Here is a 72,089-nt window from a genome sequence, read left to right on the forward strand (position 1 = left end):
CAAACTGGGTTGAAGGTTCCCCTTCCAACAAGACAATGACCCCACACACAGCTAAACTATCAAAGCAGTGGCTTCTCCACAACCATGTGACCATTCCTGACTGTCCCAGCCAGAGCCCTGACCCAGACCCAATTGAGGATCTCTGAGCTTCCACCAATGTTTATCATCCAACCTGAGGGAAGTGGAGAGAATCTGCGAGGGAAAATGTCAGAGGATCCCCAAATCCAGGTGTGAAAAACTTGCATCATTCCCAAGAAGCCTCATGTCTGTACTAGCTCAAAAGCTGCTTCTACTTAATACTGGAGCAAAGGGTCTGAATACTTATGACCATGTGATATTTGAAAAATCTGTTTTTTTTCATCAAGATCAGGTGCAGTGTGTACATTAATGAGCAAAAAAACTTGGTTGCCAGGAAACAAAAGGGAACATGTATTTCTGCGATTTCTGTTTTTCCTTTTAATATTTGTGACTTTTGTCATTTACTCTTGCTGTGGTTTTTCAAGTACACCTTGGTCTGCGCTTTGTGCAGTGTGCCTTTATCGTATGTATCTTTATTTTGCGTGAGACTTTTCACTTATGTGTCACTTTTTTTGCTTATTTTTGCTACTTTTTAGGCGAAAATGTGCACCTGGTTCAGGGCAGGTGCAGAGGAAGGTATTTTATTTTTCATGAACCCTGCTTTAACATGTAAATTGGAATTATTTCACATGCTTTAAATGTTTAAAATTTAGCACATAAACCTGTTGGGCATTGAAAGTTTTTTTTTAATTGATAAATTTTTTAATTCACATTTTATTGAAATTCATTGGTTGCTTCTAAGGGTTCGGTCACACATGGCGTTACCACATGTATTATCAAATGCATCAAACTAGTTGAGAAGAGCAGATTTGCCTAATTTCATTGCTGTCAACATGACATTTACAAAACACATGCGTTACCGCAGTATTTACACATGTGTTAACACGGGTAATAAGTATTGTTAACACATGCGTTTTGTAAATGCAATGTTGACAGCAATGTAATTAGGCAAATCTACTCATTTTAGTTGTTGTGATGCTTTGGAAATCGCATGTGTTAACACCACATGTGAGCGCAGCCTCATATGTCGTCATCTCCCTGCCGTGTGTCTAGAGTGCTTAAAAATGCAGGCCACGTCCTCAAATCCAAAATTTATAGTAGTAACCACTTCTGTATATCACCCCCTAACATGGCTTGTGTCCATGTGGATTTGAGACATTTGCAGCAAAAAGTCTAAAAAAAAGCCAAAAGTTGCCAGGACAGGAGAAACTATACGTGTATCACAAAAAAAAAAAGAAATGATCGTACATAAGGAGCAAAAAACCTTCCAAAAGTCTCAATTATACACATATGTCAATGAGTGAAAAATGTTATGGTCTGAATACATTCCCACTGTAAATAAAGCAAAATGACACAATCAAAAAATTACTCGCCAGTATATGGAGCCTTAACTGAGAGTTTGAAATTTAGGGGGATATTTATCAGGGCCTCTGCCCTGAAATAAACACAAATGATAGCTTATTGCTGACACTTGCAATTATTTACCCCAATCCACCACCTTCATATCAGTGGGGCGTGAGGGGGGAGTGGCTGGCCGAGCGGAGGGCGCGGCTGGTCGAGAGTGGGCCGGCGCGGGACGTTACTGTCCCCACGCCTGCACACTCGCTGTAGTCACATGTGAAAAGTCGACGGCTGCGTTTATTTCTACTGCAGGCACCTTCAGCCTCTTGATGTATCGCTATCGCTGGCTTATGTTCAATATCCCCCTTAGAATGTTTTGGAGCTAACTTGTGTTGAATGATCTTTTGTGATGTCATATCATGTAATGAGTGTTGTGACCGCAAACAACAAAACTGAAGACAATCAAGCCTGTCATTATCATGGCAAACGGGTTCTTATTGTACAACCCTGTACAGTACTTCAGCAATTTTAAAGATTTAAAAAGCAAAGAGTTACAAAACTGTTTGCAATGAACTGGAAATAGAAAAGATAGCACTTTTTGTTTTAAATTCCATTATATAGTACACCGTATAAATTACAGAGAATTCCGATGCACAAACGCATCTCGCTAACATTTATCAAATGTAAATTGGATTTCTGTGTCTGCGTTCCATTTTACGTTGCAAAGTCTATCCATTGAGTCTGTCACTTAGATAGTGCTAGAGTCCCAAGTGTCACGCTATCACGTGTGACAGTGCTCCAGATCTGGAACGCTGCTGTTGTTGCAGTACCTCAGGTTATTAGGGATGTGACAGTCTGTGTAAGTGATGCCCCCATTTGGGGCGTAAATGGGCTGCAGTCTGAAACCTCCTTTAAGGAGCTGGTCATTGTTTAAGGAGACTATTTGGAAGCTGGTTTCCGTCATCTCCAGGATTGAGTTGTCTTTCTTTGTTCCCGCCTCACAATAATCGTCTTTCCGGCGACCACGGTTGTATTTCCATTTCTGAGATGTGTAGCGGCCTTTTTTGTGCATGTGCCAACAGAAGATGCTGAGGAGGACTACAAGTACAATAATTACTGCTCCCCCAATAAGCCCTGCCAGCAGAAATGGGGAGCCCATGCTCTGAGTAGTTGGCTGCTCATGGCTGGAGGGGCTGTTGCTGCCATTGAGCAGGGAAGCTTTGGTGGTGGCCTCAGTACATACAGTCTCTTCACCTGCCCGGTAGTTATTAAATGCGTCCAAGGGAACCAAACAAATCCTGTATGTGGACTTGGGCTCTAGATTTAATAAACTTAAGTGTTGTTTCTCCCCACTCAGTATACGCTCATGCACAATCCCCTCAACCAAACTGTGTCCCATTTTGACCCATGTCAACTTATAGGACACAACAGTAACAAAGGACAACCAGCTGACCTGAACACTTGTGTCATTTATAAATCGAATTGAGAGTTGGAGTCGTTCTCGGATGGGAGGGGTAACTTTCACTAGGACCACTATTTCTGGCTCAGGCACAGTTGTAGGTTCTAGTGGTGGGGTTGGTGTTGGGACTGTAGGTGTTGTAGTAGGAGTAGGGATCATGACAGTTGTGGGAAGTGTGGTCAAAGGTGTCGTTGGAGAAGGTTGGGTAATAGGAAGTAACCCAGGAGTGGTTGTAGGACAAGAGAGTAGATTGACATTAAGCTCCCTTACTGCCATCCCCCGGAAATGCTCTGGTGCCTGGCACATGAAAGCACGGACATTAATAGCAGCTGGAAGAGACTTGAGCCACTCAGTCACCCATCGGATACCGCAGTCACAATACCAGGGATTGTTTCTTGCAGTCAACTGTTTTAGATTTGCTAAGTTATCAAAGACTCCCTTAACCAACAACTGGAGCCGGTTGTTTGAAATATCTAATCTCTCGAGCTTGTGCAGTTTGGCAAATGCTGAAACGGGGATATGGTTGATTTGGTTGTCCTGCAGGTTCAACTTTACCAAGTAGGTGCCCTGGAGATCAGTAGGAGGACTGGTGAGGGAGTTGCGTACCATAGAAAACTCCTTAAGTTTGGGTAAATGACTGAATGTGCCCTCGGCAATACCTTTGTTCGTTAGGAGATTGCCATCTAGGATCAGTCGTTCTAAGCTGGTCAGATTCTGAAAGGCTTGGTCTGAAATTGTAGCAATGCGGTTCTCATCCAACCGTAGCTCTTGCAGACCAAGTGGAAGTCCGACAGGCACACTGCTCAGATGATTCTTGGAGAGGAAGAGGAGTTTTAGGCTTACCGCTTCCCGGAAGGCTCCATCTTCCACACCGACTGTGGAGATGGAGTTATCGTCTAAATGTAACTCTTCCAGTTTTAACAGCTGAGCAAGTGCCACCCTTGAGATGGTCTGGATGTTGTTCTCTTGGAGGTGAAGCACTTTGACATTCTTGGGGAGATTCATGGGGAACTCATCCAGTTGGTTGCCATACAGATAGACTGTGTGCACTGACTGGACATTGTGCAGTTCAGCAGGAAATCCAGCATTGTTAATTTGGTTATTGTGGAGGTAGAGCACTGTTACACCCTCCGGAATCCCAAGAGGCACTGAGGTCAAACTCCGCTCATTACAGTAGACAAAGTTCCGGTCACATCGGCACACGGTGGGGCAGGCCCTAGAGAGACTTATCTGCATGGAAAGCCCAAGTGCAAAAATAATCCACGACTTCAAAAATGGCACCCAGTCCATGGGCCAAAGTACTGTCCGTAGGCCCATTTCTGGTTGAGGGAAAATAAAAGGCCCTTGCTAAAATTAGAGGTGCAAAAGCAAAGATGAAGTGCAAATCTCAGCATTTAATGTGCTTGTGTCCGGCCATCAGGCAAGAAGTGTGCTCCACACAGCTAAAGGTGCAGTAATCTTCCACTCCTGCCAGTGTCTTCCATTGATGGGGATACTGCACGCTGCATTGATCAATGGAGAATAATCTTTTTCTTCCCAGGTATAAAGTTAGTGACACTGAGCAGGATTTTGGCACAGTGCTTCTCCTGAAGGCAATATAGTCAATGTCTTCTTAGTGGAGGGTTCTTTGTCTATGGAAGATCTGCTTCAGTCTCCAACCACTGGACCTGCAAGAAGAAAAAATATGTTATTTTTTAATTGTCACCAAACTCTATATATATGTACATATTTGTCACCATACATAGGAGATGCCCCTTAAAGAGGTACAGTAGTCTGAAGTCAAGAAGTACAAGCCTTGCCACTTGGGAAACAACCATGTTTACATTGGGGACAGGAAAACTTAATAACAGGTAAATGCTAGTTAATGTCGCCTGGTATCAGCAATTTCATACTGGGGAGAGGCTAATGTAATATTAGTGGTGTTAGTGACAGGGTCAGCTCCAGGTTTCAGTGGGCCCTGGGCGACAGAGCCTCAGTGGGCTCGTATGTAGTGAAATCACTTGGCAGCATTAAAAATTCTGAAACTAAAACAGATTCCTGTGCCCTAAAATATTCCCTAGTTTATTATCCCAAACAGCCCCCTCATGAGTATTTTATATAAAGCCCCCCTCAACCCCATAGATTTCTTATGTAGAGACTTATGTGGGCCCCAAGCAGCTCTGGGCTACGGCACTTGCCCAGGCCCTGGCGCCGGCCCTGGTTAGTGATGAGAACTGCACCTTCCTGTTTTCATGATCCATGAACTAGTTAATGCATCTCCAGTGCCAAGAAGCTTTAGAAACATATTCTCATGTGTATGGCTGATATCAGGTGCTCCTCTTATAATGCTTTTCTACTAATACAACCTCCAACTATTTACCTTCATATATGGTTGATATGAGGTCAGCTCATCTTATAATACTGCTGACCTTTTATAATCTTCAGGTTACTGGCTCTTTAAAGGCCAAGATTGGAACAGTTTACAAGCCAATTTGCAAAGATGCTAATGTAGTTAAGCAGGTCAGTAAATCCGCCCGGGCCTGCAGCAGTCTGGAACAATGCCTTCATCCTTCTGAAGGGATTTAGGATTCTGACAGTGGAAATGTTGCGGGTGCTGCAGGTAAAGATAGATCTGCTAATTGTTACAGATAAGAAATGAAGGAGATGAGTCATATCATCCCCATCACTAACCATGGAGTGTCCATCCCGGATGTCAATAGGATAATCCTCAATTTTGGATTTACAAAGGATTTTTCAGCCATTTTAAGATACATCTGAAAATAATGTAAAATGACTGGTCAGGGTAGAAAAACACTGCAGATCCAAATCATCAACTATCTATCTATCTATCTATCTATCTATCTATATATCTATCTATCACAGATCTCTTGTCTAATCTCATATCTATCCATTATCTGACACCTATCTATTATGTGAGGTCTTCTCTTGTCTGATCTACTATGCCTGCAGTCAGCTCCTTAGGGGTCTAGAATAGGCAAAGGTTAGTAGAGGGGATAGCTGGGGTGCACAGGAGATCGGACACCGCACATGCAGGATTGTAGAGGATTTGTTACAGCAATGTGTGACACAACAAATGTTTCCATGTAATTCACATCCTGCAAGTCATGTGGAAGGGATAGTCTGCTGACTGCAGCACCCGGGCGCTCCTGGCATCCAGTCCCTGCTGCTGACAGATAGACACTTGCAGCAAAAACTGCACAAATAAATAATTCACCCGCCTTTCCCGTACAATTCAGAGAATGCCAGCGGGGAACACGAATAACCCATATTTCCAGTGTCACAGAAAATACGCGCTTCTTAAAGCAATCATCTGCAAAGGAAAGCAGAGACTTGCCGCTCACATGAGGCTCTCCACAATTCACAGGAACACAGTTCTCTTTCATTGAAATCTCAGATTTTCAGTCCTGTGAAGATTAAATTGCTGACAACTGACAGCAACAATGGGGGGCGCAGGTGAAATTGCTGCCGGTAACAAAGTCTGCAGTCCCTGGAATAGTAAATACAGGACTATGTCATCTGACACCAAGAGGAGAAGGATGGTGCCCTATCACCATTATATCATCTCACACCAAGAGGAGGATGGTGCCCTATCACCATTATATCATCTCACACCAAGAGGAGGATGGTGCCCTATCACCATTATGTCATCTCACACCAAGAGGAGGATGGTGCCCTATCACCATTATGTCATCTCACACCAAGAGGAGAAGGATGGTGCCCTATCACCATTATGTCATCTCACACCAAGAGGAGAAGGATGGTGCCCTATCACCATTATGTCATTTCACACCAAGAGGAGAAGAATGGTGCCCTATCACCATTATGTCATCTCACACCAAGAGGAGAAGGATGGTGCCCTATCACCATTATGTCATCTCACACCAAGAGGAGGATGGTGCCCTATCACCATTATGTCATCTCACACCAAGAGGAGAAGGATGGTGCCCTATCACCATTATGTCATCTCACACCAAGAGGAGAAGGATGGTGCCCTATCACCATTATGTCATGTCACACCAAGAGGAGAAGGATGGTGCCCTATCACCATTATGTCATCTCACACCAAGAGGAGAAGAATGGTGCCCTATCACCATTATGTCATCTCACACCAAGAGGAGAAGGATGGTGCCCTATCACCATTATGTCATCTCACACCAAGAGGAGAAGGATGGTGCCCTATCACCATTATGTCATCTCACACCAAGAGGAGAAGAATGGTGCCCTATCACCATTATGTCATCTCAGACCAAGAGAATGATGGTGCCCTATCACCATTATGTCATCTCACACCAAGAGGAGAAGGATGGGGCCCAATCACCATTATGTCATCTCACACCAAGAGGAGAAGGATGGTGCCCTATCACCATTATGTCATCTCACACCAAGAGGAGAAGAATGGTGCCTTATCACCATTATGTCATCTCACACCAAGAGGAGAAGGATGGTGCCCTATCACCATTATGTCATCTCAGACCAAGAGAATGATGGTGCCCTATCACCATTATGTCATCTCACACCAAGAGGAGAAGGATGGTGCCCTGTCACCATTATGTCATCTCACACCAAGAGGAGAAGGATGGTGCCCTATCACCATTATGCCATCTCACACCAAGAGGAGAAGGATGGTGCCCTGTCACAATTATGTCATCTCACATCAAGAGAAGAAGGATGGTGCCTGATCACCATTATGTCATCTCACACCAAGAGGAGAAGGATGGTGCCTGATCACCATTATGCCATCTCACACCAAGAGGAGGATGGTGCCCTATCACCATTATATCTTCTGACACCAAGAGGAGGATGGTACCCTATCACCATTATATCTTCTCACACCAAGAGGAGAAGGATGGTAACCTATCATCATACTCTGATACATGTGGAACTTTGCAACTATCTGGCCATGATCCAGGTCATCAGCCATGTTTGTAATTGGGGGAAAGTACAATAAATTATGGCCTACATTACTTTCCTGGACCTGTACTACATACATAGGGGGGTATTCATTATGTTTTACATTATTTTCACTTCTAAATCTTACAAACCTACCATAATGCACCTGTAACTAACTGTTGAATTGTTTCATTTGACAATCCTAACACATTCAGGGGTATATGGTGTGTGGCACCACTCCTCCTGGTGGCATGAGCACATAAGCAGTGTTACATAGGCAGCCATGTGGCAACATTACTTGTGCAGAGTATGATGCCATCCTTTGGAACACCTTCAGAGGAGTATTTATAGAGAATACAGCAGAGAGCACCATCCAAGCAAATGGTACCTACCAAACCACCCACCAATGATGGGGAACTATAGCATATATAACATAGTGACTTTACAGTAGAAGTTATAGTAAATCTTAATCTACTTTGTGTTGTTCCTCACTCCTGTCATAGTGCACGAGAGGTGACAGAGCATCAACTGGAGATACTCAAGCCCCGATGTCCTTCAGAGTTTTTTCTATTTCACGTCTTCCATCTCTAATCTGCAAATTGCTGTCTCTGTAAGAGCTGAATGCATTATACTAGGAGCCCAGATCAATCCAAGAGCCATTAACACGGCCAATTAATATTCGCTGCTATTATCAACCCGATATAAAATGAAGACATCCACCCTATCACAGGGCCAGCATTGTAGATGTAATGATATAAGTGCTCCATCTGTCATCTGGGTCTATGTCAATGCATTTAGGATGATATATCTAGTCCTATGTAAAATCACAAATAGAACATTGTCATATCAGGGTGGGTTATCCAAATGCCAAACACATTCCTGCTTCCCCTAAAAACACACTCACAGTTCTGCTCTGGATGATAAAACACTCCTACTGCACATGACAACGGCAGCCCTGCTACATCTGACATATCTAAGCTGCAGGATATTCAGCCCTGCCATATTTGATGTATTCGGAACAGATACATTTAGTATCTGAAGTACTGCTGCTTCTGACATACCTTAGCCACAGTTACCTGACATGCTACACCGCATATCGTATACTGAGATGTGCAGCATAACCTCAAATCTCTCACATTTCATCTGACAGCCTGAGCTTCGCAGAATTAGCCATTTCTGACATACGCAGCTCCACTGCACCAGACCCTCAGCTCTGCTACATTTGTCACGTGTCATTCGCTGAGAGAGGACAGCTTGGCTCCAATTACTGCGGATGACGTGAGTCTGCATAAAAAGATCCTCTAACTGGATTATGGTCCTAACTCAATTGTGACAGTCACAGTTTATCCCTCTTAACGCTCCGCGCTTCGTGTCTGATCGCGCAGTCTTGTTGCCGAATCTTCTCCTTGTCGTGTGAATTGAATCTCAATGGGGTCTGGGATGTTGTAGAACAGCTGCTCCTGGGGCCTGGCACGTCTGCTTAACCCATTCAGCACTGGGCGGAGGGGCGTACTATGTGGATAGAGAATGGCGCAGCTGTCTCCATTGTCATCTTTTAGTAAAGACAACAAATTGTCTGCAGCACTTGACAAGTTAATAACGATCCCGTTTGTAGCAGCGTGTTATTACATCTCACATTAGCCAATCAGATGCCAGCGCTCGGCGGTGATTACATGGAAATGTCCCTGGTGTAAAACGACTTCGATTTATTTATATACAAAAACACCCCAAATTCCAGAGAAAACCAGATGTGTCAGGATTATCCCATCAGACATAAAAAAAAGCAAAAATATTGTTTTTTTACAGGAACGGAGCCAATATAACACTGTAACCGGAAGAACAATCCAAATTTTGTTGCAGGGTTACATGTAACAACAACTTTTCTACAAGAGCCTGTAATAACTCAGGCAAGGATTACTAAGGAACACTGCCTCTAGTGGCCACACAATGCTACTGCTACACAAAGAATGGTAGGGATGGATAATACAGGGTTAACCCTGAGAAAAACCTTTTTGAGGCCACAATTATCAGACATTTAAATATCCACCTCTAACCCCTGCCACAGAGACGACACTTCCGTCATCCACCTGAAGAACACATAAGCCAGAAGAAGATGAACTATGCAGGGCTGACTACACCCCACTAAAGCCCTTAATAGCAGGGGTGGGGGCAGGGTGCCTAGGCTGCAAATCCAGATTTACCCAACACCCTTGGACCAGCGCAGCAAGATTCACACTGATCTCCAGGCAGCGGACGAGTTCTGTGCAGAGATACAGCAAGTAGATCATCGAGGAGCAAAAATGGTGGTGCCCTGTGCCATCAGAGCCATTTAAATGCCAATGGCAACTTAGCCAGCATTTAATCAGTTAACACCCTCACTTCTGATGAAGTTTGGGGTAGGGTCCAGGGGGCCTAAACAAGCAAAATTCAGTATCAACCTGAACTCTGGTTCTGGTCCGTGCAACACTCCTTAAGAGTACAATCATTTAGGGAAGGTTGTAAACTCTGTGAAATAGGCGTATCTGTGTAAGTGCACACTATGGACTAGTAAGGTCAGTATGAGCAGACACTCAGATCTATACATTACTTATTATACAGGACCATTTTCCTCCCTCCTGTCCTAAACATGGAAGGGGTTGGAGCATGACACAATCATCTTTTCTCTGCTTCAGTGATGTGGCATTTAGGGCTCCAGTCATATCACAGTGTAAATGGATAGATCAAATGTATAATGCAAAGGGCTGTATCGTCATAATAGTGTAAGAAATCTGTGGAAAAAACTTATATCAGAGGTAAAAAAAAAAAAAGAATCATAAATCATAGTCTGCATATCCTCTGCACCGTCCCTTTAAATGAAGCAGTGATTCTGCTGAGGAGGGCACTTCCTACCCGTCGGCAGCAGGAAGCTCTCAGTGCCCGGTGTCAGGTTTGGTGCCCAGACCGCTGGTAACCATAGCACTTCCACCCAGAGAAGGTGAATGTCGGAGGCCTATTAGACGAGCGCTTGTGGTTTTGCTTACACGCTCATAAAGCTCCCCGTTCTCCCTCCCAATCTACATTTGGAAGCAAATTCCATCCCCGCTTAATAAACAGAGGTCATTAAAAGCTCAGCTTAGAAAATCAGAATTGTCTGTAAGCACCGCCGAGCGCTTTAAGCAACTGCACAGACAAATGCAATAAGAATTTTATGGCTCCAGCTCTGAATGCAGAATGACAATTTGGTTATCACAAGGGCTTTCTGACATTGTAGGGGAAACACCGGCACAGAGCGATCCTACTATAAGCTCGGATATTTAACCCCTATATGTATCCTATAGTATTTGTACTCTAATACGTTATCAACTGCTGTATATGTGTACTAAAGTATCTGTACTCTAATATGTGACTTCCTACATGTATCCTATAATATATGTGCTCTAATATGTGATCATCAACTGTATATGTATCCTATAATATCTGTACTCTAATACCTGACCTCATTTATGTATCCTATTATATCTGTACTCTAATACCTGACCTCATATATATGTATCCTATAATATCTGTACTCTAATACCTGACCTCATATGTGTATCCTATAATATCTGTACTCTAATACCTGACCTCATATATGTATCCTATAATATCTGTACTGTAATACCTGACCTCATATGTGTATCCTATAATATCTGTACTCTAATACCTGACCTCATATATATGTATCCTATAATATCTGTACTCTAATACCTGACCTCATATACGTATCCTATAATATCTGTACTCTAATACCTGACCTCATATATATGTAACCTATAATATCTGTACTCTAATACCTGACCTCATATATATGTATCCTATAATATCTGTACTCTAATACCTGACCTTATATATGTATCCTATAATATCTGTACTCTAATACCTGACCTTATATATGTATCCTATAATATCTGTACTCTAATACCTGACCTCATATATATGTATCCTATAATATCTGTACTGTAATACCTGACCTCATATGTGTATCCTATAATATCTGTACTCTAATACCTGACCTCATATGTGTATACTATAATATCTGTACTCTAATACCTGACCTCATATACGTATCCTATAATATCTGCCTGACCTTATATATGTGTATCCTATAATATCTGTACTCTAATACCTGACCTCATATGTGTATCCTATAATATCTGTACTCTAACACCTGACCTCATATGTGTATACTATAATATCTGTACTGTAATACCTGACCTCATATACGTATCCTATAATATCTGTACTCTAATACCTGACCTTATATATGTGTATACTATAATATCTGTACTCTAATACCTGACCTCATATATATGTATCCTATAATATCTGTACTCTAATACCTGACCTCATATACGTATCCTATAATATCGGTACTCTAATACCTGACCTCATATACGTATCCTATAATATCTGTACTCTAATACCTGACCTCATATACGTATCCTATAATATCGGTACTCTAATACCTGACCTCATATATGTGTATCCTATAATATCGGTACTCTAATACCTGACCTCATATATGTGTATCCTATAATATCTGTACTCTAATACCTGACCTCATATATGTGTATCCTATAATATCTGTACTCTAATACCTGACCTCATATACGTATCCTATAATATCTGTACTCTAATACCTGACCTTATATATATGTATCCTATAATATCTGTACTCTAATACCTGACCTCATATATGTGTATCCTATAATATCGGTACTCTAATACCTGACCTCATATACGTATCCTATAATATCTGTACTCTAATACCTGACCTCATATACGTATCCTATAATATCGGTACTCCAATACCTGACCTCATATATATGTATCCTATAATATCGGTACTCTAATACCTGACCTCATATATGTGTATCCTATAATATCTGTACTCTAATACCTGACCTCATATACGTATCCTATAATATCTGTACTCTAATACCTGACCTCATATACGTATCCTATAATATCGGTACTCCAATACCTGACCTCATATATATGTATCCTATAATATCGGTACTCTAATACCTGACCTCATATATGTGTATCCTATAATATCGGTACTCTAATACCTGACCTCAAATATGTGTATCCTATAATATCGGTACTCTAATACCTGACCTCATATATGTGTATCCTATAATATCTGTACTCTAATACCTGACCTCATATACGTATCCTATAATATCTGTACTCTAATACCTGACCTCATATACGTATCCTATAATATCTGTACTCTAATACCTGACCTTATATATGTATCCTATAATATCTGTACTGTAATACCTGACCTCATATATGTGTATCCTATAATATCTGTACTCTAATACCTGACCTCATATACGTATCCTATAATATCGGTACAGGCGGTCCCCTACTTAAGGACACCCGACTTACAGACAACCCATAGTTACAGACAGACCCCTCTGACCTCTGGTGAAGCTTCTGAATGCTTTACTATAGTCCCAGATTGCAATAATCAGCTGTAAAGTGTCTGTAATGAAGCTTTATTGCTAATCCTTGGTCCCATTATAGCAAAAAAGGTTTAAACTCCAATTGTCACTGGGGCCAATTTTTTTTTTTATCTTGATCTACAATTATAAAATATACAGTTTCGACTTACATACAAATTCAACTTAAGAACAAACCTCCAGACCCTATCTTGTACGTAACCCGGGGACTGCCTGTACTCTAATACCTGACCTCATATATGTATCCTATAATATCTGTACTCTAACACCTGACCTCATATGTGTATCCTATAATATCTGTACTCTAATACCTGACCTCATATATGTATCCTATAATATCTGTACTGTAATACCTGACCTCATATGTGTATCCTATAATATCTGTACTGTAATACCTGACCTCATATGTGTATCCTATAATATCGGTACTCTAATACCTGACCTCATATGTGTATCCTATAATATCTGTACTGTAATACCTGACCTCATATGTGTATCCTATAATATCTGTACTCTAATACCTGACCTCATATGTGTATCCTATAATATCTGTACTGTAATACCTGACCTCATATGTGTATCCTATAATATCTGTACTGTAATACCTGACCTCATATGTGTATCCTATAATATCGGTACTCTAATACCTGACCTCATATATGTATCCTATAATATCTGTACTCTAATACCTGACCTTATATATGTATCCTATAATATCTGTACTGTAATACCTGACCTCATATATGTATCCTATAATATCTGTACTCTAATACCTGACCTTATATATGTATCCTATAATATCTGTACTGTAATACCTGACCTCATATATGTGTATCCTATAATATCTGTACTCTAATACCTGACCTCATATATATGTATCCTATAATATCTGTACTCTAATACCTGACCTCATATATATGTATCCTATAATATCTGTACTCTAATACCTGACCTTATATATGTATCCTATAATATCTGTACTCTAATACCTGACCTGATTTATGTATCCTATAATATCTGTACTGTAATACCTGACCTCATATGTGTATCCTATAATATCTGTACTGTAACACCTGACCTCATATGTGTATCCTATAATATCTGTACTGTAATACCTGACCTCATATATGAATCCTATAATATCTGTACTCTAATACCTGACCTCATATGTGTATCCTATAATATCTGTACTCTAATACCTGACCTCATATATGTATCCTATAATATCTGTACTCTAATACCTGACCTCATATATGTATCCTATAATATCTGTACTGTAATACCTGACCTCATATATGTGTATCCTATAATATCTGTACTCTAATACCTGACCTCATATATGTGTATCCTATAATATCTGTACTCTAATATGTGACTTCCTATATCTAATCTACAATCAGGGTTGGCATTTGGGGGGCGGAAAACTGGGCATTTGCCAAGGCCCCCCTGGGGACCCCTGCATGTGGACTTTTGTGGACATATATTACCCCTTGGTTGGATGCCCGGGAGAAGATGCTTATCATCTATCTGTCTAGTTATCAATCCTATAACTTGTCGATTTCAATTGATCTTCTATTGTATCTGCCTCTCTTACCTATCTCCTATCATCTATCTAGCTATCTATATATAATCTACATTATATGTATGCATCTATAAATCTATCATCTATTTATAAATCTATCATCTTTCATATTTATCTTCTATCAACAATCTACCTATCATCTTTCTCTCCTATTAAATTCTCCTACAGTCCCATATTACAGATACAGTACTTACATACTACTGCTTGTAACTACAAAATGTGGCTGAGTGGGTAACACTTCTGCCTTGCAGCGGTGGAGTCCTGGGTTCTAGTCCCACGCAGGTTAACATCTGCAAAAAGTTTGTATGTTCTCTCTGTGTTTCTGATCTCATGTATGTATTCTATGTGCAGATTTCTGACCTCACACTGTATATGTATCATATGTGCAGATAACAGATTTCATATATGTATCATAAGTTCAGATATCTGATCGCATATATATATGTATCCTCTGTGCAGATTTCTGACCTCATATATGCATACTATGTGCAGATTTTTGACCTCTTATATGCATACTACCGTATTTTCCGGACTATAAGGCGCACTTAAAAGCCTTGGAAATCCAAAGTGCGCCTTATAGTCTGGTGCGCCCTATATGAGGGCAGCGGACCCTACTTACATAGGTCCCCGCTACCGGAGACAGCAGATCTCCAGCGGGAACTGCAGACCACGCGGCACGAACAACTTCCATTGTTCCACCTCCCCCTCACCTTCCCCGCTCACCTTCCCCGCGTTCCGCGTCTCTTCTCGGCGTCGCGTCCCGTCGGGTCTCCGCTCCACCCCCGGACCTCCGCCACTCCCCCGACCCTGCGCCTTATAGTCCGATGCGCCTTATATATGGAATTATTACATATATAAGGCGCATCGGACTGTTGCGCCTTAAATTCCGGTGCGCCTAATGGCCCGGAAAATACGGTATGTGCAGATTTTTGACCTCATATATGTATCCTATGTGCAGATTTCTGACCTCGTATATGCATACTATGTGCAGATTTCTGACCTCATATATGTATCCTATGTGCAGATTTCTGACCTCATATATGTATCCTATGTGCAGATTTCTCACCTCGTATATGTATCCTATGTGCAGATTTCTGACCTCATATATGTATCCTATAACATCTGTGCTCTAATAGCTGCAATTCTTTTCTATAATATTTGCCTTGAAGAGACAAGGCATAACCACATTATCTGGGCTCTTGCAGAATCTGCCTTCTTTATGCAAACAGTACAATAGGTAGGGGCCCTTTAAGCAATTTGAGAGCATAGGGTGGGTGGTGCAGGATTATATATAGTATAGTGTGTGCAGTGTGCCCAGAGCTCTATATATACAACACAGATCATATACAAGTTTATGTGGTTCACAGCTCTGCCTTTCCTCAGGGTGATACATAAACTTACACCTGACGTAACTCGGAATATTTGGGAAGAAACTGTATCCGTGTGGAATCTCTTGCTACAGCTCTGATCACTGCATCACATTAACACTCTGAGTTAACTCTTTTCATGCCAGAATGGCACAATGATGACAGTTTCTCTCCATAGAAAATCCCTGCACATGTCGCTGACATATTACCGTCTACTGAGTTCCTGCAATGCCTTGCTCTCAGATATCAGCAAACAGCAGAATTAGGAACGCAGCTCTGGATGTGATTGATGTATATGATATGATTCTATTGTGGATCAGTACGACATAAGTACTTTGAAACACACCTGACCATAAACATGTAGACTGTTGTCTGTTGGAAATGAATGGGACCTAATAAGAAGAAAAATAAATCTGTAGAAATGCAACATTCAAGTCAGGTGAACCAGGATAAGAAAGCCACATCTAAGGCCAAGAAGCATTTCCTATGAAGCTCCGCCGGTGTCTAGACATATCTGGCTGCCAACAGCACATCAACAATGTGTTTCAGATTTTTAATTCATTATAAATAATTTATTCCACTGCTTGACAGATTTATTTTCCCCGGCTGCAGTGATTACTATTTTGGCCAGCAGGTGTCACTAGAGCTCCCAGACTCTGGACAGTCATTAGTAATGAGGCCTGGCCCTGGGATAGAAAACCTGTTCTCAAACCAGTTCTACAGTTATGTCACCTCCAATATTTTGTTACTGGAAGAATTTTTATGCATTCTTAGGCCCCTTGTACACTTGCGTTTTTCACAAGCGTATTCTGCGTGTGCTTTTGACGCACAGAACTTGCATTGCATTTTTTTTCACGCACACCCACACGGTTTTTTATCGCATGTTTAAATATCAACATGCTCTACTATCTGAGCCACATGCAAGTGCAAAGCGTTTTTCACGCATCAATTGCCATAGAAAAAATAGATCTCAGTCCTGAGTAATTTTCACGCACGTTATCTGCATGTGAAAATCGCATTGAAATTGCATTGAAAACGCGCGTGAAAAACTGAGACACTGAACAAACTCTGACTGAAAACTGATTGAACTCTGATGCAAAATGGCAGTTTTTCGCTGACCAAACCCCGATCGCACCCTGATCAAACTCTGACGTGATCTGCAACACAAGTGTGGAAGGGGCCTTACAGAGCGCGGTCAGATATGCGGTCAGGTAAAGCTGACTATGGTCCCCTGTGCACTGGTCATTATAGTGGTTCTTACTAAAACATGTATGAATAAATCTGAAGAGTAAATATGGAAATTAAAAAGAGATTATAAATATATTTAACACAATCATGAAAACCTACTATCAAAATCAAGCATGATAAACCAGGGGCACTTACTCATAGACATAGACATGATTGCTGTGTTAATCTTCTTATATTTGTTACCCATTGCCTCCTTCTTCCTAAAATTAACTTTTATGATTATGCTAATGATCCATAAGGGTTATGGGGGGTGTTACCAGAGCCTATCCGTAGTGCAGCTTCACAGGCTGTTACACTGTTTCCCCCTATGCTTCATCAGCACTTCCCCCTCCCTTTGCCTGATGTAATCGAACTGCAGAAGATGACGTTTAAGCACATAGTGCAAAGGAGAAGTGCCCCACACTGTAACAGCCTGTGAAGCTACAGCACAGTGGGGCTCTGGTAACACTCTCCAGGGCCCTTTTGTCTCATTAGCGTATTTTTATTTTATAAGTCTATTTACGAATGAAGGGATAACCACAATCACGTTGCCTGGACTTATGAGTAAGTGTCCTGGTTTATCATGCTTGATTTTACTTGTACATTTCTTTCCAGTATTTTGCCACCTATCATTTTGTTGAGAAGCCGATAAGTTTACAGGGCAGATGGTCAACAAGTGATAAGCGATTGAAAAAATTGAAATAGACAGTTTTGTGGCACCTATATAGGGAGCCCAGGTATTTAAGGCGACAGAATGCTAAAAATGAATGATGTCTATGTACAGATTTACAGAGGCTCCTGCGGCGGCCATTGTTTTCTGAGCCTTCGTCTGGAAAGTGCTTCCTGGTGGAATGTGAGTCCACACCTTGATTAATTAGCAGATATGGCCGATGGCTATGACCCGCAGCAGAGCATTTGACAATGGAACTTGACAGGCGTTTGTCTGATGAAGATTTAGCAGGATTACAGGGACAATTGGAAGTGGAGTTTCTCAGTATTCACAGAGCTGTCACTGTCAGTATCAGCAGATCAGATATTAATGTGATAGGCTCCAGCACGTAATTACATCAGGCTGCGCGCTCTGCTATCCTCTATGGATTTTAAGCATTCATAGATCTGACATTCTGTAGTATCGCTGGAGAGACGTGCGCCCCAGCTATTTATAACCTCTGTCTCACAATAAGATGAGCACAGGAGAGGTATTTACTTTTTATAGAACTTTGAGGAATGAGAAGAGATTGGAAAAAGCACAACTCAACAGCAGCACAATGCATGCTAAGGCTAGTTGCCCACAAACCTCAAAAGTGTTTAGACAAGTGGGTGTGGTCAAATTTTAAAATTATTCGTAACAACTTAACATTCTGTCCACATTCAGCCCATGCCAATGCCCAAGATATGCTCAAATTTGCTTGGACTATCCTTGAAAATTGCATATTATTGGAAAGTGAGCTTTATCCAATGTGTGTGTCATCGGCATGTGAGGTTGACTGCCGGAGCTGCAACTAAGAGCAAATCCTATTCCTGTCCGTGTTTGTGGCTTGAGGAGACTGCTTATCCACATGGAAATCACAGCTGTGTGTATGAGCCCTTTTACCTGTGTGCCAATTGTTGAATCAATGGATAGAACATGACAAAAACAACATTTGTGTGCAAGGAGCTTTAAGAAGTGTCAAGTGTCTAACCTTTATTAAAATGTAATATATATATATATATATATATATATATATATATATATATATATATATACTGTACTGTATGTGTATATATGAGTTATATATGTATATTTGTGTATCTTCGCTCACATATATCAGCACTAGGATAAATTAGCAGCTCCAGCTGTCCCCCCACCAACAGCTGAACCTCTCTCTTTGGTTTCCAGCCTCTGGAGGGATAGTGTCTTGTATCTACATTAAGACTTGAGTTACCACGACTGCAGTTCAGACCCTTATTTAAGCAATTACTCAGCGGGCCTAAGACATTGCAGCCACCACAGCGCCTCCTGGAAGTATATTTCATGACTTTAAAACCCCAGAACATGCCCTGAATAACCGCTTGTGCCTTGTATAGTACAGCTATAGAGGAAACAGTAAGCAGGCTGGTAAGATTGGGGTCCAGGACACGTTGCGAACCCCAAGATCTTTTTTCATACAATATTGGTGTACCCTCCCTGTAAGCATAAATATATATTTTATAATACTTCTGTGATCTACTCATGATAAATAATATACCAACACACACACAGGTTACATCATCAACCCAAAGGGTTAGATAACATAATAAAAACGTGATTAAAACATTTCCACCTCCTGTCTCATTAGATGTTTTGGTTGTTGTTCTGTTCCCCCTTGCTTTATATTACAGCACTGCTCCATTAAAGGGGTATTTTGACATGTAAACATGGGGCTGAGCTGTAATACCAAGCAGAGCTGCTGTGCTATCTATGATACTGTACCTGGTAACCGATGAAGAGACCACAGCTCTCATCCAAAAACTACCTTCACTTGAAAAAAGGAAATCTCAGACATTGTCGGCTCCAGGTTTCACTAGGCCCCTGGACGACAGAGCTGCAGTGAACTCATGTGGCAACATTAAAAATTCAGAAACTAAAACAGTCACATGTTCCCTAAAATATTCCAAAGTTTATCATCCCAAACAGCCCCATCATGGTTATTTTATATACATGGTATTTTATATAAAGCCAACCTCACACCCTATGGATTCATTAGATACAGCCCCCCTCACCCCCATGGATTCCATATGTACACACTATAAGGCCCCCCCAGCAGCTCTGTACACCAATGTGGCAACACATGACCACAATCCAGTTTTTATCCACAATGAACATTTCTATAGAATGACAGCAAGCAGAGATCGAAAAAACTGTAAGGAATTGATACAGAAAGTATATTGGAAAATTGTATAACGTTTCATTACACAAACAATAGCAATTATTTGTTACAAGTGGACAAGCACTTTAACCAAACATATAAGCATTTCATCACAGTGAAGGAACCATTCAATTAATTTGCTTCAGGCAAATAATTTCATTCAGACACTTGCTGCTAAAGGGGTGAGTGGTATGATATGCTCTCCCTCCATGGTCTATATGTCTGTGGACATGTTACATACACTGAGCATGGACAGACCTGAATAATAATTGCTATATCTATGCTGTGTCAAGTGAGGACACTCATTTCTATATGTATCACTGTACGAAATAGATGGAGAGAGAGGATAGAGGTGGTCAGAAAGCAAAAAAATGTGGGCGGGATAGAGAGTGGGAGAGACTGGAATGGATTTGCAATAATCTTCCTTACAATAGGCCTGTGATGCTGTAGCTTGTATTGTGTGTTATATTCAGCCAATAGCCCTTTCTGTCTCTCAATGGAAAAGCAAAGCGGAGGTTCTGCAGTTAGCAAATTGCTCCTCTCTATATGAATTATTTGGCACAATGAAGCCAGCAGTCGTCTTTTATGAGATGTGGAAGAAAAAAAAAGTCTTTGGGTAATTTGAAAAGCGCCTTTCATGGAGCCAAGAGAGAGTCTGACAGCGAGTCTGGGATGGGCTCATCCCCCTGTATCACTGGAAGTATGCGGATATATTATCCCTCTGTGGAGTGAGATAGGGTCCCTGTACCTGGGATATATAATGTATACACATAAACACTGACTGTTCTCTGCTTTTTGACTTCAATAAGGCACATACTATTTATTTACAGGATGCCTTCAAGCAATGGTAATGCATCACATAGACTAAGATCGAATTCCCAGCAAATTATGATAATTGCTGCACTCCCATAATTAGTAATACATATCCTTTGGTGATGGTGCTGGGTAATGTTTATGAGTGTTACAATAGCAACTCACTAACAGAAACCCCAACTATACTTGGAAAGCAATAGAATGATTCAAGGGAAAAATTTGTCTAGGTCAACTTCCGCTGAGAATAGGGTAGGGTGCCTGTTTCCCCCAGTAATGACTGACCATGTCTTCAGTGCCAATTTAGTGGCAGGCTTGTATTATAATGTGCTGTAAGGATGATGTCTTCATAATGACACCTGCCTGAGCTCAGTATCATCCTCTCCGGGTTACACAGACATACATTTAAAATGTCTTTTATGGTCTGAGCCATTTCCCCACTGCAACCACCACTAGAGATACCCCTGCCTTAATTATTTGGTCTTTGAGCGCCATATTTGTTTGTCAAACACTTGAAGAAGTCATAATGGACGTCTGGAGTTCGAGGCCATATAAAAAACATTAAAAACTGCTCTATGAAAACTAAGACACTATTCTCCAGCAGCCGCTCAGCCCTTTTTCTAATTCTTTACAGATGTGATCAGCAAAATCATGTTATGTGGAATGGATTTACAGAAATGACATCTGCTTGAGAAGGGAAGAGAGTACCCTGACGGCAAGAGTGATAGGAACATGTAAGGAAAGAGAGCAAAGAAAGGAAGGAATAAGAAAAACAGGGAAGAAGGGAAAAGAAAATAAAGAAGAATAAAAGAAGGAAAGAAAAAGTGGTAAGATGACAGCCAAAAGGAGTGTAGGTGGGAAAAAAAAAGATAAAGAAAAATACATATGATGTGAGCGGAAAGATGAATGACATGAATATAAAGAAGAGCATGAAAGGTCAAATGTAAAGATAAAAAAGATAAATATAAAAAGTATTGAAGAAGCCTTGGAAGAAAAATATGAATATGACACGGGGAAAAAAAAGATAACAGCTATCAGTAGATATGAAAAAGTGGAAGAACTGCAAAAGAAGACTAAAAGAAAGAAGAATGAGATTAAGATAGAAAAAGAAAGATATTGGGGCTTTATAAGTAGAGGAGTTAAAAAACAACAACAAAAAACAGAAAGAAAAATGACAATGTAAGAAGCAGAGATGAAGGGATGCGCAGGAGGACAAATGTGCGGAGGAAAACAACAGGTGTTAGTCCCAGGACCAGAGACAGTTATACGCTGCACATAAAACTGCAACGTAATAATGGCCACACACCCGAGGGCTGACAGAGGACAGAAGAGGGCCGGGAGCTACATGGAACTCACAGGTCTTACCAGGTGTAATATCCCTGGAGATCATTCCCACTGCTTATGTGTCAACCATATTTTAGTCATTACTACTATGATATTCAAGGATTCTGCTGTCTTATATTGAGCAAAGCAAATGTTTTAACCAATAATTATCAATAAGACTTGGACCAATTGAATAGGCAATATTGGCATTTTCCAGAGCTGTGCTTCTATGAAGCCTTCACTCGATGTCATGTCCATCTATGTCCAAATAGTCACAACTGAATAGAAAAGGGTTAATGGAGGGCACATAAAGAGACATCATCACCTCTCACATTCACATCATGGCCAATAGTAGGCAGAGAGCAGCAATGAATTATTTATCTCTCCATTACAGCCGAGCGATGAGAGCTTACGATTGTTCTTCTTTAATTTCAGCATAAGTCAAATTATTCTCTTAATCTCCATCTGAAAGTTTGAGAGAACAGTTTGCCTGCCCCAAAGGAACAAGTAATTGGAGAGAGCAGATGTAGGCGAAAAGAGCGGGGCCTCAGAGCTGCAATCCACATCACAAACACGTTTACCGCAAATTACAGCCCTGTAATCTCACATTTACATGATAGATGACGTAAAGGGAGAGTAATGCACTACAATGGATCTATTCCTGTGGATGATCATAGCTGCCAACTGGACGTTCTCCAGAACTCAACCACACTGCAACATTGACATCTATGTGGAGCACCCTACAACATTTACTGAAAGTTTACCAAAGTGTGAACTTGTGACTGTCACTTTAGTTCTTAAATAAACCTACCATTTAAAAATGCCTATTCTGACCCACAAATACCTTTAGACAGGTCAGGATGAGCTGATGCAGGCAGATGGCTTGAATAGTGCCAGAAACAGCTATTTTTGTTGTAAAATGATTCTTATATTATGCTAATTAGCCTTTGGTGCTTCTGTGTCCCTCACACAGCGCGCACCACAATCTGCTCCCTTCACTGATTTTCACGTGCCCGAGAGCCAGTGACGCCACCGAACTCTTGGGCATACTAGCGCATATATTTAAAACATTGGTGTCAGGGGTTCAAGTGAAATAAAAGATTTCTGAACATTGGTGTCAGTGGAATGACCCCCCTTTTGTTGGTGGGAGTGGCAAGCATAGCTATATTTATGTAAACACCCACCCCCCCCCCCCCCCCACGGCCTCCTGTACGAAGCCTCGCGATATTACGAGGCTTCGTCGGTTGTTTACACAGCCGCCCTGCATAAAAGATGCGCTAGTTTGCCTGAGAGTCGGCTGTGCGAAATACCGCCAAAGCCTCGCAGTTTCGCAAGGCTTCGTACAGGAGACCTTGGGAGGTGAGTTTATATAAATATAGCTATACTTGCCGCTCCCACAAACTAAAGGGGTCCACTCCACTGACACCAATGTTAATAAATCTTTTATTTTACTTGAACCCCTGACACTAACGTTTTAAATATATGCACTAGTGTGCATGGCTCTCAGATGCGCGAAAATCAATGAAGGAAGCGGATTGCGGTGCACGCTGTGTGAGGGACACAGAAGCGCCGAAGGCTAATTAACATAATATAAGAATCACTTTTACAACGAAAAGAGCGGTGTCTGGCACTATTCAAGTCATCTTCCTGCATCAGCTCACCCTGACCTGTTTAAAGGTATTTGTGGGTCAGAATGGGCATTGTTAAATGGTAAGTTTCCTTTAAAAGGGCTGAGAGAATTTCAAGGACATTAGAAGCTTATGCTAACCTTATATCCTCCTTAAGGGTGAGGCCTTTAACTGTAGCCATGTAAGATGTTGATGGTACATTTACTATTACGGTTCCAAGCAGGGGCAAAGCTAATACTCATAGTGAGTTACTAAATTGCACTGGATTTTATAGGATTACTGTTAGCAGAGATCCTGGATTGAAAAGTCATATGTTAGCTGTCTACAGTTTGCTTTGCTACAAAAACAATAAAGCAAAGCAAAGTTCATCAAATTGTTAAACCATGAAATGATGTTAAGAGTAGAAACTTCCTGAGTAATCTGCTTTATAGACAAGGCCCCAAGCAGAAAAATAACAAATAAATGTATTCATCACGCCCTTCACTGAAATGTGCTGCGCCTGTGCTAGACATGAGGGATGAATGACACGGCCCGGACCTGCTGACAGTCTAATCATCTCTCATAGGAGAAGTCACATTGACACGGTCACAAGTCAAATTTGTTTTACCAGATTTTGGCAAGAAGCTTATAAACAGAACAAAATTGAAACATATTTTACATTCTTTTAAAAATGGTCCAAAGAAAATAGCAGAAATGCATCATACAGTTCTACTGCCAAACGGGTAGGGGCACAACTACAGGGGTAGCTGCCATAGTAGCTGCTATGGGGCTCACAGTGTTAGGGGGCCCCAGTATCTGGGGTATTGGGTGTGAATATGCTGTATGTATTTGTGATGTTTATGTGCTCTAAATGTACATGCATATGTAATGTGTATATGCTGTATGTCTGTGTATATGATGCATGGGTGTATATGGTAGTGTATGTATATATCTGGTGTGAATATACTCAATGTACATTTTTTAAGGGTAAGTGGGGCTCCATTCAGAAGTCCGCTATTTAGCCCTGCCTTTCTTAGTTACGCCACTGCATACAGGATACCATAAAAATAAGATCATTGGTTCAGTTTTTTAAACCCCAGATGCTTCCAATGTTGTTCAGTATGTCAGTATTCACTGTAGAACTGAAATGCTATTCATGAAGTAAGATAATATACATATACAGTACTCCTGCTCAGTAACAATGCTGCACCTGTGGCTGCAATATATGGGGCTCATGGAGATCTTAAGATTTGTCCGGGAAGGTTAGAAGCTGCTGAATTCTCAGACGGTGACGCGTTTCGTGTTAGAGACAATTCAGTGTTTATCAGATGAGTGCTGATGTGACAGTGACAGCCGGACACAGGGAGATGCTCTGTATCTGCAGGATTTAATGGGTGTTTTTCAGCAGACAAATGAGCGGGTGTTGATGGAAGCACAGTCAGTAAGTGGCATACTCCTCACCTATTCACACTGCATGAAGGTTACATTGTATCTGTGTTTGCATAATAATCTGCACCTTTACTGATACACACTTCTTTTTTCAGTATAGTAAAAGGGGCCATTTATTGGGACCTCATAACAATTTACAGTCCTGCTTTCATATTAATCTGGAATGGAGTCCCTTCTGTTATCTCAGAATTTTTTTGTATAGTATTTTATCCTAACAATTAACTTTTATAATGTCTTACTTAGTATTTTGATATATACAGTTTTGCTGTTTTCCTTTTAACTCTCAAGTTAAAAAAAACTGATTTACAGCTCCTTCAATATACTATGCAAGTATACCGTGCATGATAAGCTTTACTGTGCTAGGTTATGGAGATACACAAGATATTACTTACTATAAGCGCTATCATATGCCTTTCAGCAAAAAGATGCTGGGTTACAAGCAGCAGAATAGTAGAATAGTAAATTTAGCTTTGGGAAGGTGAATTGAGAGCACAACTATGGGTCTTATCAGAGTATAATAAAAGTTACTGTGCAGTTCCAGTACTATAATCGATACACTATAGTATAGATTTCACATTGGGGCACAGGAGCTTTAGGTCATGACTCTGAATTATATTAAAAACATATGAAAAACATCCCAAAACAGTGAGTCACTAGAGCGGTGGTTCTCAACCTGTGGGTCGGGACCCCAGCGGGGGTCGAACGACCAAAACCGGGGGTCACCTAAAGCCATCGGAGCCGCAATTTTACTGTGTTTTTACGGCGAGTTGCATGGTTTGGGGTCACTACAGCATGAGGAACTGTATTGCGGGGTCACAGCATTAGAAAGGTAATCTAAATACGTATCTAAATATAGATTTTATGCTAATGAATAATGAATAGTCAACAGGCAAAGTGTCACCTAAAACCTGCCTGTAAGACAATGGTGGGTATAGTCCCTGCACCAGTGTCAAACTAAACACTTTGAGATAACATCAAATCATCATCAGCCCACAAATAGCGTCTTAAGGATCTGCAAGTGAATGCGTGAGATGTCTGACAGGAAAATATGGAAAGTGGAGGAACCTCAAACCTTCCGTCACAAGTCAGGTAAGGCCCCCATCACTAGGACACAGTCATAGGCCACTGGGGTACTACATGTCCTGTACTTACTCCATCATGGGCAGATGTGGAATAAAAACCAACAATTCTGCAATTATTTTTTTTACAGTTACCACACGTATAACTAATGTGCCCATTGTATATTTCGGGTACATGACCTGAATGGTGATATAAAATATTTTTTGCCAAAGTCTTACAAAGGGAGCCAATTGTGCACGTTTTTACAGCTGTAGATCTAAAAATGGCGCACAAGCTACCAACATATTGGGAACCAGCAACCTAGCAACAGTGAGAATGTAAGAAAGCACCCGATTAACACATGTGACCTGTATGTCTATCATTAGGCGACAAACCAAGCACCACTAGAGATCTCCACGCAGAGTCGTGATGGAGGGAGAGCGCGGCAGTGCGTGACAAGAGAGATTTCTGGAAGGAGCTGAAGATTCAGGCCTAGTGACCAATTCATACAAACAAGCAATGTGCAGTTCATCTGCGACCCCTCCATCTCTCATGGCCTCCTGGGAGAAGTCTTGGCAGTGACTGCTCTGTATCTGTGCAGATCCTATGAGCTTCCTGCTCTTGAAGGAGATGACCCCAAATTGACGGAGATTAAGTCAAATCTGTGGATTAAATCACAAGTCCTGAAGGGTCACAGAGAGGAAAAAATAGACACAAATGACTTCAGCTTCTGTAACCGTTCTGCAGACAGTATCAGGGACAACCAGATTAATGTAGATTAAGATTAAGAATTGTGTAAAAGAGAGTTCGACAACTTTCTAATGGATTTAAGAATCCTTTCAATACGCCTTATCAGAAGAAAATGCTTCTTTCTCCAAATACTAAGCTCCCTCCCTGATAAAATGGGTTTTAGGCCTCATGCACATGACGGGTGTGCAGCCCTTTTTCAGCGCTCACCCTACCCTCATCCATAGGAAGCTGAGCAAACGCAAATCTGGGCAGGAATAGGAACTGCTCCATCCTTTGTGGTCACCTGGCTTGGTCATGGTGTGGTGAAACCTGGTGTGGTCACCGCACTGTGACCAGGTATAATCGACCTCTATTGGGGGCCATGTCATATAGATGGGGTCTTACCCTGACATCTCTATGTAAAGCTATGACATTACATAGAGAGAACTAAAATCACAAAAAAGTTTTCAGAGGGGAAAACCGCTAGAAAAGTTATAACTATGCAAGTTATATAATAGTGATATTTCTCATGTACACACTGGATTGCTGGTTTATGTGAAATTTAGCTTGAGAGATAACCTACATCAATGTACACACATGTATACACATAGCAGAAACTATAAATTTTGATATCATGGGGATCTGAAGTCAGAGAAAAGAAATCTCAGTATTTCATCCAGTTTATATGATGGATTTACCATTGAATAGCTCCAGATCTATAGTATGACATGCACAATCAAAGCTCCTTATCTGCATACTGACACCCAGATTTGTGTGATAATCTTCATGATAATTTCTATGCGTGAACATGTTCTCAGTTTTGTGCTAAGAGTCTTTATGATCGTTCTCCTTTCATTGTATTTGCACTGGAGATGGTGAAATGTTATTACAATAAGCAGCTGATATGACCTCCGACCCTTGAAGGCTAGAAGCCCACAGCGGATTCCTGGAGCTGAGAGCAGTTTATGAGCGTTTCCAGAGATGAGCGATAAAATCTGACAGCAGAACAAAGCGACGGAGCAGTCACCGCAATAAGGTCGTTTACCTGCCGCGACATTACCGGACATTGGGGAGTATATAACAGCGGCCAGCGGTAAATGGATATAAATACTGGACCGAGAGCTAAGGAAATGCTGACGTATTACAACAATCTTATCACAGGCCGAGAGATATGAGGCGTAACTAGCAAGCATCAAAGATGGAGGTTTATGGGAAGACTCTGCTGGAGAAGACCAGGCTGCAGCGAGAATGATCTGATAACTGCCAAGATCTGCAGAATCTCTTACAAGGCTTTCCATTCAAGTATTATACTTTGTGAAGAACAGAATAGGGACAGCGCGCTGCTGTGATACTGTGGCACTGTCTGCTGACCTACTGTATCTAATCATAGATAGCAATAAGGTCTGCTAAGCCAATAATACATGATACTGTCTTATAAACTGAAGTGTAAGACATGACTTTGGCTAAAGTATCTGAGGCAATGACCTCACAGCACAACATTCTCCATTTTAAACTAATGTATCTAAGCCAGTAATGTGTGATACCACCTCATTAGCCATAGATGCCTACTTTTCCACTGAAAGTTCCCTTCTTAGCTGCGCAGAATGTGACAAAGATGTCTGGCGCAGTCTATACGGTTACTGGGCAGCAGATAAAGGTGAGGGCTTATCGTGCTATTGGAATGCTTTTAGTTGGGCATTAAGGCTAGTGGGTTAAATTGCATAATGTAATGTTCCTATGGCCCCCACGCTGCCTGCGTCTAGGGCACAGTGATTTAAGTACAGATATGAGGCTGCTATTGACAAGCCTTTAAGCAGAGAATGGAAAGCTTTGTTTTTTCTAGTCCCCAACGTGTTCTGCAGCTCCAAGCTTTAAAAAGAAAAAAGCTAAATCCAGCATCGCAGATATTATAGCGGCATAGAATTAGCATTTACAACTCTAAATGGATGTTCTGCCTTGTTGTTAGAGATATGGCCTCACCTCAGCAGTCACAAGGAGAGTCCAGGCTCCAGGATTTACTATCATCTGTACAGACTGGAGGCAAAAATGGTGAGCAAGAAATGCAGGATATGCAGCAAAGAGCCTCTGACAATATATATCACATGGGGATGGCTGCAGAGCAGGAAAAAAACAAAAATGCCCCCATACTGCCATTTTTGTGTTTTTCTTTTTACTGAAGAGTGTAAGCCCCAGCGATAGAATTCCATCAGTTTATGCAATTCTTCATTTTTGCAAATAACCTTAATTAAAAGTTTCCTACCGTTTAGAGTCTGCAGTTCCTATGTGTCTCCATGGTTACAGGCTCCAAAAATGCATTTATGTACTTTTTCTCTTCTACTTACTGCAGGTTACTAAAGAAGTACAGAACAGATGGATTTGTTGGAACCATTTTGGCCTGCAAATCGCACAGTTCAATCCAGAATACCACATATGTCCTGCTTTTCTGTGTCTGCACTGAGCCAATAAGGAGGAAGAAAAAGGTCACATGACACCTCTCTGATGTCAGGACTCCTATTAAACAGGGGGATGCAATGAGGAAACACCAAGTCAGGGGGTGGAGTTACCTTATTTTGGCACCAGGCTGAGACTATAAGGAAATATTCTGGAAATTGCCATCAGAAATTTTCAGGAACGAGCCCCAGTATTGGTACAAACTTGATGTAATGAAATCAAAATAGAAGGTGTCAATATAAACAATGCAATGAAGCGCACTCCCCTCTGAGTAACTGCCAAATCACTGACCCCCATTCCTAGGCTTGCAATGATGACTTTGAAGGTCCCAATGTAATGTGCAGTGCATCAAAGTATTAATGATGGCTGTGGGGGAGGACAGAACAAATCCACAGTAGAAGCTGATGATATTTAGTGTAGGAGGAATAAAATGGAAAAGGATCAGAGGAAAATATAAAAGTGTAACATAAGTGAGAAAAAACAGAAGGGGAGAGCTGGGGGAGTTGGGATTGTAGAGGGGTCACCAGACAATGGGACAAACTTCATGAGTTTAAGACAAGATCCATGTATCAAAGGAAACCTACCACTTGAAGTGGTAGGTGTAAGAAGGCAATACCGAGCATCAGCTCAGGGTGAGCTGGTGCCGGAGCTTATTTTTGTTAGTGTTTTAAACCGCTGTATCGCGGTCACCCTGAGCTGGTGCTCGATATTGCCTTCTTACACCTATCACTTCAAGTGGTAGGTTTCCTTTAACCAGACTGAACTGAATTGATGTTGTTTACAGATAAAATATTTGTTACTTATTATATATGTTATATCTGAAAAAATAAAAAAAAATCTATTGCTTACTGACTGCAAATAACTACCAATCACAGAAATCGTGTTTCTGCTCTTTATATCATGTTACTACAACTTAGATTATGTCACTAGTGTTGATATAATGTTTGTGTAATGTTAATATTGTTTATTTAATGTTTATACAATGTTGCTATTGTTGATATAATGTTACTATTGTTTGAATAACATTATTTATTGTTCCTCCTGTCTAGAAACCTGAGCTGATAAATATTGGGGCAGAGACAGTGCCGTCATAACTCTGCCAGATTACCAGTTTCTGGTGCATCGTTAGATTGTCAAGTGCAACTTTTTACCATTTTGTTGATTTTGATTTCTACAAGAAATCCACCTATAAGCCTCCCCTTCTTGGGAAAAGATAAATCTGTCCCCTTTGTATCAGGTATGACCAGGAAGTCCCAGAATCTATTTTAGCTGGACAGGTGCACCAGCACATGTGTATAACAGTTTCCCAGCTCTCCCCCAATGGCATATATCAGAAAAGAAAAGGATCAGGCTGTTATATTCCAACATCTTTCCCCCCATGGCGAGACCACTACATATTAACCACCCATTTAGTTGTGACCTTCTTAGCTGTCTAGATATTTAGACTAAGTGCTTTGTGATGTTCTTTGAATCATATTCTAATTGGTTACAGTTTAATATTGTTTTAAAGGTAACCTTTAACGCTACCTCCAATCACCACTGGGGAGAGCTCTATGTCCCAGGATCAACATCTGAAAAGAGTTTGTATGTTCTCTCCGTGTATACGTGGATTTCCTCCTGGTCCTCCAGTTTCCTCCCACACTCCAAAACATACTGGTAGATTGATTAGACTGTGAGCCCCACTGGGGACAGGGACCTATTTGGCAAACTCTGTGTAGTGTTGCGTAATCTGTGTGCTATATAAATAAAGGAATTATTATTGTTATTATGCATACAGATTTATACAATTTTGTTATTGAACTTAATACGAACTGCCCCTGATGTTGGTGCAATGATAAAAAGATTTACTGCCATTATGTTACCTAATGGCAGTAAAATGGTAATAAGACGATTTGGAGCCTGTAACTCAAAATAATAAGTTCTATTCTCTGTATGTTAGGGACAGTGTATGTTAGAGACTCCCAGAACGTCACAGATTCTTATGTGACATTCAGAAGTCAAACTGGCACATTCTTAAAAAAATAAAATATACCACAAATACACAGAATTACATCTCTTCTGTATTAAACTTCCATGTTGGAATCACTAATTTCATGTGCAGTGCAGACCAGATAGCATTAGCTGTTTTATGTCAGCCTGTACCTACCTCCTATTTATAAGATTGGCAGTGGTGCTGGTGGTTTGATTGGCTTGTTCTTCTTATAATACCTTGGCTGACATTGTGTAGAGTTAGAGAGATTGTATCAACAAGGAAGAAACATTGTGAGGGCAGCAGAGATAGGATAAAGAAATGAGATTGTATAGGAGAGAAATTGTGTTGAAGAAGAAAAGATATTATATGGGGTGAAGCAATGAAATTGTTGGGGCAGAGAGATTTATGGGGGTTGACAGATTATATATGCAAGGTAGAAAGATGTTATAAGGGCCAAAACATTGGATGGGGCAGAGAAATTGTGTAGGAGCAGAAGGGAGGGAGGGATATTTACTACTTGGGGGACAGAAATAATGTGGAATCGTCGTGAGCCGCTCTCACTATATTACTGTTCTTTTCCTTCTTTCTCTGCATTTCATCCCTCTCTTCCCTCCGGCATATCTGCAGGGAGTCTCTTTGTTTAGTCTGCATTAACGGTTTGTTCTGCTTACTGCAGCGGCAGAGGATAAATTATTGGTAAATAATTCAGAAGCCTGAAGGAACGCACTAAATCGACAATATTATCCTTGTCTTTCCATGTGCACCTAGAGATGACACCAGAAATCTGCAGCTCATTACACATCACAGAGAACACCAACAAGATAATACAGGGAAGCCGCTTTAGTGTCACCAGCTCACAGCTGCTTATAGAGCCCCTCGGGTGCTTACACATATGGTACGTCTGTCCCTGACCAGCCCCACATACACACATGGAATTCCATGAAAAGTTATATTCTTGGGGTCAGTATATAGAATGCATGGTAAAACTATAAAAGGGGTCTATTACTGTATAAAGAATATTAAGGATGGTTTCCAAGTAACTTCCACAATAATACAGGAGACATTTCTTAGTTTATCCTCCACAATGTGCCAAGTATCAGAAAAGACAATTAATGTGAAATAAGTTCAGAATTTATAAATCCATTTACAATAAAAAAAAAAACTACCTTGATTTGGCAGCAGCAGGGCCTGATCATTGCTGATTTGTAGAAAATTTTACAGATTTGAAAAAGTATAAAGAACACACAGGTCTGCAGTCTGCATGATTCTGGAAAAAGGGATAATTGTCAATGAGACCAAAAGGGGGTGTAAAAGGGGGTGCAAGATGGCACAATGATAATCAGATTATTGGTGAGTGTTCTGTAATAACAGGGAGACTTGGGCTTGTGACTCACAAAGGCTCTCCATGTTCAAAATAATAGACAAATGAGTAACAATAGCTGGATTCCTAGCAAAATTCATTGTCAGCTTTCTGCGGCCATCCATGGCTATTATGTACATATTATGTACGTATTATGTTTTTACATTATTAGGGACAATCTAGGGACAAGTGATACATTTTCATTACAGAGTTATCCCATCTTCCATCACTGTGCCATATTAATATTATACTTGTCTTATGACTATAACACCGGATCAGAAGGCTACATGGCGAAAAAGGGAATCATGTGATCTATGCCTGGGATTGTGCAGGTAAATTTACCGTACAGTCCTAATGTTGCTTTGTTGGCAGAAGCTGATGCATTGTTCTTATACTTGGTAAATTATTTCTTTGTATCTTATACTGTATTTTAATCTAGTCATCTTTCTAACCTTGAGACAGTGAATGGTACATACGTAAATGTAGTGAATACTAATATATATATATATATATATATATATAGCGCTGTATGATGGCAAGAAGCACCGTGGCCTTCATCACAACAATTCACAGATTCAAACCTGTTATGCCTGTCTTTTCAGTTCAACGGAAGCCTAAAGAATTTGTGACACGCCATTCATGTTTTACGAAACATTTATTAGATTTCTTTTTTTTTTTTATTAAAATTTATCAAAGTTCTTTTTTTATTTCAAAGACACACAATAAATTTAGAGTGACAATGAGGACACGATCAGCTGAAGAGTTAAAAAATGTATTAATAATTATTATGACTATAATATTATTTTTATGTACAGATGACAACTCTTATACCTCATAAAAATGTATAAATATTATCAGATAAGCTATTAGACCCTTGAAAAATTGTAGAGAAAGTAAGTACACATCTCTCTCACATCCATTTCTCTCGCTCCCTTGTAACTTGCATATCCATATATTTTATAGAAAGCCCTTTGATTATTATTAAAACAGTGTAATTCTTCCTTTCACCAGTAGTGGGGCTGCAGACAAGTGCAACCTCTGTTGTGAGGTTTCCTAAAGGTGACCATATGGAGGGCCCACAACAACACACATCAGACATCAAGGGGCTTAAAAAAGTCATTAATGCTTCTCCAACAGTTTTCTTGTGTAGAATCCACATGAATCTTCCCCTCCCTATCAGTTTCTGGCTTCTCCAAACCGTACGCCTCTATGGGTGTCGGGGCAGAGAGAGAGGCGGTGGAGTGCAGGCAGGGGCGTTTACTATAGTAGAAAACTCCACCAGTTCCAATCTGGTCTAAAGGTCGGAACTAGTGGAGTTTGCCCCAAAGCCTCTTAGTAAATATGGCTGCAGGACCTCCGGTGGGGAAAATTTTAAGACAACATGGAGTCCCCCTGATCTCTGGGTCCCAAGCAATTGCATTATGGGTACATTTGACGCTGGATCATCTCTGCCCATTAGGAAAATGTGTACTAAAGGTTTATTATTTATGTATAGAGAAGGTATAAACTCCCCTTCTCATGACACTGACAATAACTATAGACAATCCCTATATACAATCTCCCGCACAGTACACAGATCCTCATGGATGTAGTAGTCTTCTCAGATGAGCCATCCTGAACATGTTTTATATATATTGCTATTAATAATTGACGGTGTGTATGTAAAGAGAGCAAGACCTGACTGTTTATATAATGGATATAATGTAGATGGGATGATTGATCATAGAGACATCAGATTCATTCATGAGTCCTCATAGATTATTTATGGGCGGTTGGGCCCAGAGTCATCGCTGTGTATCTCTGGTGGACATAATATCTAATGCTACATTTACAGGAGGTTATGAGGCCACAAATGATTGTTTATGTCAACGCAGTGACACGTCACAGAGCTGAAACCAACCGAGCACGAGAATTATGACTTTAATAAAGTGGTAGAGTCACCTGCATACACAGCGGAGGGACGTTTATGGGATAAAATAATATCTAGCAGAATATAGCCTGGCAATACACATCACCGGGGTACAAGCCACTGGCTGACATTACTGAGGCATGAGGTGTAAGACCAAAATAGATATCATTGTTAAATGACTGTATAAGTTCTAGTAGTAACCAGCAATATTATCAGTTATAGTGATTTGTGTCTGGAATAGATATAAGAAAAGACTTTAGAAATAATTGAGTAATAGGTCGAAGAAAAAGATCTATAAGCTGCAGATATTTAGAGGAAAAGATAACTTGAATTTTATAAATTCCGGTAACAAAAAGACTTACTGCAATTTAGTGGGAAGTACAAGGTCACAAAACAAGCAAAGTAAATCACCCCCATCATTGCGCCAAAGAGTCAACGCCTGTGGATGAGTCTCAGCAATATTACATTATATTATTATATGAAGATTTTATCGCAGTCCCGTATAATCTTAAATTACATTTATATTACATATGAGATTACAAAGTATTATTTCACATATTACATAATAAAGGCCCATACAATACTTATAAGTGGACCGCTTGCTCCCCAAAAGCTCACTTGTGAGCAATGAAATTCATTCTCTCTGATACATAATCCAATAGATAGGTGCTCATAACATAAGTGTATAGCCCTATGTCTGATCAGTCCCCTCACTTCCCTAGCGCTCTCCTGTATTTCACCCTTGGATGGCCATATCTTGTACACAGTGCAGGCCTCGCATCTCCTCAATGAGACACGTTACAGTAATCCCATGTAGCAGAAACCTTTTAATAACAACAGTAATAAAGTCTCTGTCTATCCTGATTATAAGAAAGATTCTGCCTGTTCCTTCTTACCAGAGATCCCTCTAGGATATAGTGTCTGCAGAGGGATAGAGACACTACATAGGGATATAGACAGTATATACTGTCTATAAAGGGAAAGCATGTCTACAGAGAGCTATAGCTACTTTATAAGAATATAGGCTGTCTACAGAGAGATATAGCTACTATATAAGAATATAGACTGTCTACAGAGTCTACAGAAGGATATAGCTACTACACAATGATATAGACTGTCTACAGAGGGATGTACCCACTACATAGTAATATAGCTACTGCAAATCTATATAGTATCCATAGAGAGAAATAGAGTCTACAGAGGGATATAGCTAATACATAAAGATATAGACTGTCTACAGAGGGTTAACGTGTATGCAGAGGGATAGAGTCACTACATAGTGATATAGCTACTACACATGTATATACTGTCTATAGAGTAAATAATGTCTACAGAGGGGTATAGCTACTACACAATGATATAGACTGTCTACAGAGGGATGTAGCCACTACATAGTGATATAGCTACTACAAAGCTATATAGTGTCCATAGAGGGAAATAATGTCTACAGATGGATATGGCTACTACATAAAGATATAGACTGTCTACAGAGGGTTATAGTATCTGCGGAGAGATACAGGGAGATATAGCCAATACATATGGATATAGTATCTACAGAGGGATATAATGTCTGCATAGGGATATAGGCAAAACTGAGGTTTACTTCATATGTATATCATATCTAGACGGCATATAGTCTACAGAGGGATATAGTGTATACATAAAGGTATACCAACAACATAGGGGTACAGAGTCTTCAGAAGGATATAGTCTCTACATAGGGATAAAGAGCTACTACCCAGTGTATAATGTATACATAAGGATATAGCTACTACATTGGTAATTAGAATGTATAAAGGGGTAAAGCTATAAAGCTTCTACAAAGATATATAGGGGGTTATTTATCATTGGTTTTCCTGTGTTTTTGCCATAAAAAGTCTAAAAAAAAGCTTTAACATGACTATTTCTGTCATCTGGCGTCATTGAACTACTGTGCAGAGCCAGACTCATGACTTGGGACATTTTCAAAAATGTCCATAAAATGTCTCATAGTTCTCCAGTCCCCAGCTGGTCTATGTGCTGGGACTTTTTATGCATTTTGAGACTTTTTGAAAAAAAAAATCCCAGACAGAAAATAAAACATTTAATAAAAACATTTATTAAAGGGCCAAACCACTTTAATGAATCTGATGGGCAGTGCATAGCACTGTCCCAAGGAGCTAGTCTAATGATACCTAACCTCCATAGCTTCTACAGAGGAATATGGTGGCTACAGATATAGCTATTAAAGGGAGATAGAGATGTGAGTCTACAGACACAATTGTTTTAAAGTTATCCATACATCTTATTTTTATTTCTTATGGATAAAATAATTATTTAGAAAATTGAGGCAAGAATGATTCTAGTAATAATAGTATAATACATCAACTACAACTACTAACAACACCAATAACCATAATCTGTCATTCCCTTAATTAATGATATAATTGACTTGTAGTAGAGAAGTAGAAACAAGGTTTTTCATGGAGTAAAGGGAACTGTATCACTTGAACCAGATGTGGCATCAAGCCCCTTCTCAGTATAAATAATTCCTGTCATATATAGTTTACTGTCTATAGTAAATCAATAGTAACTTATCAAGCAGATGAGAAAGCATGCATGGTAATGAGGGATAAGGATTATAATAATAATGATTCATAATATTAATAGTTGTTGTTGTTATTCCATATGAAATGTGTCTCCTCCATAATTGCGACTCTCCTCTGTCTCCAGAAATCCCATAAACCTCCACATTTTCCTGCAGCTAAACAATATTGCAAGTTCTAAAATCTTACAATTTGTAAAATAAATTTGGTGTTTTCTCCCATCCTACCCTGACAAAGCCGTCACATTCCAATGAACTGGACGTGTAAAGTTACAGCCGGTGCCTGCTATTATATTCTCCATTTATAATGTGCAATTTGTCCAGGTTTATGGAGGAAATAAATCCTAGTTCCCCCTGTGCTGGAGGAGAGGAGTTGGCTGTGCAGAAATCCTGGCTTTATGGCTCCACACAAACAATGGCTGCACAGTTCTTACAGATAGAGGTCAGTAATGAACTGAATGTGAATCAACTCTGCACAAACTGCTCAGTCAGGGCAGTACTGGGGGAACTGGGAGTGTGCTGGAATGTAAGCGGGTCTGGGGTCACCCAGTCATGTAATATATATTCCATCGGGTGGGGAGGGAGAGACCATAGGATCGCAGGATCCCTCCGCAATCTCATACATCTGCCTTGTGAATGGCTTCCCCCCTCAACTATTCCTTATAACCCAAAATCTCAGTTACCCAAATCACCAGGCACACATTGTCCCAGTAACTAAGCTCCGAATCCTATGACATGATGCTGCCAGACATTTGCTAGATCTCTGCATGATGGCAAAATCTTTGGGAAAATGGGGAATAAGTGGACGATTTCCTAATCACATTCTATCCCGTTCCGACTACAGTCGCCGATATTAGTGGAATCCTATGTATAATAGGAGCTGTGATGAATAAGTACGATTCACTGAAGGTGCGAGGAGGCCATAGGCATACCTCATACCTAAAGCATTTACAGGACAATGTATATATGTTATGTTTTCCTCTTACTAAGCCGTGCTCATCTACTCATGCCTCAGGATATATTGACTGTATATCCCAATGTGTTGCAGGGTCTACTGATATGTTGTACATCTACCTGTCTAGTAAATGCGATCTGTTACCCCTCCTTGTACCCTCACCTGTGTGCACAGGGATTAGGTCCAGGATCCCAGGCTTATTCTGGATAATATGGATTAAAGGTTTGCTTGGAGATGGAGGCTGCTCCTGCCCTGTGCCTCATAACCCGTAATAGCCTCATCTAGTCAATTTGTACCACTTAACCATAATGGAAGAATTGCCTTCAACCCCATCAGTTAATGAGCCTGCTGTCACCGCATATAAAGACCCATATGCTGCTGCATTCTGGAAATGCTTTGGCTGTGACTATGTTGTGCCCAAAAACTGCCACACTTCGGAGAGAGAATCCGGAGACCTGGCAATACAAATTCCTACATGTATCACTGGGCACCTTGGCGCACTGTAAGCAGTACCCAGGCATATCTATCATGCCAGACCCAGACAGGGAGCAGGGTGGCATCATTGCAGTAATGTGGGCACGTTACAATAAACACCTCTATTTGTAATGCGATGATAAATTCACCATGTTATATGGGTTCTGGCTCATCCCATAAACCTAATGTATGTCACCACTGCATGACACAGACAGGAAGAAGCAGGAGGGAGAGGGTTAATAGGGAGCTGGGGAGCGATCATATATTCTCCATACAATTGTGTCTGATTCTGGCTCCTATTTGGGATACATGATAGATTCCTACATGAGAGTTATCCCAATATCGGGTACGTATAGTCCATCGTATAGATACAAGTAAAGGCTCAGTCTCTTTTTATAGGGTGCACAGAGGGTCAGGGGTATACAGTTCCCACAGACTTGTAGAGGTGACACCTTCATAACAGTGTCCCTTCACAACATTCTGTGATGAAAATCAATATTCCCAGAGATGGAGGATTAAGTCTGTAAACAAGTCCAGGAATCAGGCATAAAATTCCTACTTTATACCAATTCTTTTATTCCAGTCCATAAAACCATAACCATTTACATGCCCCCAAATAACTCATCCCCTATAGATCCTTCCCTATTGATATATTAGAAATCACTTCCCTATATAACGCATCCCCTATAGGTCCTTCCCTACTGATATGATATTAGAAATCACTTCCCTTCATAATTGATCTCCAATAGATCCTTCTCTACAGATATATTATATATCACTTCTCTCCAGAACTCTTCCCCTATAGTTCCTTCCCTACAGATATGATATTATATAACACTTCCCTTCATAGCTCATCCCCTATAGATCCTTCTGAATCTGTATGTCACTTCTCTAAATAACTCATCCGCTTCAGATCTATCAGGAAAATCCTGATCCTATGAAAAGTCTTTTCCAGATCCAAGGCATATAAATGGGTTTATGTGTCCTTTGGGATGTAATCTCCTATGGACAATTAGTCTAAGATTGGATCTAACATAAATATTTACCCTCCATGCTCTCATATTGATCTCTATTTTCTGTGGATCCTTCAGCTGAGGGAATATCTGATACTAGGTAGATATTTCCCAAATTCTTAGCTGTACTGTGTTTCCGAAATGTGTCATCCATTATTGCATTTCCATTGATCGGATTAGCTATACCCCAGTCACTGCTAGAAGATATTTGTGTCGGCACCTCTAAACCCAGGAACACAATACGCTCAGTATAGGTCATTGTACCGATGGTCACTATGTATATTTAAGGCTCACAAGTTGCTTTAAATCATCTATAGCTCACGTTAGTCAGTGATGGTCGCTGCCCTCAAAGGCGGATATCTACCGATCATAACACTGAGGACACCTATACAATCCTGGTACCTATAGATCATCAATGCCTATATATCCGGATACCTATAGGTACTATTACGTATAGATCTAGATACATACATATATATATATATATATATATATATATATATATTCTGATACCTATAGTTCCTAATACCTATAGATTCTGATACCTATTGATTTAAATTCTTATAGATACTGATAGCTATTTATCGTCATACCTATAGATAATACCTATAGATACTGATACTTATAGCCAGAGACACCTATACTGGTACCTGATACTTATAAATCCTGAGATCTATAGGGCTTGATATCTTGAAAGTAACACCGCCAGCTTCTTTTAACTATAGCAAGTGACTTCTGGATAGAGAATGTCCCTCTTGGTGCCCTTCTTACCTGGCAGGGTGTCGTTCTCCTCTTTTACTTCTCCTCATGATCTACTTAGGGTCCTCTCTCTGTGCATCCAAAATAATCAAGAAATCCAATCAAACTTTAAGGAGAGGGTCCGGTTCGTGCAGCTCAGGGGCTCAATCCAATAGAAGGGGTGTCAGAGCCGGGCCAGCAGCGGGGAGTTAGTGCCCGGTCCCCGGCAGCCTCCTGCAGCTCCTCCCGGGGGGTCTCCAGCGCTATCCGAACCCCCTCAGGAGAGTACAGCATCTTCTAGCCCGGTGCGGGAATGGCACATCCCGGGGCCACGGTTCCTAAGAGGGGTCTCCACAGTAATCCCAAAGGAAAATCTTTCTGCTCCCCGATCTCCTGTGCGCCCAGATGTGGACTCCGCGGACCTGTCAGAGTGCAGCCTAGAGGAGAGCCCGGTGCAGACTGGAGGAGAGCTCCGTGCAGCCGGGATGTGAGCTCCGTGTAGCCTAGAGGAGAGCCCCGTGCAGACTGGAGGAGAGCTCCGTGCAGCCGGGATGTGAGCTCCGTGTAGCCTAGAGGAGAGCCCCGTGCAGACTGGAGGAGAGCTCCGTGCAGCCGGGAGGTGAGCTCCGTGCAGTGGATGTGAGCTCCTCAGTGTGATCACGGACAGCTCTGCCTCCAGCTCCTGATCCTGCCTCCTGCTCCCAGCACTGCAGACATTAAAAGATCCTGGGAGGAGCTATGCAAATGAGCACAGGCAATGTTTCAATGGGGTCCTGCCTGGCCCCTCATGCAGGCAGCAATAATGGCTGAGATGTCACTGCTGTCACCCAGACACCCCTGCACATGACAGCCAGCTCTATCCCTACATCCAGGCTCTGGTTTCTCTCTCCTCCCACATTTTAAGGCAGCAGATAGCTCAGAAGAAGCAGAGAGAGCTACAGGTAGGACTACAACAACTGCTGATTAACCCCTGCCCTCACTGGATGCAAGACTCTACATATTTTATAGAAGGGACAAGAAAAGACTTTAACCCCTTCCCAACTGGACACTTGATGGGTGAAGATCAGCCCTATCAATCAAAGTCATCTATTCAACAAGCAGAGAATGGGTTAATCTGATGCCAAAAGTGAAGGGGACTGTATCGTGAGTATTCCTACATTGAGGACCCTACTATTATAGTAGCACCCCAGCCTGAGAAACCTGGAGAAGGAAGCTGCTGGGTGCTGCACAGTGTTCAGTATAACTGGTATCACCAGACTCCAGATTCTCCTTTCTGCAGTCACAGGATGGCATAAATCATATTATTTATTTCCACATTTCACCCCTCAATATCTTATTTCATAGCATTTAGTGGCCCTTATATATTTAACCCATCACCTGCCAGTACTGATTTTATTCTTAGCGCAGTGAAATAAAAAACCACAATGCTTCTCAGATTTAGGACAGTAAGTAGTAAATTAGGAGTAATCAGGTGGTGGCACTGACTGGGTAAGTATGGGGGGTTATGTAATGCTAGGGAGATGATGACGAATTGGCCACGTCTAGGAGGGAGAAATTGGGACCGCTGTGACTGATTGGCAGCAGGAGAAGTGTAGGACGGTGCACAGGACCCCCCATCCCTCCCCGGTATACTGTACATGACTGCACGGGGCAGGGAGGTGTATAATGAGCTTCTAATGACTCTACACTAATTGGGTCATTACAGGTTTTTGGAAAGGTTTCAGCATTAGGCCCCTCATTAAATGCCTATTCAGCCTCACTCCCCCGTTACATTGTACCATAAACTTGTTGATTTAGCAACATGTTTGCTTAATATGAAACTTAATATGAAATATTCTGATACAATAACCTCCCCGTAATAAAGTTCCTTCCAGCCCTGGACCTGAGTGCAGGCCATCAATCACCCTGACTGTCCCCTCCTCTGCAGGTGATGTCCAGTGTGTGAATGAGCCTCACATCACCTCTCACCGGCAGAGGATTGATGTCCTGGACAGGCAGAGAATGTGTCTTTAAAAGCCCTTTCTCCAGATTACAGGAAAGTGAATGATCTTATCGGCTGCAATGAATCACTCAGGGATGACAGCTCTCCAGGCCTGAGCACACAAACCCCTGACAGGGGGAGGACAGTTATATATCTGAAGATCATAGCCAAGAATGTCCGTGTCCTAATAGATTGTAAACCTACAGGTCCCCTCATTACTCTCCATTACATCCCTGCATGCATGCAGCAGGGGAATTAGAGTGCCAGCTCCAGGGCTCAGCTGCCTGCTTCACCGATCTGACATCAGTGGGGAGGAAGTGAGCTTTACTACCTACAGTAAGATCATAGTAATGCAAACTATAAGGATATACATATGTGGGGTCAAAGTGGCAACAAGCATGATCGTTCCGCTTCTAATATGACTAAATTAAATTTGGCTATATATTGTGATATATTTTATGGCATTTAGGATGATATTGGGTATAATGAATTTAAGCAGAAGATCACCAAATGTGATCCATTCAAGTTCATTGACCATTATGAAGTTTAACCCTTGATAAGAACCCAACATTATTATTTATTAATTAAATGTATTATGACGATGATTATTATTATTATATCAATGAATCAATGAAATCTTCAAGAAAGTGACCTAAATCTGTCCTAATCCCTATATGATTCCTTGATCTTCTTATTGATCACCCTCTCCATCTTTTCCCATCCCACATGATGAATATATATATATATATATATATATATATATATATATATGTAAAAGTCCACACATTGTCCAGGCTTTGCTATGACAATACCCCATCAGAGGAACCCTGTAGGATGTTAATACAAAGAGTAGATTGGGGATTATTACGAGAGGATACCTTGTATGCTGACAACCAGCAGAGCTTATATTTACCCATTATACCAATCCATGATACTCTTTATACATCCAATGATACACTAAATGTTGCTTATCTGTTTCTGCATCGTTATTTTATAGGGCTGGCTATAGTAATAAGGGGTCTCTTTCACAGCGCAGCCCTGAGAAGTGAGGGTGCAGTACCATACATTTTACACAGGTGGCGCTCTAGCACAGGGAGAGTTTTACTGGAAACAAAATCCTGCCAGTTTTATTTTAACTACTTTTATACTAAGTTTTGTTGTTGAGCTAATTGATTTCAGGTCTGTCTGGTTCTAATATTTCTAAGTGTTAACTGCTTGATGTCCCTAGAAAACACATGTGTCCCCCAGTGGCCAGTATACTTGTCTGTAAGCTTTGTACTATATTATTAGAGCAGAGAATATTTAGAATTTAGTTAATGACCCGAAGAGCTAACAGTCTGATTATCAGGGGTCTCCAATGCAGCTTCGGTGTAAAGCGCCTGACTGGGGGTTATAGGAATAGTCTGTTGTACAGTAGGATCTCATGGATGAATTAACCAGTGATTGCTTGCAGACAGTACCATCTCCCGGGTGACTATCCTGGATTGTAGAACACAGACACAATCTGTACAAACAATAAATCAATTGGAAACGGATGAGCGTTTCTCAATGTATTTAATTTTCAGTTATCCTTGTCAGAGTGGCATCAGGGCTGTACTGGAACAAGTTACCCAAATGTACATATAGGATACATATCATATAGCCCTATATATCCTAGGAGGTTGTATGTACCCACGGTGACTGGCATATGTTCCTGTGCTGTGAAATCCATCTCTACCTGTGTAGCGTCCTGGAAATTAAGTGTTGTCACGGCTGAAATCCTGTGCAGAACTATTACTTCTCACAACTGAGGGTCTGTTGGATTAAGAATAGACAGTAACATACAAGCTAAAGAACCTTGACACCAGACAGGTAGAATTTGTACTGAAATGTATGTATTGTTTCTAAGACAAGAGATTTGTTCTAAATCTCTGTTTCACCCTTAAGGGAAATTTGTACATGGATACACTGTAGCAAAATCTCAGCTGTAAGAGGGAAAATCCTATAGAGGTGTTCTGTCTTCAGATATAAATATTGGGGTGATTTATCAGGGCTAACCTCGGACCTAGCAGCTTTCTTCTCTGGGACCAATTCAGACATTCATTTGCTTCTTTTTCTTCACTGCTGTAGGTAAAATCATAAATCCATTCACTGACAGCAAGCGAGCATGAGGAAAATTATGAATAAGGGTAGAATTTTGAACAGACGTCTCACAGCTGCATTAAATGCTCGACTTTTTAATGGTTCAGTGGCCAAAGCTGTTATTTTAAAGGACCAAGTGACCGATCTGTGAAAAAGTATGTCCTAGTCAGAACTAATATTCTTGGATCTCTCACAGACTATAGTTGATAAAGATCCATTAAAAAGAAATGCCAGACTGATGCAAATTGGTTGTGAAAAACATAAGAAAATATAAATTTTTTAAAGGAAACCTACCACTTGGGATAGGGCTTATAAGCTGGACATGCCGTGCACCATCTCAGGATGAGCTGGTGCCGGCGCTTATCTCCGTTATGTTTTTAAATAGTTTTAAAGTGTTTTAACAGTTTATTAATGTTTATATCCTTACTGGCTTTCCCGCACCGGGGTCCGCGCTTGGCGCACCATGCGCGCTACCACTTCCTATTCAGATGCACACACGGTTGCACGCATGGTGCGCCGAGCACGGACCCCGGTGCAGGGAAAGCCAGTAAGGATATAAACATTAATAAACTGTTAAAACACTTTAAAACTGTTTAAAAACATAACGGAGATAAGCGCCGGCACCAGCTCACCCTGAGCTGGTGCACGGCATGTCCAGCTTATAAGCCCTATCCCAAGTGGTAGGTTTCCTTTAAGGCTGAGATTGGGCACCAATGTGTGCAGGTAGCATGGATAATGGTTATGTGCTTATATATTATAACAGACAGAACAAGGCTTTGTTCTGTTAACTTTAAATAAAAATAGTCTATGGACTTATTCACACAGATCACTCCTAGGCTTAGTTTATAAAGTAAGTATCAATGATAAACCGAAGCCACATGAATGCAAATTCTCCATGAAAAATAGACAGATTCCCACTAGTGAACCGACACAGATATGTGAATATTGCCCTATGTTTCCATCATTTCTCTCCATTTGTTTGATTCCTCGCAGTGATTTCAGCTCGGAGGGTTCGGGCGTCCAAATACAATTGCTCTTGTTCAGGCTCCAGGAATTCACAGCTGGGGAACAGAGAGCGAAAACACTTGTGTCAATGATGTGCGGTCACCAAAGGCGGCTCATTATCCTAAGAACATATACACTCAGCAAAGACAACATTCTACTGTGTGAACGCACACAAACCATCACATCCACACACACAATGCACAGGCCCAGCTCCTCGGCTTCCTGAACCCTCCTACCTGAGGCTGGCCACATAACATAAACTCATCAGGTGAAAGGACTCTTATTGTGGTTACATTGTGTGCTGAGCAAATAACATTGAGGGTTTGTCAACAGCTATTGTCTTACCAGAGACTTTATGCTGATGATTGTGTATCTCCACTTCCTGAATGGGAACCTGCCATTGATCTGTGGGGACAGAGAGCAGTTATCTGTTATGTAAGGTGGAAATGTAATATATGGTCAGAATCCAAGTGCATATTAACCATTAAAGAGGTATTCTAACTCATGGTTTCCTTTTGTTATTCCTATAAACTCTGAAGCTTTTCCTTTGAAGAGTATGAAGAATGTTGTGGATTGCAATTGAATATGGGGGGGTGTGTGCACAAGGGAGGGTTCCTGGATAGGTCCCATGGATATGCCATTAATTACTTCTATGGGAATTATGCACTTAAAGAAGTTTTTTCAACTTTTAAGTTATCACCTATCCGCAAAACAGGGGATAAGAAGCTGATTGGTGAGGGTCTGACTGCTGTGACCCCACTGATCATGAGAATCAGACCCCCAGAAATCCAAAAAATGGTGTTCAACTTGCTGTTCCAATCATTCGTGATAACAGGACTACTATGAGGGGGTTCCAGCAGTCAGACCCTCATCAAAAAGCTCCCTATTGCCTATCCTGTGGAATTGGAACAGAAGGCTGTAAGATGCAGTGGCAAGGACACTTACTAGTGTCAGTGTTCCGTTCTGCCAGCAAAGTTATGTTATCCATCACAGGCTGGAACAGATTATTTTTGGTGTTCCTCTTCCTTGTGTGCAGAGACTGCTTGAGTTAAAGCGTAACTGTAAAATTACTGACAGAAAAATGGTTTTAGTACAGCTGGAGAGAGCCTTTGACAACAATTCCAACGATACCTGTATCATGCTATTGCCTTTTTCCTAGCCTTAGATACAGCCTGGTATATCTTTCATCCCTTCTTATAAAATCATATTCAGCTTTTCCTGAAGTGGGTAGGACTTCCTGAATGTGACATCAGCTAAGAGCACTGAGGCCAGAGCATTGAGGGCATTCATATGAATCAGGACAACATGGAGGACCTGAACTATGTGATGAATCACATGCTTGTGACATCACTCAAAGTTCTGTTTTCTGGCACTCCTCTCCTACTGCCCCTCTCAACAAGCCTCCTCTCATTCCAGCTGTCCTAAATGGATTCCCATGGTTACCAGGAAGCGATACAGAAGGAGGAGGAGGACAAGGTCAAACCCCTGCTAGCAGCTAAACAACTGCAGGCAGCTAATTACAGTTAATTAGAGAATTGCCCATTTTTGCTTAGTTTGCTTGAGTTAGACAAAAGTTTTTGTACTTTACAATTGTTCTTAAAACTTCCTGGGACCAGAGAGGACCTTGACGGTGCAGTCCTTGTGAAGGCGAACGGGTAACATGCAATATGTCTGACCCTCATGGTGATCGTTTAAAGACAGTTTTGTTGGGGGTTAGTGATTTCCTCAAAGTTATGACGGGGATTATGTAGCTGCAGGTTTTTCCTGATTGTATGTAACTGTTTCGGAGTACAAAATGTACAACAATAAGGATTACACACAGGACTCTACACCTGGTGCTCACACAGATCCCACTACTGTATGATAACATTTAGTAAGGCTCGACTTGTTAGCAGTTATAGACATCAACAAATAAAGTCAGTCTCCCCCTGCAGACTCAAAGGAGTTAATCTCTGCAATTTATGACAGTTTATGTCATTGCCTGGGCATCAATCCTACAAGAGGGCTGTGGGTTTAATATTTAAATCTTTGGAGCACAATTCCTCCCTGGGAGAGGAGCGTCTGCCTTGGATTCACACTTGTAAAGAAATAACAGATTAACTTCACTGGTAAAATATTCTGAGCTCTGGATCCCTGCCGTGTGATTGTACAGTGAAGGACATGAATCCAGGCACAATAATATTTTTTGAAGTCATATGAAAAAAAAACAGAATGTAACTTTTATGTTGCAATCTTCTGCACATGAGATATGTAAATCATGTAGTGTCTGCTTATTAGTGAACAGGGGCTAAATAACCTCCAATAACATTACTATAACCATGTGTTCAAAGGACTCAGACCCTTAAATTGCTACCTTTTGCCATTTCGTGGTTATCTAGGTTTAAAGATGACGGCTATGTAGAAGTTGTTACCCAGCTATGTTCCGCTATGTGCTGTCCCTGTTCTAGTGTCAGTCTTCACTGCAATTATGGCATTTAATTCTTGATCCAGTTTGGAAGAAACATACTGTGCTATAGATTCCTTACAAAAGATGCCATTTTTCATCTTGCTGTCACTTTGTTTAAAAAGAAAAAAGAAACTGTAGGAAATTTGCTTCCTTCTGTAAAAATGGCATTTGTGACATTTCATTGTGTTCTGCCGTGTGGATTTTATATGAATTTACCCATTTAAGTCAAAAAGATGTCAGGGGGAATTTTTCATGCCCAGGGTTGTTTGAAATTGTATTTGTTACAATGTAAGACATTGCAGTAGACTATGCACCACAAAGGGTCCATGTGAGCGATGCCTGACACTGAAGAGCTTAGGTGAGATGAAGCCTCTCTATTTGTACAGTTTCTGGTTAGAAGAGACAAGTGACAGAACGTAAGGACTGCCTCAACCCGTTTCTGCCCTGCACATTCACAGGGATTGCCCCAGCTGAATCACTTCCTCATATCTCTACTCCCAGCGCCCTCCCCAGCCGCATTTATCGAGGTAAAGTCATGTCAAGTTGTGAAACTGGAGATTCTGCTGCTGGAATGAATCAGTGGAGGATTACTGGGACCAGCCTAAGAATCAGATATATCACATATACTTTATATTATTGTAAATTCCTCTTCCTCATCATCATCAACATTTATAGTCACCAGGAGCTAGAGACAAAAGTCATGAAACTGAATCGTCTTAATAGAGACTAGAACCAGAACAGTAACATAAGCCTTCTTATGTATAGCTCTCTTGTATAGTTTTGCATGGAGAGGAAGGACACATTCTTGACATGACGCACATCAATTAGTGAGAACAGGACCCCCACATTCTTTTAATCAGTGGGGGTCCATTCTCATGATCCTAGGCGTCCCATTCTCAGTAATAGATGGGGTAGCAAATCGAGCATATGTCCTGCCCAACAATATTATGGGAGAAATGATAATTGCTAAGCACATTGCTTGGTTCTTTCTGGCCCTTGCATAGTGAATGGGAAATAGATGAGCACTGTGCTCAGCAATTAATGATGCTCCCGCAGTATTACATGATGCTCAGCAGTCGGGACCCCCCACCAATTAGATTGTCAACAATAAAACTTTTTACAACCCCTTTAACAAACTATCACGATAGGATGATAATATTGTGTTAAGCTCACTGGAGATTGCCTTGACTGGACACAATGGGGGGATTCATTAGGATTAGCATTTAGAACACCAGTCTTAAAATTTCCCCCCACTGGCCCATATTCACTAAGAGGCTCCAAAGTGCCATATGGGTCGGAGAAACCAGACAACTGGCAAATGAGGCAAAATGAATCTCCACCAATCGGAACAAACCCTCTGCTGGGAAACTTGATCAAGGCTGATGAAGACAAAAATTTAGACCCACATCTCACATTTGGGACCCTTGGCCCATCTTCTTCTATCAAATATTGAAGAGGCGGCCAACCAGAGCCTCTTCAGGGAAAGCTGGTAAAAGCTGGTTGCGGATATTTATCAAGAGAATTACAAAATATTTTTATTGGCTTTTTGTACAATTTTAAACAGTTTCAATGGCGTGCGGCAAAGTTTCTATTTATTTGCACCATTTTTAGAATCAATTGTCATGTCTGTATCCTTTCATTTCCTAGAGAAGTGAACATGGCTTATTTCTTGAGCAGTTCTTAGCCAGATTTATTATTAATTGTGTGATTATAAATGTTGACTGTGGCATTTTATTTGATTTATAAAACATTAGTTGTATTTGTGCATAAAATATAATGATACATTTGAGCCTGTTTGATAAATAACACAAGGCAAATACCAACACACAGAAAACATAAAAGAGGGAAAAAAGTTGCAAATGATGAATCTCCCTCCCTTTCTAAGACCTCAGAACGCAGAGCCAGATGCATGAGCAGGACTTCTTCATCTTTTCCTAGCTGTGTGCTATCACTGAACATACTCAGGGAGAGTGGATGATGGAGATCTTCGAGGTCCTTACGGTGGTGGAGACTCGAGAGACTATGCCCTAATGTGACCTCCCTATAATCCAGCCTTGTTCAGCAGTTATTATTACTATGTCAGAACAGGTCTACATCTTGTTCATGCATACAACAAATGCTTCCATTTACCTACAGCAAGCAAAGATCCTAATAATAATTATTACAATAATGGAGCGTAAGGTTTATAAGATTCTAAGAATGTTGGTTTCTCTTGAACATAGATTTGTAGTTTTTGCCTTTTTACTTCTACTTGCAAGAAGTTTCTAGGAAACTTTATAAAAGGTTCAGGATTCAGAGATGCTCTTCCCTGTGGACTTGTCATCTGGAAGGTGTTATCATTGCGTTATAGGTTTTTGTTATTTCTTGCTTTCCCTTCTTGGAGCGTTGTGGACGGCTTTCCTGCAGCCGCTGTCACATGTGCCTTCTATTCTTAGAGGACTCCATTCTTCTTTAGTTCTATTTTTATATTACTCGAAAAGCCCAAAAAACTCTGATTTCCTGAGGCATCGAAAATAAAAATAAACTTAAATTCCTGCGCTTACGTCGCCTGGTGAATTATACCATTGTCTCCCTGTAAGGAGCTTCTATTATATAAACAACATTGCAGAGTAAAAATAATCCATCAGGCGGCTGCTTCTTCTATTCAGGGGTCTGCTCACTATAGGGGGGGCTGCGGTGTCATATCATTATTGCTAGGCTTGTAGTAGCTATCTAATACCAGCCTTGCTACCAACGTTCACTTGGTTGAGTGCGGGCACAATGCTTGGCGGCCACCCGTCAATCACTAGGGCTGTTGTCTGCAGACTTTTATTGTCAGATGAAGGCTGCAGGCCAGTGGGTTTATTGTTGCTTTATGTGGATGACTTCCTGCCTCAAATCTACTATAAAAGACTTTTCCTACCAATCGCTCTAACTGCCAGCAAAATAAATACCCACAATGTCATTACAAAATGACAATTCATCTATACAATCGCCAGGAGGAGCGTCGTCCTTCCCTCTATAATGCTGCGGAGTAAGGTGGGTGCTTCCTATAGAAGAAGATGGAGACTAAAGAATCTAGTATAAAATAGGGGGGATCGAGAGCGATCTGGGTGCACATTAAGGAACTCCTAACAATCCTAGGCATAACTACACTCAGACACTGAGCAGCTCCTGCCCCAGGTTACAGATGATGAATGGATGAGGCAATGAGATGAAGCAAAGTTTACCCATAAATATTCACTCCATACATTCCGATGTCTGCAAGCATTCACTGCAGATTGTGACCCATGGCTGTACATAAATTGACAATGTCGTTTCCTCTCCTCTTTACTTTTCTGCAAGTGTTTATGGTGTAAATTATAGGAGAATGGTACAATTACTCGTCGCCTTTGGGAGTCAATATACTTATGTAAATGGGGCTGATATCATGCAGCACATGAGGCCAGGGTCTCATCTTATGTTAATAAAGCTTAATCATGGTGTAGTAAAACATTCTTCAGCTTTCTGAAAACTTTCATTGTTCCTTAGAGCAACCAATTGGGGTGTAGCTTTCATTTTCTAAAAGTGCTATAATAAATGGCTTTTAAATGCAGAAAAGTTGACTCATTCCACATCCCTGACCCTGTCACCCTCTTTAGCGCCCACTGGAGGTATATGGTAGCTGATGATGACATTGGGAGGCCCTTTCTGTAGAGCCTTCATCCACTCCACCAGACAACCTGGTGGTCAACTTCTCCAACCTTAATCACAAGCTCTGTGGAGCTGATGGATGCAGGACTTGCCATACTTTGTGTATATGGGTTTCTTCATCCAGAAGCTTTTATATGGAACAAAGTCCCATGACTTTAGATGACCACATTGAGTGTTCAGTGAGTTCAACATGTTCACAAGAAATTACAGATGTTGTCAACATGTTGTCTTCTTGAAATTGACCCATTGCCACCAGCACTTTACCCTCTGATAATATCCCTCATGTGAATCTGATTTGTGCTCTAAGTGAAGAGCAATTTTAATGAGGTGCATATGAAGAGGCCTCCAACAAAGGAGGACAAATGGACAAGGAGTCGAATGTGATGGAAGACACTCTCCAGGCCTATATTTTGGTGATCTTCACAGGACATCTACTTCCCAACCCGTGTTCTTTGAAAAACTATGAACAGGACCGGATCTGTGATCATGTCAGTAGAAGAACCATTCACCATTATGAGTGTAAATTCCTGTCTGGGCTGTGGGTGGAGATCTGAGGAACCTTCAGCTTTTTGGCACATCTCACATGAATAGTGATTGCCAGCTCCTGAGATAAACCCCAGGACTAGGAGATTATAATAGATGCCAGATGTTCTGGTCGAGATCACATTTCAGGTTATGATTTGCTCTGATCTCACATAAAACCTTTGCAGAATTAATCCCCTCACTTAATATTTTCCTCTTTTATTCTGAGTGCTCAGGTTTCAGGATTGTGCACACCGGTCATTGTACAGTATGTCACATAGTACACACTGGCATATTTTACAAACCAGTACATTGTAAACCCTAGCACATTGTACAGACTGGTATCCTAGTGCACATTAACCTATCAAACACACCAATACATTATGCGCACATGCATCACAAATTAAGGGGCGTTCTGGTGCTCGTACACCCTAAGTTAAAGGTGCACCACAAAAAAGTTGACTGTGTCGGACCAGTGCGGGAAGCGACAGATTCATGATTTCTGGCACAGCCAACATTATACACGGGCAGAGCACTTTTAGTGAAGTTTCCGACTTTCTAAGTAAATGTGCCCCTTTATAGACAGCCTTAGTGTATAGATCAGGATGTCATACACATTAATAAATTGTATATACTGCTTTTCTGTATAGACCAGGACATCATACACACCAGCACATTGTACAAACTGACTTACTACATAGATCAGCACATTATATTTTCCAAAACATTGTATAGAATGCCTCAATTTATGGACAAAGACATCATACACACCAAAAAATTGTATAGAGTGTATACAATACATACAACATAGGGCAACATATACACCAGGACATTGTATAGACTGCCTTACTGAACAGGCCAGAGCTTCATGTATACCAGCATTTTGTATAGACTCCCTTACTGCATAGACCAGGACATCATACACACCAGCACATTGTACACACAGGCATATTGTAGATTTTGGCATATGGTATACACTAGCATACTGTATAGTTTAGCATATTGTACCCATCAGGAATCAACAGTCCCTATTACCATTGTTGCCATAATAGAAGATAATATAGTTTTCTTTTCTATGATTTCCTTCAGGAAAGCATTAGAGATTCTTTTTGCAAATATTCTTTATCTAAAAGTTACATGTCCCAACATGTAATCCTCAATTCTTTGACCCCTTCTAAGCCAGACGTGAAGTCTCCACATTCCACAGTTGGAATTTTATACTTGTGCTAGATGGAACCTTGATGTATTCCGATGGCTAAAAAAATTACTGAATATTTACTCCTATAGCTAAAATTTTGTGCTTTCTGGAAAAGCTGACTGACAATATGTATAGCACCCATTACATTTCCCAAAGTATTGACTAGTTTTTTCATGTTTTCAGGAGGCGATTGGTATAAATGGAGAACATGGTGTGGATGGGTAAGCTAATACCTGAAGTCCGGTACTACAAGTTCTTGAATGAAGTACACAATCAGTGATTCACATATTCTGGTGTTGGGAATGTAGCAGGGGAAGTTACAGGCTACCTCTAGAGATAAAGGTAAAATAGGAAAATTTTGCTAAAATGCGGAGTAGGGTGGTATTATTAATTCAGCGGTGACAGAAGGGTGGAGAGCGCCAGGACACTTGTTGAATAGAAAGCATAGGGAATGTGAGATTTACCGGCCCATGCACTTGCTTATCAGTTGCTCGGTATTGATGCAATTTCCTAACTCATACAGACGAACCATCACTTTACCAATAGCTCTCAGCTCTCTCATTTACATACAAGAATAATGAAGCCCTATTATGAATTCCCTTTAAATTATTTTGCATAAATTTACATAAACGCAAGCAGCAACACTCAGAGACCAGTGGCGCAAGTGACTGTAGCAATTCACTATCCAGCCAAGATGTCTAATCAATGGTGAGAGTTGGCATCTGGCCGTTTGCCCCGGGTAACCCCACATGTTATCCCCACTCTTTATTGTGCCCCCAGTGATTTGTCTTTCATGGAGACAGAAGAGAAATATGAGAATCTCCTGAGCATCAGGAACATGACTGAGAGCAGAGCAAAATTATGTTTGCAAAATGTATTGAAATCACACAATCTGTCATGCAGGAATGTAAACAGATAAAAGAGCATCGTTCCCGGTGCCGACAACGCTACATGTGAATTGTGAGTGACAGCTGAGGAGTCAGAGAGGCAGCACAAGACAGTGTCACACGAAATGAGAGAGCGGCAAGGGGAAGCAATGCTATTCACTGAGGACCAGACACTATTTATCCAAGGAGAACTGAAAGGCAAAGGACACAGCAATTGTACAAAATACATCAAATAAATCAGAAAGAACAACATGGGTGGAATTGTGTTTAAGTGATCCTATAAAGAAGCAATGGCCAAAGAAATGTTTCATATATACTGGGAGATAAAATAGCTTTAATGTAGCATGAAATGTAAGGATCTCATCTCAGTGATGTCAGTAAGGGGTGAAGCTGTCACCTTAGTGGAATGGTTGTTACTATAGTGGAAGGTATGTGGATCTCCTTGTGTCTGAGTATATTACTTTTATATTCAATGTCGGTAACTGTACTGGAGCAGTGATCACCTCTCAGACATTACCATGAAGTAATACACTAGAGTGTTTTAGCAAACAATTTAGCAATTTGTCATGCTTTGTGCAGCGCTGCGTAATGTGTGTGCGCTATACAAATAAAGAATTATTATTATTATTATTAAGTTATCAAACTGAGTATGAGGAATTGGTTTAACGGGAACCTTTAAGTAGAAATCAACCTAATAAACTACAAACATAATAACATCTTCCTGGTGATTCTCCTGTTATGGGCCTTTCTATTCATAAAACCATTCAACTATCATATGTGATAGTTGTATAAAGTCACAGACGAAGAGAGTTTATGGCTGAAGTCAAGCTCTCATCAATAGTGCAAGAGCAAGACTACAGAAAAGCTAGCTTGATGGATGTCCACTACAGTGAAAGGGGGAGGTGGGGGGAGATTGACTTAAAAGAGCTGATACATATGATTGTTTGCATAGTGAAAAGTTTTAGAATTTCCAATATAATTTCCATATCAGTTACTTGCAGTTTTCTAGATCTCTGGTCATGTGATGTCACACAGGTGAACATCTCCTTACAGTAATCAGAGCTGTGTGAGTCATGGACCTGTATCACATCACAAAACCAGGACAAAACTATGGGGGAGATTTATCCTAAGTCTCTTAGAGCAGAACTGTTCTAGGTGCCCATGGCAACCAATCAGACCTCAGCTTTCATTTCCTACAGATATTTATACAATTAATGCTGAGCTCTGATTGGTTTCCATGGACAACCAGGTTTACCTCAGAAACTTGATGATAAATCTGCCCCAATGTGTAAAACCCAGCTAACATTTAGGCCTAAAGAGACAGGATATCTGAAGTGCACAGGTGCGGGGCAGCAACACCCGCGTCTGCCTACTCCGCCCTCCAAATGGCATGGAGGTGTGCAAGCAATTGAGATTATTTTAGCGCTTCTATGCCAGAAAACTGATAAATCTCCACCTATGAGTAATTGATTTAGAAAGTATATTGGAAATGGTATGAATTTTCATTAGACAAACAATGATAATTATTGGCTGAAAGGGAACAACCCTTTAACTTGAAGTTCCCTGGTTTTAATAGAAATTGTTTTACCTTTTGTTGCAATAAATTGTCATAGTATCATTCAGGGTATAATCCGACACAGAAAACCACTGAAAATCAGTTCTATACAGATTTGATGTGGTTGTTTTAGTTCTGAGCACATGGATTTCTGTAATCTCCATTCAGATAAATGTAAGAATTGCAAAATCTAGCATGTGTGTGAATTTAGTCTCTGTGTCAACCAAACTGTGTCTAATAGATTCTTGTGTTAGGTGCTGAAAGTTCCCATGTAGTCCCTTTCTTACTGTCCGGTGGTGGGTGAGACGTGTCTTTGCTGTGACCTGCACATGTATCCTGGCGCCTGCATACACACACAGGGGGCTCCGATGACTTGCTGGGCTGGTTGTTACTTGCCTGGACAGACTAGCTTGTTGTACAAATTAATTCATAAATTCACATACTGCCGCAGGCTCTTAACCCTGGAAAGTGTGAATTACAGAAAGGATTACGTCTTCACAACAGAAGGGCGGATCCCACAGTCAGTACAAGGAGCCAAGGCTGCAGGTTTACTCCGCCAAATATGAAAGTGGCAAAATTACCAGAAACTTCACTGACACATGATACATCTGAGTAAAGGTGGGTGATAACTAATATGACTGCCACTCAGCTTTCCCAGATTAGTGAACAATAAATTGGCAGGAAATGAAGAGGTATGGCTCCAGAGGATGCATCCAAACTTCAGCAATGTAGATCAGCATGGTGGTAAAGAAACAGGACGCAGGCCCATGGGAGGGGAGGGGGCTAATAGCAAAATCTCCTTTAAGGAGAAGTTTGTGGTTTCATCCTTGGAGATCTAGGGTAATGTCAGAGCTAATGGTATTGTATCTTAAAAACTAGGGCAGTGAAGGTTTATCCCATAGTGGTAAGTATGGTAACATGTTTGCAACATCTAAGATAAAAGTTAACAGTGATGAGGTTAATGGTAATGGTAGGATGGTAGGAGAACAAAAATAATATGTGTTCCATTATTATGTTTGTATTGCGGTGTGAAATATATGTAATATGTCTGATATATATATATATATATATATATAGTTACCCTTCCTCCCCAACAGTCCTCTGTCCTCCGATAGCTGCAGCAGAAGGTCAGGACTATTTCATGTACTTGTTTGTTATCAGATCATCCATCACCTCTCTTAAGATGTTTCAGGACCTTGTGTTTTGGGTCTCATTGCCAAACCCTTATTTATGGCCAAGTTTTCCCATCACATCTGTGTAAATCACTGACTTCAAAGTATCGGCTGACAGAATCAAGGGTCAGAGTTTCAAAAAAATAAATGATTTGTCTTTGGATCTTCAGGAAGTTTCTTATTGACTCATAAACTGCAGGGAAAGGGAGGGGGTATTCAATGAACTGAAGAAAATATCCAGGGACTAATTTATGGTCTGACTATGGTTCCCCTTTAAACTCTAGCAGGGCCACCCTTAGCGCCAGGGGATGACGAAGATGAGAGAGACACAGTCATCTCCATATAGCAGTTGATTTGCACAGTCATCTCCATATAGCAGTTGATTTGCTAAATTTGCTAAAAGAAATCTTAGTGAGAGCTAAATGACAACTTTCACTCCACATTTCAAAACAAATGAAAAAACACTTCATAATATAGGGTTGGGTCAAACAGAATACAGGGGATAGTGTGTCCTGAGTTTGCCCCAACCTCTGTCCCTTCCTATTGCCCCACCACGCTAAACTGTGGGGCGACTACTTGAAGACTCGGAATACACTAGATAAGTGCGGGAAGGGAACAACACAAACAGACTGACAAACATAAAACACAAAAGAATAGTAAACTAGCCGGGGTCACAACGAGAGGGAACGTCAAGAGCAAAATCAGAAAGCAAAGAATCAATGTCATAAACTAGCCGAGATCACAACAATTCAGGAACAGAGCAAGTCAAACCTAATGCAGAGAGCAAGTGAAGAAAGGGATTTCAAACACTGGCACAGGTGACTTGTGAACCCCACCTCCAGAACCTAATAGGAGCTGGATAACTTCTGGGAATTAACCCCTCATGGTGCAAAATAACCAAGCGCAATCGCAGACACCATGCAGAGGCACCACAACTCCCAGCAGTACAGAACACAACCCCTAAACAGCGAGAGGTCTTAGCAGCCGCTGCCCGCTGGTAGCGGACGAGAGGTGGAGTCTGCGCAGAAATGCGCAGGAGGTCGGAGAACGCTTTTAGTACCACCAGAAGAACCAAAAGTCCCAGCATTCTCCACTGCGAACCTGACAATTACATTAGAAGATATAAAGGAGAGGATCATTTTGTGTGCTAAATGGTAACTACAAGTTGCTGAACCCCAATTCATAATCTGTATCAAGTTATCTGTATTTGTCATAGTACTGGGTGAAAAAATAATACGTATGGAGAAAAGACAGATTAAAGACCCTGTGAGGCTTAGGGACCAGGCATGACCTCCTATAATACCTCTGAGAGACTGAGAGTTATAGAGCATTCACACTTGAGTCTGGTCTAACTTTCTGGGAAAGTTGGGTGACTAGTGCACAATTGTTGTGCTTTTTATATCTTTTATAGGGTTTGCTGCTCTGCCCAGGCTCCTAGATATGAAGCTACACAGTCCTCCATCTAATATTGCTCCACATAGCAGTTGATTTGCTAAAAGAAATCTAAGTGAAAGCTAAATGACAACTTTCACACCACTTTCTCAGTAACTGACATCACTACAAAATGTCTTCACTGAATGTTCGACAACTTGATAGATGAGGCAACTGGAGATTTTACATTTACAGAGATGGATGAAGATGGAGAGGGATAGATATTGGCAACTGAGAACAGCCCTACCACTTAAGGCAGTGGAGAGACAAAAGGTCCCCTGCCGCTTACCCACCAGTCTGCTGCCAAACTATTTAATCGGTCAAATGATCAATCAATCAGCCAATCAGTCAATTGATCAATCAATCAGCCCATTCTCAAGCCCTTCCAGTATGATGAGCAGGGAGGTACATGCTTTAGAGACAGCTCAGTAAAGTTAAGGACTCCCCTCATGAATAAAAACAAAGGGGCCATTGATCCTCTGCAGGGGGCAGTGAGAGGACTTCAGGAAATACAGTCCACATTCAGCTCCATAGAAAATCAAGTGACCTCTGAGCTGCATAATGTGATACTACATTGTGGATGCCCCATGTAATCAAAGCTGGCAAAATGCTGCAGTGCCAGAATCACCCACCTGGAGTACGGACCTGCCACACAGGTATCCATAGCACCTATGTTAAAACACAAGTGCCATTAATATGCAGAAAGGGACAGACAAGACCCATCTATCTGCCCCGTTCTGTACACTATGGAGGACCCAGCAGCATGTATGGATCCCTCCATAGAGCCACTACTCGGAAGAAGAGCTAGGAGAGAGTTGGAGGAAGAACAAGGCGGTGTGGGGACAGACAGGTAAGTATTCATTTTATTATTTTTATTAACTGCCAATTGGGAGATTGTATAGAATAACTGTATATGAACACTGGGTGTGGGAGAGGCTGTATGTAGACACTGGGGATAAGGGTAGGCTGTCTATAGACACTGGTGGCAGACAGGCTATATATGGACATTAGGGTGGGGGGCCTGTAGATAGACACTGAGAGTAAGGGGAGGCGGTATATATACATTGGGGTGGGAGGAGGCTGTATATAGACCCTGGGGGTGGGGGACTTGTATATGGACACGGGGGGCAGAGGGGCTAAATATGGACACTGGTATGGGGGGGCTGTAAAGAGACACAGAGGGTAAGGGGAGGCTGTATATAAACACTGGGGGTAATGAGAGATTGTATATAGACACTAGGAGGGGTGGTGGGCCTGTGGGAGGCTGTAAATGGACACTTCGGTATATATATACGGAGGTGGTGGGGGCCTGTATATAGACACTTGGAGTAAAGGGAGACTGTATATAGTCATTGGAGTGGAGGGGGGCCTGTATATAGACACTGGGATGGCCAGGAGTTTGTGCCTGCTCAATCACTACCATTTTAAGATAGAATTTAATTTCTGTTTCATATATGTTTAGATGTTTGCAGTTTGCATAATGAAACTTTTTAGGGTGTTATATATTATATTTCTCTTCATTATCAAGAGTTGTTACAATTAATTTGTCCCAATTCTACAGTCAGCAACTTATACTTGGTAAAAATCAGGGCAGTGTAACCCACATCCCAATATTGCCCTCAACTCACTGATCCCACTGATTTGGGACTACAAGAAACTACAATCCAAGGCAAAACTCTGTGAGGTTACCACATCCCCATCTCAAGACTGTTTTTTATAGAGTTCTATACTATCTGTATAGCATAGTTTGCTCTCTAGATTTGCTAAGGTGTACAGTATCTGTTTAGATATTATGTATCAGCTATCAGATATGTAGGCAGTTTATCTCCAGACTTGATATAGTTGTAACAAACTCTCAGCAGCAGGAAATATTTAAACGAAATCTACCATCAAAATTAATCATGATCATCCTACTCCTAGATCCAGGCACCACGACTGTGGTAATGTTCTTATATTTGTTATCCATGGCCTTCTTCCTTCTAAAATCAACTTTTAAAATAATGCTAATGAGCCAGAAGGGATTGGAGGTGTTACCAGAGCCCCTCCATGCTTTACAGGCTCTAAAACTGTTTCCCTCTCCCTCTGCTAGCTCACCAATTCCCATCTTCACCACAACAGAGTCTCAGCACACAGTTGGAAGGTTAGAAAATACATCAGCCCATCTAGTTCCAACTATAAATTATAGATCAAGAAGAAGGCAAAAACCCTACAAGACTGATACCAATTGGCCCAAAGCAGGGAAAATATCCTTCCCAACCCCTAATATGGTGGTCACAATAACTCCCTAAATCAACAGAAAATACTTAACAGAAACTACTTACAGTGCTTCTGCATGGTTTAACAGCACAGAGGGGCTCTGGTAGCAGCCCCGTGAGCCCTTCCATGGATGCCTCACAAACCAATTGTTTTCAGTGGGTGATTCACATTGGCTTATTTTTTTACGGATCGGTTGTCCTAGGAAAATATTTAAAAACATGTCCATTGATTTTCACAGATGCATATCACAGAAGGCAATAGAAGTATATGGGTCCACAAAAAAAGATGAAATGACTATTTTTTTCACTGATGAGGCTGAGAAACCAGGTGTTATGTTTAAACCTTGTTATGTTTAAACCTTCATTTTTTTTGTGGAGACAAAACAGAAGCAACATGGAAACAAAACGCAGACAATATTCAGATGATTCCATTCACTGACAGCCAGCATATATTAGAGACTTTAGTCTGCATGATGGATAAGCAGACCCGAACTGCCGTGTTTGGGTCCGTGTCAAACATTCTGTGCTTGGGTCCCTGAACTAGAACCCAGACTGTAGCCTGAAGTGTGGGTGTCAACCCACGCTGGTAATACTTGTGAGTGGTTCTGCCACTGATCACTGGTGATAATCCTTTAAATACCACCAGCAAAGCTGGCGTCGGCATTGAAATGCATTAAAGGGTTAACATCCACGATTATTGACCTCTCCAACTGGGTGTTTGGGTTTGGTTTGTGTACCCGAATAAAACCTGTTTTCAAGAGATTATTGGGTCCGCTCATCCCTGCGTCTTAATGTATAATAATGGGTTGTTGACGGACCTCCTGAAAACCATAATATGCCCTGGTTTCCTACTCCTACCTGGCCTGTCCTTGGGATAGATCATCTGTGAAGGTCAGACATCTGCCATGCCTCCATGCACTGTGTAATGCCCCTGCCCTTACATTACAGTTGCAGCTCAACTCGCATTTACTTCCTGCTCCATACGCTCTGCAGATCCCTCAAGGATAGGTCATCAAAATTCATTCCTGTACTACCCCTTTAAGTTTCAAACTTCTTCCTACTCATACAGACTAAACGTGGCTTAACCTTTGACAGAAGGATTGAGTCAAGTTATTTCTCAAGAATCAATACAGAACATTGTAGGTTCCACCTTCAAGATTATGTCACCGTCACCCCTGTGCTCAGTAAACAGACACTGGTTTAGTTTCCTCTTCATTGTGACAAGTTCTTGATGTGAATTAATTCTCAAACAAGAGGAACTTGTCTTTCTGTCCGGCTGAGCTCAGAGCCAGGTGACAACCGGCAGACACCTGAGCGGCTCACGGCTGGAGTCATGTTTACTGAGTAATAACAGTAAATTATTATCTGCTATAAGAGGCTCCACGTCATCACTTTGCTATGTACTGTCAGCACCCCCGCTCATTCCCGGCAGGTGCTCAATGACCTCAGCTATATCCGTGAGCTGCTTGTCAGGATCCAGATGATTCCCTAATAAAAAGTTCTATAAAAAAAGAAAATATCACGCAACACCCCAAAAACTTTGGATATGCTCCCTCTGGATCCATACTGCTCTATCTGAGGGATTGCCACTCAGCTGCCCCAGGTCCCAGAATGACAAACAGCTCAAAGTCAGAAAGATTAGCGCTATAGGTAATTGTTCACAAAAAATGAGATGAATGCAAGGCTGTAAAGTGTTAATGAACCTGGGATCTATGGGAAAAGAGCTGGGGTGGAAGAGGTTAATGATGCCGCTACATTAATAGAAGTAAATATATACATTATATTTCCAAGGTTTTTTCCTGCCTTTTGGGTTCTCAGAAAAGAACCTTCTTAGAGCCTAGCAGTCAAGGAGCCGGGATAATTGTGAAGCTGCGGACGATTTACCCCCTTATCTCCCATAATCCTAAACTGAGAAAGGGGGGGCCTCATATTAAAAGCACCAATACTCTGAGCTGAGACTCCTTGAAGAATATTGCTCTACTTAAGACTACAAGCCGAGATTCTCCATGCTGACTGATTTCCATATATATTAACACACGCGTGTAGAAATAGAGCGGATTTGTACATCATCCGGCCTGACCCTACCTCTCCGCTGATTGCTATTAGATATAAAGATTGTGCATTAAGTCTTACACCGAGAGCCTATCTGCAGCTCCCTGGATGAGACACCAAGAAATGAAATTTTACAGATCGTCCTGGGTAACTCTTGAATATGGTAAAATCAGAACTTACTGTGAAAGAGCGGCACAAAGCAGGGTCGTGATCAATTCTTATTCCCAGTCTAATAAATGTGTCTAATCCCCATCCAGCTGAGCTTATGACTGGAGGTACAGATAATACATAGTAACCAGCTGCAGGTGTCATCCTCTGTACATTATACTCATAGCATAGGACTTACATATCACTGAGCCATATGGAATCACAGCACTCCTGTACCAGTGACCAAATCCAAAATAGTGGCAAAAATGATAAGAGATAACGTCCATGGGTTTCACATTATCAAGTGCTTACATGTCACTTTAGACCAACTAAGGGCTATGTTTTCTTTACCTGGGGCAAAATCACTGCCCCTATTCTTCATGTAAATAAAAAGAAAAAAACTGCCTCAACGCAACAACACCACTAATTTGGAGCAAGTATTTTGTCCCATCCTATACACCTCATATTCCATCTTTTCCTTTCTGGAGTCTGTTTAATAAGATTGAGTCCATATACTTATAATGGTTAGTTAATTTTATTTGGTACCATACAGTATCCAAATGGTACAACCATATGGAAGCCTCTTAATACTGTACAGCCTAATGGCGTATATCAAAGCATCTAGGCCCTGATGCTAAAGTCTGCAATGCGATCTTTGTAATAATCAATTTTAATAATGATATAATAGTTTGCTTTTTATAGTCCTCCAACATCAGACTTCAGGGCCTGGCACTGACAACCCCTATTTTTATTCCCATGCTGCCCAAATAAGACTGCCATTCACAGCCCCACACACCGAGGGGGAATGTTTCACCGTTATTGCACCAGTTTTCAGGCGTTCTGCTTTGCATCATATTTGTGCCTTTTCTAAGACGTTTGCCTACCTTACTCCATTTTATACTTCTTCCTACTAATGGCAGATTTTTAATGCTATCTAGATGTGCAGCAAATCAGATTCAAGATGTGCAACTTTTGGAAATGTTGCAAATTTGGGCACAAATTCACCTTATGACCCTAGTTTTGCCTAAATCTTAAAGCCCTAAGACCTTAAGTCATTATAATTAAATTTATGTTTAACACAGCTCCACTGTCAGTGTAAAAGTGGGTGCCTGTCTAATGATACATCCCCTCCACTATCAACATTATACTTCTATACAATATTTACATAATACTGCATATAAACCTGTATAAGCATGCAGCCAGCTACTACGACTTTCACAGTTTTCAATAAGTATATGAATGTGTTTGTGTGGAAGGGGGCAGTGTCCCCTACTACCTGTATATTGGTAATATATTCTGCTCATATACAGTATCACCAGTATTACCAGTAACACCACTCACAGCTACAGTTAAATTATATATGACAGTTATATATTATATACAGTTATAATATATATGCCATAGTGTCACCAAGAGTATTGAGATATTATACTAGTCGTCACCTATTAGTGTTCCATCCCTGGATATTACTACCTATTCAGATCCTAGAAATGAAAGTATAGGCAGTTTACCAAGTTTTTCCAAATAAATGGATTCAAAGACTGATAGTTGTAGGAGACATGTAATGTCCCTAATAAACAAATATTCAATAAGCAGAATATGTATGTGCACTTCTAAGGCCACGTGTGATGTCCAGTGCAGTAGAAAACAATTCCCATTCCAGGACAATGTATCAGAGGATAATCACTACATACATCACAGGAACATGTGATGGAAATTGGGATCATTTGCAAATTAACGTAATTACCATTGTTCACCTGAAGAAGATATCATTAATGAGACTTGAAGATGAGAGTGTGCTGGGAGTGTGCAGGTCACCTGACTGCTGCCACCGCTAGCAATTACTGTCCACGTATCATGGGATGACACAAACAGCATCACACATGGAAGGATTAGATACAGCTACAGTATCTCACATGGAAGGATTAGATACAGCTACAGTATCTCACATGATAGGGTGTGAAATTGCTGCTCAGAAGACAGGATTGAAGGAAATCTACCATCTAGAATCTACTTGCCAAGGTAGATCTGGAGATAGATTCCCCATGGCAGTGCCATTCATAAACAGGTTTTGAAATTTATCCTGGTATGCAGCGCGTGACACTAAGAACATTATTTTATCAATATGCTAATGTGCTCCAGAGGCTACTGGGATATGTAAGAGCCTCTCCAAGCCCCGGGCTAAGGCTATTCCATGCCTCCAGTTGCCCTGCAGAGATGCTTCGTGTTTGCCCACCATGATTGTGAACCTGGCAGCATGCACAGATTTCCTGAAGCCAACAAGGTACCAGGAGCTATTGCACATGCACAGAGATCCTCTGAATCTGCTGGCGTTTGGGAAGCCACTGCACATGTGGACTCGCAAGGAGACATCTCTGTAGGGCTACTGGGGGCGTGGAACAGCATTAGCCCCCTGAAGCTCAGAAAGGCTTTTACACACCCCCAGAGGCCTCCGTTTATATATCCTGGTATGTAGCCTGTGTCTCTTAAAACATTATTTTATTAATATTCTAATGTAATACAATCAGTTTATGAATGACACTGCCATGGGGAATCTACCTCTGGATCTACCTCTTTAGGTAGATTCCATAAGGTAGATTTCCTTTGACCATGCAAGACTTAGATAAAGGTTCATTTCTTATAATAAAGTAAGGCATAAAATATGGTCTGACTAGACCAGAAGTGTTGATAACTTTACCTGTTGCATCCAATCAGAGGTCTCAGATATTATGGAACAATTGTAGTAACCAGGGATCACTGAGACCCTTCAACCTGACACCTCAGGCCCGTATAAAAGTGTGGAGGAACAGAGTACCAGAACCAGATGGAGAACCAGGCCAAATACAGGTTGTAGTGAAAACCATTGGTCCAAAGTGCAAACAGTAGGTGCACCCCTCACTCAGGATTTATACAAGGGAAGTAATGGTCGCTATACACAGTAATTGTGGGTAAAGATAACAGATAAATAACAGATATAACAGATGAATAAGAGTAATTTTATTTATGCACATCACAATATTGCAGGGATTTTAGACGCCTCTCGCTGGCAGTGCTCATTGGGAAGTTTCCAGGAAGCAGAAAGGAAAAGTGACCTTTACACTTGGAGGACCGCAGGTCATTGTGCACTTATGTCCAGGTCGACTGATATCCAGAGGTCACACTCCAGACTATGTAAGGTCAAGTGGGGAAATAACAGACAGGAAGTTAATGAAGTTGTTGTAATTAATCATTGATCAATTTTAGTAGAGGAAAGAAAAGAGAAGCTGGAGCGGCTGAGAAAAGGCATTACAAGGACAGGACAGATCTAATTGTCCTAATATTGGTTTTGTACATTAACAGAACAAAACAATTCAAACTTCCAGCTTTAATTTAGTGGGTTGAACAACATTATTGCATAAAAATGTGAGGAACTAAAGAATTTTTAAACAGAATCCCTTCATTTCAGGAGCAGCCGTGCATGTGGTATGCTTTGGACCATCATCATTCAGGTAGAAATTCTTGTCCAAAAAATGTTCTTCCAAAACTGTGCTGGCTTTTTTACGTATTTTTTCCAAAGTCTAACCTTTTTATTCTTGAGGCCTATGAGTGGCTTGCACTGTGCAGTGAACTCTCTGTATTTACATTCAGTCTTCTCCTTTTGGTAAATTTGGATATTGATATCCAAATCCTGAAGAATCTTGTTCACTTGTTGGCTGTTGTGAAGGGGTTTCCCTTCAGCATGGAAATTATTCTGTGATTATCCACCACTGTTGTCTTCCATGGGCACCCAGGTCTTTTTCTATTGAGTTTGTTAGCACTTTCTTTCTCTGGATATACCAAACTGATACTATAGTACTGATAGTACGGCACAGGCTGAGGTAACTTTCTGACCCATGCCATACTATTACATCCTGCTTCTGTCCCCCAACCACCAGCATATCCCATACACATCTAATAAGGTCAAAAATACAAAGCATATTTAGCATATATTGCCACGTCGGTATCAATCTGTACAATAAATGAGAAACATTATTGGACCCTCTTGGTGAATTCTGTAAAAAAAAAAAGAAAAGGAAAAACTACTACCAAAAATTTACATTTTTCTTCAAATGCCTTCACTAAAAAGTGATCAAAAAAATTATGTGTACCAAAATGTTGTCACTGAAAAGAACAACTCATGCACAAAATATGTCCTCAACCATCTCTGTCAACTGAAAAATATTAAAGTTATGCCTCCGAAGGAGATTTTCTCTATATTATTTTTTTTCAATAAAATTGTAAAAATATATTAAAAACTATATAAATAACCATATACCGGTACATCACCATAATCGTAGTGATACGAAAAGTAAAGATATCATATTATTTTTATGGTATGGCCCAAAAGGCGGCCCCAAAAAATTTAAAAAATCATAAACCAGAATTCATAATTTTCTTTTCCTCCATAAATTCATGAGTTAATAAAATCTCATCAATAAACTAAAGACCCACTAAAATGTATGTAAGTATTGTAAGTTCATCTAATCTCTTATATAAATAAATAATAAATAAGCCCTTATATTTCCAAATTGCCCTAAAAAAATAAAGACTGTATAGCCTCAAGAAAGTAACAACGAAAATCTGCTCTGAATGGTGCAGCTTCCCTTCAGTGCCATGGCGTGTGCCCATACAGCAGGTTACCACCATATATTGGGTATTGAAAATTGTGTATCAAACTTGGTGAAGCGTTTTGGTATTTTATCCACTTAGAATGTGTAATTTTTTGAAAAATACCTTAATTTTGCCAGAAAAATACAAATTTCAAAATTGTACCTGATCTTTTTTAACCCATGGCTACCCCTTAAACAATTAAAGAGTAAACAAACCTCACAAAAGTTTTTTTTAACATAGTGGCATTGAGGGGCGTAGTCTCTAAAATGGTTTAATTTATGCGGTCTTAGGCCTCTTAAATTTACTTGAAAGCTGAGCAGGTCTCTAAAATGCATGATTTAGTTTTTTTTAAAGAAAATGTGAAAAATTGCAACTAAAGTTCAAAGCCTCATACCATTGAGATGCAGTGTTCTTACAGTATTGCATCTGGAACTGGAGCCTGTATCTGCTGATCAGTTGGGATTCTCTTCTATGTTTTGAGCAGTAACTTCTATAATACTGTTCCCATGTATAAGAATATAACTGCTATAATACTGCCACCTATGTACAAGAATAGAACTACTATAATACTGTCCCTATGTACAAGAATATAACTACTATAATACTGCCCCCGATGTACTAGAATATAACTACTATAATACTGCCCCCTATGTACAAGAATATAACTACTATAATACTGCCCTCTATGTACAAGAATATTACTATAATACTGCCCCCTATGTACAAGAATATAACTACTATAATACTGCCCCCCAATGTAAAAGAATATAACTGCTATAATACTTCCCCCTATGTACAAGACTATAACTGCTATAATACTGTCCCCTATGTAAAAGAATATAACTGCTATAATACTGCCCCCTATGTACAAGAATATAACTACTATAATACTGCCTCCTATGTACAAGATTACTACTATAATACTGCCCCTATGTACAAGAATATAACAACTATAATAATGTCCCCTATGTACAATAATATAACTACTGTAATACTGTCCTTATGTATAAGAATATAACTGCTATAATACTGCCCCCTATGTACAAGAATAGAACTACATAATACTGCCTCTTATATAAAATAATAGAACTACTACAATACTGCCTCATATAAAAAAAATAGAACTACATAATACTGCCTCTTATATGAAAGAATATAACTACTATAATACTGCCCCCTATGTACAAGAATATAACTACTATAATACTGCCCTCTATGTACAGGAATATTACTATAATACTGCCCCCTATGTACAAGAATATAACTACTATAATACTGCCCCCCTATGTAAAAGAATATAACTGCTATAATACTGCCCCCTATGTACAAGAATATAACTGCTATAATACTGCCCCCTATGTAAAAGAATATAACTGCTATAATACTGCCCCCTATGTACAAGAATATAACAACTATAATAATGTCCCCTATGTACAATAATATAACTACTGTAATACTGTCCTTATGTATAAGAATATAACTGCTATAATACTGCCCCCTATGTACAAGAATAGAACTACATAATACTGCCTCTCATATAAAATAATAGAACTACTACAATACTGCCTCATATAAAAATGCCTTATATAATTAAGATAAAATATTTACAGCTATAGTTCATATCTATAATGGTTAACAAATGGAGTTCATTAGGTGTTATCATAAATCCATTTCTTAGACCTCTTACTTGTTGGCCCACCCTGCTGCCCATATACAACATAGTGCCACTTAAAATTCCAAATGTGCCTATGCTTCCATAGAGTGGAATCTTCAGAGTGAAAATATCTTCTCATCTTCTTCATCGTATGTTTTGTGTAATATATTCATCTATTTGTTCTGTTCCTACATTCACCATGTGTTACATAATCTCGTTTTTTGATTTATTTTCAGCGCAGGGCTTGGTGCCATTATTTTAGTTGCCAGAGACAAGTTTTGCCCTGTTTATTTTCATCATCTTGTGTAACACTTGTGTTGTCAGACTCGCTCCTTCTCTACGTGTCTAGATGACGTGACCCGGAGGAGGTCCAGTGTGACATTTGTGTGACACGCCGGTGATTTCTGTTCCAGGTATTTACATCTTTGTCTTATTCTGGAATTTAATAAAATGACATAGCAGATGGAACAACGTCTGTCCTTGGGTCAGTGACCGAACAGTCTCATCAGTCACCTGGGTTGCCCTTAGTATCTTCTTACTACAAATATACTGCTGCCTTTTCTTATAGTTTTCCATAGTGGGATCTGTTTCAGGGTTGTAATTATAAGTATTTATATATATTGATACATAACTCCATACAGGAGTTATATTTGCCACCCAGCTTTCGAAGAAACCAATACTGAAGTGTCTACATTTTAACTAATTCATATGACCATGGTGGTCACTTTACTTGACACTAGAGATGAGCGAGTATACTCGTCCGAGCTTGATGCTCGTTCGAGTATTAAGGTACTCGAAACGGCTCGTTGCTCGGACGAGTATTTCCCCTGCTCGAGATCGAGCATTTAATTAAAAAAACACAGTGAAGAACAATGAAGAATAGAATAAAAACAGTGAACACAGTGAACACAGGATCATTTAAGTGAAAAACACAGTGAAAAACACAGTGAAGAATAGATTACAGATGTTCGGCACATCTGCTTACTTGTCGGGAGATACGCGCGGAACGGTGCGAACAAAATACTATGTGAAGAACAATATATATGTGTGAAGAACACATTGCAGAACACGGTGAGCAGGACAGAGACAACGAGGAGCAGCACAGAGACACCGGGGAGCAGCACAGAGACACCGGGGAGCAGCACGGAGACATGGGGCAGCGGCAGCACGAAGACATGGGGCAGCGGCAGCACGGAGACATCAGGCAGCGGCACGGAGCGGCACGGAGACATCGGGGCACGGAGACATCAGGCAGCGGCACGGAGCGGCACGGAGACATCGGGGCACGGAGACATCGGGGCACGGAGACATCGGGGCACGGAGACAGCGGGGCACGGAGACAGCGGGGCACGGAGACAGCGAGGCACGGAGACAGCGGGGCACGGAGACAGCGGGGCACGGAGAGAGCGGGGCACGGAGACAGCTGGGCACGGAGACAGCGGGGCACGGAGACAGCTGGGCACGGAGACAGCTGGGCACGGAGACATCGGGGCACGGAGAGAACGGGGCACGGAGACAGTTGGGCACGGAGACAGCTGGGCACGGAGACATCGGGGCACGGAGAGAGCAGGGCACGGAGACAGCTGGGCACGGAGACAGCGGGGCACGGAGACAGCGGGGCACGGAGAGAGCGGGGCACGGAGACAGCTGGGCACGGAGACAGCGGGGCACGGAGACAGCTGGGCACGGAGACAGCTGGGCACGGAGACATCGGGGCACGGAGAGAGCGGGGCACGGAGACATCGGGGCATGGAGACAGCGGGGCACGGAGACAGCGGGGCACGGAGACAGCGGGGCACGGAGACAGCGGGGCACGGAGACAGCGGGGCACGGAGACAGCTGGGCACGGAGACAGCTGGGCACGGAGACATCGGGGCACGGAGACAGCGGGGCACGGAGACAGCGGGGCACGGAGACAGCGGGGCACGGAGACGGCGGGGCACGGAGACAGCGGGGCACGGAGACAGCGGGGCACGGAGACAGCGTATCTCCCGACAAGTAAGCAGATGTGCCGAACATCTGCAATCTATTCTTCACTGTGTTTTTCACTTAAATGATCCTATTCTTCACTGTTCTTCACATCTGCTAACTTGTCGGGAGATAATATACGCGCGGAACAGTGAAGAATAGATTGCAGATGTTTGCATACATCTGCTAACTTATCAGAAGACATTCTTTTTCAATTAATTAACACATTTTATTCCCGAACCATGGTCCCTTTGAAAAATGCTCGAGTCTCCCATTGACTTCAATGGGGCTCGTTATTCGAGACGAGCACTCGAGCATCTGGAAAAGTTCGTCTCGAATAACGAGCACTCGAGCATTTTAGTGCTCGCTCATCTCTACTTGACACTCAATTCAGAAGTGGTAAATGGTAGATTAATTTCACAGAAGCTATGGAAAGCTGGAACTCTTGATGTATCGGTTGTTTGTTGTTACCCAGCTTTCCTATAGTTCAGGAAAGTGAGCCATTCTGATTTTACAATGCAAAAGGGATTTGCTACATCATAAAGGTACGTTATTCAGATGTGACAAAAGTCATAATAATGTCACCCAGTTTTCCCGTATATACCATATTTTTCAGACTATATGGCACTTCTTACTGTAG

At 41.0% G+C, this 72,089-nt stretch overlaps 1 protein-coding gene across 1 annotated transcript; it reads right to left on the reverse strand.

The window, feature by feature from the left end:
* Positions 1-1,893: 1,893 nt before the first annotated feature.
* FLRT2 (fibronectin leucine rich transmembrane protein 2) lies at positions 1,894-40,997 on the reverse strand. The gene is made up of 2 exons (XM_072116728.1): positions 40,788-40,997; positions 1,894-4,545 (listed from the first exon to the last, which is right to left on the reverse strand). The coding sequence occupies exon 2, from the start codon at positions 4,193-4,195 to the stop codon at positions 2,201-2,203; it is 1,995 nt and encodes a 664-aa protein (XP_071972829.1). The 5' UTR covers positions 4,196-4,545; positions 40,788-40,997; the 3' UTR covers positions 1,894-2,200.
* Positions 40,998-72,089: the final 31,092 nt, after the last annotated feature.

This window comes from Engystomops pustulosus, chromosome 7, assembly GCF_040894005.1.
Source record: "Engystomops pustulosus chromosome 7, aEngPut4.maternal, whole genome shotgun sequence".
Taxonomy (NCBI): Eukaryota; Metazoa; Chordata; class Amphibia; order Anura; family Leptodactylidae; genus Engystomops; species Engystomops pustulosus.

What these genes read in the sequence shown, in the direction of transcription:
- FLRT2 (XM_072116728.1), bottom strand. Translation starts at nt 4,195, where the DNA reads ATGGGCCTACGGACAGTACTTTGGCCCATGGACTGGGTGCCATTTTTG.